Below are 72089 nucleotides of genomic sequence, written 5' to 3'. Positions count from 1 at the left end.
GCTGCCGGCTGCCCTTGTCGCCTCCTCGCCGGTTCCGGTCGTCGTCCTCTCATCGTTCCCGGTCGTCGTGGCGTTCGTCCCTCCGTCAAGCCGTTCTCATCCATCGTCCACGTCCGTCAAGTGTGCCGCGGCAGCCCCGTCGTCGTCTTCGTCCTCGGCTCCGCGTCGTCGAGCGTTGCGCCGGCCGCGTCTCGCCTTCGTCCAAGGATCGCCGCCGAAGTCGTCCCCTCGCCTTTCGTCTCCGTCGTTCCCGGCCGTCTCCGCCACGCCCGTTCGTCGTTGTCGTTCCCCCACCTCGTCGCGTGGTGGTAAGGATCTCTCCTCTCACTGCCCCGTCCTCGTCCTTTCGGTGTCGCCCCGTACCCGTTGTGCGGTTGTAGACCCCGGTACCCGTGTACCGGTGTCGGTAGTCGTTCGCTTGTGCATGTGGTGACCCTGTTAGTGTGCCCGCTCGGTAGCCGCATGGTTTCACGTGTGCAGCCCGCGTGGTGTCTAGTGGAGTCCGTTTGTCGGCCACTCGCCTCGGTTGACACACGGGGTCCGCTTCCGTGACCCGTGGACCGTCTCTGTGTACTCGATCTACCGCGGTCCTTTAGGTTGACATGTGGGGTCCGCATGTCAACGGCGCAGCCTTCCAGTCTTTTCCAGGCTAGCGCTTACACATGTTTTATAGTTGCAAAAACTAATTACAATAATCCGCAAATCTCCATATAACAACATTAAACTTCGGATGACCATGTCTTGGTCATACGAGCTCCGAATCGACCCGTTCAAGTCTCTTAATGTTTGCTATAACCTAAAGAACCCTGTGCTTTCTTTTTATGTATTGTTATTGCTTCTTTATAGGCTTGTAGCTTTGCTTGTGTGCTTCGCGTAGCTTCTGTCGTTCCGGAGGTTCCCGAAGCGTGGTTCGCGATCGTCGCCGAAGGTTCGGAAGGCCGTTGTCTCTGAGCAAGGCAAATCGCATCATCCTTGAACATATTGAATCCCAGTTTATAAAATTATTTTGATTTAAATTAATGCATTATCGCTTTATTTAAATTCCCGCGTTATCACTGTTTTATTTAGCCATGCCTATTTACCTTTGTTATGACCTTATTATTATTGCTATTGTTATTATTACCTTGTTCACCCTAGGAAAATAAAACCCCAACTAGTGGGTACTCTATTCATGGTTCCACTAGTATGAATTTAGGTAGATGCTTCGCTGATTAATTAGGCAACATTAGGTGGTTTTATAACTTTAGACTTTGGGAATTCTCATATCACTTGGATACTATGGAATGGTTGGCTTATGGTCGAATTGGACATACACCCCTCTTCCTCTTTCAAAACCCCTACAACCTGTTTTCCGGTGGGGTTTGGGTGCATGCCAGTTGTGGGAAGTAGCACCCCGGCCACTATAAGGATTAAGCTCGGGCCTCTGTTGCAAAGCACTACCGTACTTTCACATGTCTAGTGGGTAAGGCTTAGTTTGTGGCTCAGTCTGGTTATAAACAAAAGTACACGGATGGAGATGGACGAAGTCGGGGGTCGATGGACATCTCTAGGACAAATGAAGGCTACACGAGCTGCGGCCCGGTAGTCGAGATGTCATGGCACAGGGCTGGTGTCCTGCTGCTAGGGGCTCAATCCTGCCTGCCTGTCCCGGGGGTTTCGGCCGTAGGCGGGGTTGGGTCGGTACTCTTGTCTATGGCTAGGATGGGTTGGAAACTATGTCATGTCTTCCATCCATATGCCGTGGTGGTATGTGGCACGTGGTTACACGTGAGGAAGATGTGTTTTGTGGGTAAAGATGTACACCTCTGATCAGAGTATAATCTATTCGAATAGCCGCGCCCTCGGTTATGGGCAAGCCTAGCAATGTACCCAAGTTAGTGTTTTAATTCTTAAAACCTGCTTAACAACTAAAATGTGGAATGGTTGGCCTGGGTTGGTTTGGGACGAGCTGGGACCCAGGGTCGGGTTGTCAGTTCGGTCTGAATCATCGTAGGCCTTGGGTTAAGGCAGGTTCGTGAGGGTTCACGGCCTTGATTAATAATATTGTGTAGCTCTAGGATCGTCTTTATAAAATGGCTTTGGGCAACTAAGTGACTTTTAAATGCTGTTTGCTGCAAAACTTAACCCCTATATTATTACCCCTTGTACCCCCTTGCATTAATCATGCATCTGCCGGTGTGGCTTGCTGAGTACTGTGGTTGTATTCATTCTTGCTCAATCTTTCCCCCCTTCAGTAAGAGAAGCTTTGGAGAAGAAGTCTTAGGTGGAGTCCTGGCTTATACCCCAGTTGAGCGCCTGTGAAGATAGAGCCGTAGGCCCGCTAGTCCGCTGCTGTTTATTTTTGATTGTCAGGCCTTAAGTGCCTTTGTAATAATGTAAATATTATCGATATAATAAAGATGTGTCTTTTATATCATGTTTGTGTGGTGTACCCCGGCTTTTCCTGGGACGGGGATTAATACACTAGCGTTCGGGAAAATGCAAATTTTCTCGGTCGCGACACTCGGCAGGTGCGCGTGAGCAAGGACAAGATCTGTTGCGCCACGAGGCCCACCTAGTCGGTGACAATGGCCTGCAGCTTGTGGACTCCAAGGGAGGGCTGGACGGTGACAGTGCCGAGGTCGATGGTCTGGTTGCTGTCGACGAAGACAATGGGCAGCACGGCCACCGGCGGCGAGGAAGCTGGCTCCCCCATGGCTCCCCTACCAACAACAAGCAATCAAATTCCAGCGAGTTGGTCGGGGCGTCCTCTAGTGTGGCGAGCAGCCTCCCAAGACGAGCTAGACACCGCCGTGTGTTGGAAATTTGGTCATAATTCGGCATATTTTAATCCAAAATAACAAGATAATAATCATGATATTTATAATGGGATTTGATCCAGTGATAGTGGTGAATGTAATCAACATGAGCATGCTTAATGTAGAATAAGCATCAACAATCACATAATAACACAATGTTGACATTGCGATGAACAATAACAGTAAAACTTCTAATTGAAATAATGTAAGAAGGTTATACCCCAAGAATGGTCCTCCGCTGGAGTTTGAGGCAGTATTGCCTCCGTTGGTGTTGACGCGAGCCTCCTTCTCCTTGTATCCAGTGTTGCCGTTGTCTCCAGTGTTCGACATATTGGTGAAGGTGAAGTAGATGTTGACGAACAGTGAGTAGTCGCGCCTTGCGCTCCCCAAAAACCTGATCGCCCGCCCGTCCGTGCAAACGTCGTAGCAGCGCGTGGTTTTGGAGGCCTACTCTCCCAACGCGTGTGCACACACTCGTCGGGATGGGATTACCGTAGCAGCAACAGCGTTGGAAAATGGATGAAAGTGTGTCTCACTATTCTCGCGGGAGATCAAATCCATTATCATTTTATAAGAGGAATGGAAGATGAAGAGTAAGAGTCATGGAATAGGAAGAGGAATAGAGCAACTAATTGTCATCAACTAGCCATGAACCATCATCCACTACACAACCATCAACCAACAATCAATTAGGAGTAATTGATGTAAGTTACCAATGGAATAGGAAGAGGAATAGAGCAACTAATTGTCATCAACTAGCCATGAACCATCCTCCACTACACAACCATCAACCATCCATCAATTAGTACTAATTGATATAAGTTACCAATTCCCTAATCAAATGGATTAATTCTCAAAACTCTTTATCCCATTGATATCCCATAAAAGAATGAATACACATGAAATCCTAGCATAATGATTCTTGGAATTTATTTGATTTAATTGATTTAAATGGATCAATTACCCAATTAAATCTAACACCATGGTGGTGCAGCAGCAGCAAGCGGGCGGCGGGTGGCCTCCCCACTGCAGGGCGCGGTGGACGGCAGATGGCGATACGTCTCCTCTCCCCCTTCTCCTTCTCCTCCTCTACCTCTTCATCCCCTTTTGGTTTGATTTGGATTTTGTTTTCTAAGATTTTGGTGATTGGTAGGGTGACAGAAGGTGAGGTGGCAGCCGGCAAGGTGGCGCCCGGCGAGGTGGCAGCCAGTGGGGTGGTAGAACGCGAGGCGGCGGCCGACGGCCTATGAGACCTTTGGAACCGGCACCAATGAGTATTTGTGTAGTTGACGATCCCCAATGGAGACGTGCATAATCTTGTTGAGAATTCTTTTGGTAAGATGACAATGATGATCAGAAATTTTACGGTGAAATGGAGTCGCCAACCACTCTGATCTAGCCAAAGCTAAATTAAGATGAGTTTTGTAGAAAAAAGCTAAACAGGCTGCGGAGCTGATTTAAAGATCAAAATCAGCATCTAGGGCATTTTAGGTCGATATAAGGATAACTACCCATCTCATGGACAAACCTACAAAGGGATATCGCACTGGTGCAGCGATGGTGGACGATATATGGCACAACTCGACAAAGATGGACTAAACTAAGTAAAAGAAAACTTGCTGAAAAGTAAAGATAGAAGAGCGATTCGATAAATTATAGGGACTGTGGTCTTTTTTAGAATCAAATTGGCTTTGGCCCTTCTAAAAAGGTTGGTCTTGCCTTCAACAAGTCCTCTACGTCCAACTCGGGGTAGAAACCAATAGAAACTCAAAAATTACCTTCCCAACCAATGAAACCTGATAAAAATCATCTTGGATTCGGACTCTACTAGTCTAACCGGCTACATGCCACCGGTCAGACCGGCCCTCCGGTATGACCGGCCCATAGGCGGCGGTTGGACCCGTGAAGAAAATCCTGCGCCTTCCAAATTTTGGCAATATTTATCTATTTTAACTCTAGGTGTCAAATTTGAGTGTAAATAGTAGACAATGACAAGGTGTAGCATAAATGTTTCCAATGTGATTACAGTATTGTAAAAACCCCCTTGAACTATAAAAGAAGTGGTCACTGGTGGAGAAACCGTTTGTAGTCCCGGTTGGTAACCCCCCTTTAGTCTCGGTTGTCCAACCGGGGCTACAAATCCGGGACTAAAGATATGGTGAAATAACCGGGACTAAAGATCGATCTTTAGTCCGAGTTCGTGTTATCAATCGGGACTAAAGATCGATCAGCCACGTGGCCGGCCAAACCATCTTTAGTCCCGGTTTGTATTACCAACCGGGACTAAAGATCGGTGCACCATTTTTTTTATTTGCATGGCCCTGTTTGCTGCATGGTTGATTATATATATATATATATATATATATATATATATATATATATATATATATATATATATATATATATATATATATATATATATATATATATATATATATATATATATATATATATATATATATATATATATATATATATATATATATATATATATATATATACATACATATGTTACAATACATATATATGCATAATATATAGGCATATATATATGTGTGTGTGTACGTATAAATCATATACTACAGACACATATGTATAATTTAAAGCACTTAACATTTTATGTGCATATATTTATGTTACCAAAATATATATTAACACAAAAGTAAATGTGTACATATATAAATATATATATACATGCATATATAATACAATTCATTTGCTCGGTAGCTATAGCTACGACTTCGACGCCGGTGTTATGTCAGGAGAGGAAGTACCGACGTTATGAATTGTCGATCCGTCGTAGTAGAATTCACCGTCGGGATTAAGGACTTCTTCATTGATGAATCCCATCAGTTGTTTTTGAACAGCCGTGATAAAATCCTTGTGTGGGAGATTATCCCTCATGTGAATACGCTATCATTCGAAAAATAATGACGTATCAATATATGAAATTAATAAACAACTTAACAAATCGATACGCAATGAAATTTTGAATGGTTTATGCATATGTACATCGAGCTCTCGTGTTGTGCATATTTGGTTTGATAGGCAGTGGGCATATTCGCATACGTAGTAGCCGCATAAGTTTGTTCCCTGGTCCTGCTTTGCACACTACATGAGAAACGATGAGAGATTTAATATACTCTTTATATTAACTATAATTAGTGATTCAATTCAATATAATTTTGGATCATGCATGTACTCACTGGAAAATGAAACCTCCGTCCAAGTTTTTCTTTCCAAGTCCCGCGGACCAATTGACGGAACCGATCCCAAGCCCTACATATGCAGTTGCAAGCTATGATTAATTAATTATTACCTGAGATCAACATAATAGCAATAGATTCCCCGCGACTTTGGAATAGATGGCATTATATTACCTGTCTATCAGTTTGAAGACCTTGTCAAAAATCTTCTCCTCTTTATTCATTGAGCCGTACATAGTGACTCTGCATGTGTCCAAGTCGAAGAATAACAGTACCCAGTGGAATCTGGAATATGCATGAGATGAGATATATATGATCGAAAATGTACATGCTATATGTATGGGAACGAAATTTGTTCGAACGACAATAAAAACTCACTCTGTGTTGTACGGCAGTAGTATGTATGTCTTGAAATGCTGCTGCGTTAGGAGATGGACGAGATTGTCCTCTGTGTCTTTCTCGTACTTGTCGATCATTTCGGTGTTGATTTTCCGAGGGTCGATGAACCCAGTATCGTAGACCCTCCGCCGTCGGGCCCTTTGAATCTCCATTCTACAACGATGAAAGGAAAATATTATTGCTTACATATATGCCAGGAGCTAATTATTGAACGAAACAAATCGAACTCAAAGATACTCACAAAATCCATGCGCTCAGAAGAGAGACGTCGAGGGCATCCAACTGGTACAGATCGAAGAGATCCTTGAAATGGATCCAGAGAACATCTTCTCCTTGCAAGAAGTCGGGGTTTCTGATCCTTGCTCCGAACATCTCTCTACCCTTGGTGCTCATTTCCATGTACCGTTCATGGAATTTGTACATCTGTGTCGGTAGGGACTGCAGCTGTTCAGGTTTGACAAGCGGTTTACCGAGTTCAAACTTATATGCCACTTCCGCCTTCGGGATTGGTGCGCCTCCAACCAACTGATCCACAGTTAGACCGGTGTCTGAAATGAATTCCATTATGCCAAAATCTTCACCGGTCACCAACGGCTCGACCTCTTGGTTTGGTTGTTCTCCAAGCTGAGTGACTGGTTTGGACTTCTTGTGATAGGCTCTCTGAAGTGTTCGGTCATAGTCCGATATCTGTAACGCCTCCTTGTTTGTTGTGGACATTCCCTTGAAGAAGTTCTTCACTCTCGGGTCAATAGGTATCTTCTTTTCAGGACTCCGAAGCTTGAGTTGCCTCTTCACCTCTCCTACCACATAAGCATCAAGCTCCTCTTGACTGCAATCGTACGGTGGCTCCTTGTTTTTGGTGGCGCCAACTTTCGCCTTCTTCGTTGCCCTTGTGCGGGCAGGCGGTGCAGCGTGGCGAGACCTTATCTTGGGAGGTGTAGATGGACACGGTGGAGGCGGAGGAGGCGAAGGAGCCGGAGGAGATGGTGCAGCAGGAGGTGGCGGAGGAGCCGGAGGAGATGGTGCAGGAGGACGTGGCGGAGGAACCGGAGGAGATGGTGGAGGAGGAGATGGCGGAGCCGGAGGATATAGTGCACGAGACGCCGCTTGTCGCCCAGGAAGGATGATGTACCGCTTGCGCCATAGTATGATGGCGTGGCTTGTGTCTCGTAGATGCGTCTTACCGTCTCCTCCTGGGTAGTCCAACTCGAGGTCCTCGTACGCGGCTTCCACAAGCTCAACTTCGACCCTCGAGTATGGCCTGCAGTGGTAAGTCCCGGAAGGGTCCGTTGGGATGGCCATTCCCGACGCCACCTTCACGTGATGAGAGGTTATCTATTAGTAATCAACCTAAGCAGCAACTTGCGGAATGTACAAGTCAAAAATCATCAAACTACGAGCATACCTTGATTGATAAGTTCTTGAAGGGAATATGCAGCTCACATGGTGTCCGCTGCATGATCTCATCAATGGGGCAGGTGGTTTCGTCCTGGGTTTGCATGGCGTCCATGCTCTATGATCCGACCAGCCCCGTTGAGGCGCAGCTGCTACGATCGCCTGATGGGCTGACCATTGCAGGATGAATGTACGGCTGGGATTCCTGGGACCGATGTGCGGCCATACGTTCATCCACCTTCCTTGCCACCTCCTCTTGCATGCTGAGCTCGTAGCTCGATACCCTGTACTCAAGATCTGCAATCTTCGCCTCGGTATCTCTCTTGCCCCTCATCTGACTCCTGTATGTGTGGATGTCCTCCTTAAATCCAATCTTCCAGGGAATCACGCCTTTCCCTCGTGTTAGTCCTGGATGCTCGGGAGTCTGTAGGGCGAGTGACAGCTCATCCTTCTCTCTGTCGGGTCGGAATGTGCCCTGAGAAGAGGCTACCACTGCGTCCGTTAGTCGACTGGCAGCCTCGCGTATCTGATCGCTGAAGACAAGGGAGCCGTCAACTGGGTTAAGCGTTCCACCATGAGCATAGTACCAAAACTTCGATCGATCCGGCCATTTAGCGGTGGCCGGTTCGATACCCCTCTCAATCAAACTTGCCTCCATCTCCTCCCACTTCGGCATTGCGACGCTATATCCGCCTGACCCCAAGTGGTGATGGTACTTCTTCTTGGCGGCATTGTCTTTATTTCTGACCATCATCGCTTGCCCTTGTTGCCCTGTCTTGTAAACAACGAACTCGTCCCAATGATCCCTTAGCTTTGGGAATACGTCAAAGTTCGGTGTTAGTCCCTTCAGGATGTATTTCTTGTATAGATCTCCCTTGAAGCTCTGGAACTGTTCTGCCATTTTCTTCAGAGTCCACTGTTTCACTATGTTCTCCGTACTCGCGGGTAGAATGAACGTCTCGAGCATTGTGGTCCACAGCATCTCTTTCTCTGAGTCCGGGACAAAGCTGTCATTATCCCCGCGTGCCCTTGTTCTGCGCCAGTACACCGTGCTGACAGGCACGTTGTCCCTCACAACCCAACTGCTATGGCGTACAAAATTCTTGGCTGCTTCTGCCGGGGCACTAGGTCAGCCGTCTTCGTCCACCTCAGTTCTGATGTGCTGACCCTCTATCTTCTTCGCGGCACCTCGTTGTCCGCGTGCCCTCTTCTGTCCAGCGGAGGGATGACTTCCACTAGCCTCCTCCTCATTGTTCCCCTCCTCGTTCCCCTCCGCATCCCTCTCCACGTTCCCCTCCTCGTTCAAGTACTGGTTTGGATCCTCGTTCCCCTCTTCTTCGTTCCAGTACTGGCTGCTTCCCTCTGCGATTGTATCGTATAGTATCTGTTCCTCTTCACGATCAGCCATCTGTGCATACAAAAAATATTTGTTAGGTATATAGGATGTATTTGCGTACCGTAATATTAAAACTCTACTAATCTTATATTAAATCTCTAATAATCTTATATTAAATGGCTACTAATCTCATATTAAAATTGTAATAATCATATATATATGCTAAGTCTAACAATCTTATATTAAATCTCTAACAATCTTATATTTAATCTCTAATAATCTTATATTAAAATTGTAATAATCATATAAGTCTAACAATCTTATATTAAATCGCTACTAATCTCATATTAAAATTGTAATAATCATATATGTATGCTAAGTACAACAATCTTATATTAAATCGCTACTAATCTTTTATTAAATCTCTACTAATCTCATATTAAATCGCGGCTAATCTTATATTAAAATTGTAATAATCATATATATATATATATGCTAAGTCTAACAATCTTATATTAAATCGCTACTAATATCATATTAAAATTGTAATAATCATATATATATGCTAAGTATAACAATCTTATATTAAATCGCTACTAATCTTATATTAAATCTTTACTAATCTCATATTAAATCGCTACTAATCTTATATTAAAATTGTAATAGTCATATATATATGCTAAGTCTAACAATATTATATTAAATCGATAACAATCTTATATTAAAATTGTAATAATCATATATGCTAAGCCTAACAATCTTATATTAAATATCTAACAATCACTTCTTTACATCACTTGCCTGCGCGAATTCCTTCGATGGCTAGCTACCACTTCGACTTGAGGGACGACGACAACGTCTTCTCTGCAACATTACTAGGAAAATGTATTAGTCTAAACGGGCCAAGTTACATATATAATCATATATGTATTACCAGTAAATCGTATTAGTATAAACGTGTTCGTTCTCACACTTTTAGTACAAGTGCATTCACGTTCGTAAGCGTTTCGTGCACGTTCGTTCCCGTTTCGTAATCGTTTCGTTCACATTCGTTCGCGTTCGTTAACGTTTCGTGCACGTTCATTCGCGTTCATTAACGTTTCGTTACGTTCGTTCGCGTTTCGTTACGCTCGTTCGCGTTCGTTAACGTTTCGTTCACGTTCGTTCGCGTTCGTTAACGTTTCGTGCACGTTCGTTCGCGTTCGTTAACGTTTCGTTACGTTCGTTCGCGTTCGGTCACGTTTCAATCACGTCCGTTCACGTTCGGCAATGTTGGGCGCGCGCGGAAGTGGCGTGGTGGTGCGACGGTGGCGTCGGGGCGCCGTGGGCCGGCCCGGCGGCGTGCGGGCGCGGCAGCGGCGGCGGGGCCCGGCGGCGTGGGGGCGCGGCGGCCGCGGCGTGGCGTCGCGGCGGCGTGGCGAGCTCGAGGCGGTGGCGGCGGAGTGGTAGTGGTGACGGCGTGGCGTCGCAGTGGCGTGGCGTAGCGGCCCGGCGGCGTGGCGCGGCGGCGTGGCGAGCTCGAGGCGGGGGCGGCGGAGTGGCAGTGGCGGCGGTGTCGTCGTCGGCGGCGGCCGCGTCGAAGTCAGTCGTCGGCCGTGGAGAGAGAGAGATATCGAGATCGAGATCGAGAGAGAGGGGCAGCGGCGGCTCTCACCCAAGAGATGCGGCGGCGGCGTCTGCGGCGGAGGCGGCGAGGACAGCCAAGCGACGGCGAGAGATGACGGCGGTGTCGGCGCGGGGTTGCCCTAGGCACGGTGGCGGCGAAGGAGAAGTCAAGATCGAAAAACGTCTAAGTGTTGGTGGAGAAGACGAGGGCGCACCGGGAATATATATACCCCCGGATCTTTAGTCCCGGTTGGTGAGAACAACCGGGAGTAAAAATATCTTTACTCCCGGTTCGTACGAACAACCGGTTCTTTAGTCCCGGTTGTTGTTACGAACCGGGAGTAAAGATATTTTTACTCCCGGTTGTTCTCACCAACCGGGACTAAAGATCTTTTCCCGCTATTTCCAAATTCTTTTTAAACCCGGTTAGGGTTAGGAATCGGGACTAAAGATAATAGCAGCTGTGTCTTGAATTTCATTGCATATGTGTTTCTAAAATAGTAAATAATGCATTACAATTATTTAAAGTCGAACAATTAATGATCATACATAATTAATAAAAAATCTAATAATCATATATAACTAGCATATGGATGATTTCAATTTGATAAAAATTCTAATAATCATACATATTTAACATATGCCATACAACAATTGATTTGTATGGATATTCAGTACATCCAACATAGTTTATATCGTGTACAGAACAATTACGGCAATACATCGGCGGTGACGGTTGACCACACGTACTTTCTCCTCACTATTGTTCCTTCTTTGTGATCGCTACGTGAGTAAGGGGTGTCTTCATTTGATAGGAGGATGCTAGGGTCAATCGTCACCGTGAAAGGGGGTTGCCCATCAAACTGATCGTAATCCTCGTCAGTCTTGTCCTCTACTCCGATGATTTTTCTTTTTCCTGGGAGAACCACGTGGCGCTTCGGCTCGTCAGGCCCTTTGCCCTTTTTTCTTTTGCTAGACATGTCCTTGATGTAAAAAACTTGGGTTACATCATTGGCAAGGACAAAAGGTTCGTCCGAGTATCCAACCTTGTTAAGGTCAACCGTTGTCATCCCACTGTCATCAATCGTTACGCCTCCACCAGTCAACCTAACCCATTAGCACTGGAACAGAGGGACCTTGAGAGGTCCATAGTCAAGTTCCCATATGTCGTCGATGGCACCGTAATACGTGCCAGTTGTACCATCGTGTCCCATGGCATCGATACGAACAACACTGTTATGGTTCGTGCTCTTCATGTCTTGGGCCCTCGTGTAGAATGTGTACCCATTGATTTCATATCCCTGGAATGTCGCGATCGAGCTAGATGGTCCCCTCGCCAGGAAGGCCAGTTGTTGGTTAATCGTCTCATTACCCATGAGATGTTGTCGCAGCCACGTGGAGAAAGTATCAATGTGATGCCTTGTAATCCATGCATCGGACTTACCGATGTTTCTGGCGCGAACTAGAGCCAAGTGCTCCTCGATGTAGGGAGCCACCAATGAAGATTGTTGCAGAACCGTAAAATGGGCTTTACGGAATAAATTGTTGTCTACCGTCATTATTGCTTTCCTTCCGAGAGTCCCCTTTCCCTGTAGTCTCCCTTCATGGCGTGATTCAGGTACCCCGATTGGGCGAAGGTCTTCGATAAATTCTACGCAGAATTCAATGACCACCTCTGTTCCATACCCCTTGGCGATGCTTGCCTCTAGACAAGCACGGTTACGAACATACTTCTTCAAAACGCCCATGTACCTCTCGAAAGGAAACATGTTGTGTAGGTACACAGGACCGAGAATACCGATCTCTTTGACAAGGTGACAAAGCAGATGTGTCATTATATTGAAAAATAAAAGTGGAAATATCAACTCAAAGCTGACAAGACATTGCACCACATCATTCTGCAGGGCTTCTAATCTATCAGGATCGATGACCTTCTGCGAAATTGCGTTCATGAAAGCACATAGCTTTGTTACTTGGGTACAACGACGTTCTGTGGTCCTCTAACATCTTGTCCAATTTATGGGCCCCCTTTTCACATTCGCAATCCTCCTTGGCGTCCTGCAACATCTGACCAAGATCATCCGCAACGTTGTTACCATCAGCATCCCTTTCCTCCTCGCCCGTTTGATTTCCTTCAAATCCAGCGTACTGAGCAATGTCCAGAATATTGTCGTCTTCCACTTCATCTTCTTCCATTTCAACACCTTGCTCTCCGTGGGATGTCCAACAATTATAGCTTGGCATGAACCCCGACTCAAACAAGTGGAAATGAATAGTCCTGGATGCAGAATACTTCTTCTGATTCTTACAATTATTGCATGGACAACAAATAAAACCCTTTTGCCTGTTAGCTTCGGCCACTCTCAAAAAATAATGCACGCCGTCAATAAACTCTTTGGACCGCCGGTCAGCGTACATCTATTGCCGATCCATCTACATGACATGAAAAAAAAACGTACACACATAATTATTCGTACAATAATGACAGTCATACAATAATTATAAAATAATTACAAACTCTTTCAACAGTCACACAATAATGACATATTATTATTCATTCAAAAATTATGAAATATTACACCGAATAATTATATATTTACTATTTATAAAGTTTTAAACTAATATTAATGTGTTGTACTTATTTTAATTTTTCATTTTACTTTGTTTTCTATTATTCAAGATTAACTTTCACTATATTTTCCTTCTCAACTATTTTATAAAACCTTCTTTAGCAAATAAACTAAATTTCTATATATTCTTTCTTCTCCACACAAATTTTCTCTCTCATGAACTAACAACAAAATTTTGGAGACAAAAAAGTGTGCAAAACATAGCTCCAAATGTAATATGAAAAATAAAATTGGAGGATGAAGTTGCTAACCTTTTAGGCACCTCCGATTTGTATATAATCACCAAAATAAATTCACTAGAAATTTTGGCATGACCTCCCCTCTTTTTTGAAGAAATTTTGAAGCTTGCTCGGGCTGGAGGAGGAATAAGACATATATATAGGGGTGGGACTTTAGTCCCGGTTGGTGTTATGAACCGGGGCTAAAGATCGCCGGGATCCGGGACTAAAGTTACGATCTTTAGTCCCGGTTGGTGTCCTGGGGGGGCCTGACAGGCCCTGACAGTATTTGAACCGGAACTAAAGATCAAATATGCCCGTTACCCTTTTTAACCGGATCTTTAGTCCCGGTTTTTGTTGCAACCGGGACTATTGTGGAATTAGCCCGACCGACGAAAGATGGTTTCTCCACCAGTGGGTCATGCCACTTAGTAAAGGATTTGGACTTTGGGATCCCGGGAACAACCAAAGAACTCTAACCGGCATTATAAACCTCTTGCATCCAGATAGTCAAAATCACATCCGAGCAGGCTGAACCTGTATACGTTCTTGTGTTTCTTTTTATTTGTATTTTCACACAATAGGAACTTGATCTCTACTCACCCCCGGCGAATCTTCTGAGGGGAGGTTCTCTCTTTCCCATTGGAGGAGAGTGATCTCCAACACCTAGTACAAAGTAATCAGATATCATCTAATACTATGCGAATAGAGTGGATCAACAACATTTATTTGTCTTACAATTATTAAATCATGGAAATTCTATGATTCAAAATCCAAAATAATTGTAAGTTACATAAATGTTAAGTCAGACGTTTTGAATTGAGACTCAAACGTGACAACAAAATGGTACGAATTATTTCTACCGATGGTGTGGAAACTTCCTACATGAGATTTCACATTAATCAGAAATATTTGACAGTTGATCAGAAGAAGATAATTATTTTCAAGGTAGGTTGTATAATCTAATATCTATGTTTCATGTTGTGGGCCTATTTGAAAGTGCATTCAATCCTTTTTCACCTATCCTACGTATGTCAAAGAAAGTTTATAATAGAAGAGCTCCCTCACCTATATATTGATGTGTTGGTATGAAATAGCCAATATCTTTTTCCCTTCCACTACAAGAGAATCAATTTTGCTGAACAAGAACCCCGCATGCGAAAATCGTTTCCCCGAGGACAGTTCAAAAACTGCATGCGAAAATAAATTTTCACAGACGGACGTGTTAACAGGTCCTCATGCGACATGTGAAAATCCATTTTTTCATCCGGACATTTTCTTCTCCACCACCACTTTCCCTTCCTCCTCATTCATCCACTTCCTAGTGGAGATGGCAGCATTGGGCGCCGGCGCGCAGAGATGGCAGCACCAACGCGCAGTCGATCCTTGCTTGTCATGGTTGATAAAGAATTTAGTTGATTAATTTCGGTCATATAGGTCATAGCCGTAATCTTGGTTTATTTGACATGTGTATTTAACAAAATTCTTCAGCATTCAAGAGATCAGTATAGCCTTGGTGGCCGATCTCCTGTGTACACGTAGCAAAATTTGGAGAATTGATGTTTCACAGTAACAGCCGACAGAATATGAAATCCGATAGCGTGTGTGCAGTACTAGGTTTGATCGATCAAATCCGATTGCGTTTCTTGCTCTGGCCGTACGCAGCAAGACAGGAGAAGAGGAAAGCGTGTGCTGCCTGTCTTTCCAAAATTAATCCAGGCCTGGTTTAGTTACCAACTTTTTCTTTAAACTTATAATTTTTTTATCACATCAAAACTTTTTTACACGTATAAACTTCCAACATTTTCATCACATCGTTTCAATTTAAATTAAACTTTTAATTTTTGCGTGAACTAAACACACCCCAAACCGATCAGCCTCAACACTGATAATACACCCCAAACCGATCAGCCTCAACACTGATAATGGCGGCGCCGACTGTGGTATAGACAAAAATCGAACAACAATAGTGGCCGGCGTAATAAATTAATTTCCTGATGTCTCAGTAATGCCGCCGACAAACCGATTGATTTAGGGTGAAAGCATACCCGGTACCGGCGGTTTGATGATCATAGATCGATTTCGGTCGGAGTAGCTGAAATTTTGACATTCCCCAGTGAAGTCATCAAAAATCATGTTAGCAACTCTTTTAACTTTTCAGTGATATGTAATCACCAACCACCCAGATCTTGCAAAAGCTTAATCAAGATGAATTTTGTAGGACAAAGCTAAACCAGCTATGGAGCCAAATTATAGATCAAAATCAGCATCTAGGCCAATCTAGATCGATACGAGGATAACTACCTGTATCATGGGCAAATAGAAGGTTTACTGGATAAACCTACAAATAGATATCGCATTCTCATAGTGATGGTGAACTATTTACGATGCCAATCGATAAAGATGGACTAAATTAGAGTAAAGTAGAAAACATAGCTTAGAAGTAGAGATAAAAGAACGATTCAATAAATTATAGGGACCGGTGGATTTTAGAATCAAATTGGCCTTGGCCTTATAAAGGGCTTGGTATTGCTTTCTACATATCCTTCTCCACGTTTTACTTGGGTATAAACCAATGGAAACTCGAAAAATACCATCTCAAGCAAGGAAAAGTGAGACCCGATGAAAATCATCTCGGATTCAGACTCTACCAGTCTCATTTGCCACATGCCACTGGTCAGACCGGCCCTACACATCGGTAAGACCGGCCAATAAGCGGCAATTAAATGGCCCGTTCTCTATTTTGACTCTACAAGGGAGACAATGCCAAGACATAGTATAGATGTTTTCGGTGTGATTATGTTATTGTAAAAGCCCCCTTAGACTCTAAAAGGAGGGGTCATGCCACTTAGTAAAGGATTTGGACTTCGGGAACCTGGGAACAACCAAAGAACTCTAACCAGCATTGTAAACCTCTTGCATCCAGATAGTCGAAATCACATTCCGAACGTGCGACCTGAACCTGTAAACGTTCTCGTGTTTCTCTTTATTTGTATTTTCACACAACAGGAACTTGAACTCTACTCCACCCCTAGCCGAATCTTCCAAGGGGAGGTTCGAATTCTTTCTTCCCCGTTGTAGGAGAGTGATCTCCAACACATATTACAATGTAATCAGAGATCATCTGCTAGGCGAATAGAGTGGATCAACAATATTTATTTGTATTAGAATTATTAAATCATGGAAATTCTATGATTGAAAATCCAAAATAATTACAAGTTACGTAAATGTTAAGTCGGACGTTTTGAATTAAGTTAAAATAAATACTAAATTGCACTAGTGGAGAAACCTTCTTTACTCCCGGTTGGTAACCCCCTTTTAAACCCGGGTTTCCAACCGGGAGTAGCAATCCGGGACTAAAGATGGGTATCTTTAGTCCCGGTTGAAATAACCGGGACTAGGAGTAAAAATGAGGGATCTTTAGTCCCGGTTGTTGTTATCCACCGGGACTAAAGAGAGAGTAGCGGGCAGTCCAGATGGTCCCCTTTTCTTTTATTTTCTTTTTTATTTTCTCCCGAATCGAGTGGCATGCACATCCCCAAATCCCTAAATCAAATAACATCTCAACTCCACATCACAAATCTTAAAGTTACTCATACACACAAATCAAATACATCCCAAATCCTAAACAAAACAAAACAAATCAAATACATCACAGATTATACATCTCATATCTATACAAATGTCCAATGAATCACAAAATTATACATCTCAATAATCACAGATTATAAAAAAAAACGGCCGCTCGCTGCCGCCGGGCGCGGCCCCACCGGCCGCCGGCCGCCTGCCCATCGCCGCGGGGCGCGGCCCCGCCGGCTGCCGCCGCCGCGCGCGGCCCCCCGCCAGCGAGGCCGCCCGGGCCGCCGTGCTGCCGCACCGCCTAGCGCCGCGCCGCCCACGAGGCCGCGAAGCCTCCTGGGCCTCCGCGCCGCCGCGCCGGCACGCCGCCGGCCAGCAGGCCCTCCGCCCGCCGGCGCTTGTAGAGGAGAAAGAGGAAAAGGAGGAGAGAAGTTAGAGGAGAGAAGTTAAAAGGAGAGGAGGAGGAAGAGGAAGAGATATGGAGGAGGAAGAGATAAGGCCAGGGAGATAGAATATATTAACTGCTCCTCCTCCTCTTCGATCTGGCCTCGTACTCTCCGCCGCCCATGTTGCGCATGCCGATCTTTTATTCCGGTTGGTGTTATCAACCTGGACTATAAATAGATCTTTAACACCAACCGGGACTAAAGATCCCGGGGAGGCCTAACAAGCCCTGACAACATTTGAACCGGGACTAAAGATGGTTATCAACCGGGACTAAAGATCAAATATGCATGTTACCCTTTTTAACCGGGACTAAAGATCCCGGTTTTTATTGCAACCGGGACTATTGTGGAAATAGCCCGACCGACGAAAGATGGTTTCTCTACCAGTGTTGAGACTCGAAGGTTTCTACAAAATGGTACGAATTATTTCTACATATACTGTGGAAACTTCATATACTAGATTTCACATTAATGAGAAATATTTGACTGTTGATAAGAAGAAGATAATTATTTTCAAGGTAGATTGTATAATCTAATCTATGTTTCATGTTGTGGGCCTATTTGAAAGTGCATTCAATCCTTTTTCACCTATCCTACGTATATTAAAAAAAAGTTTAATAGAAGAGCCAACTCCTACCTATAATCTTTGTTATTTTTTTCCTCATATCTTTTCCCTCACCTATATATTTATAACATGCCTATTTTGTAGTATGATAACAGCCAATACCTTTTTTCCTTTCCACTATGACATAATCTATTTTTCGGTAAAAAGAAACCCTTTAGATTGCAGACGGACACTGCTCCTGAATGAAAAAATCGTTTCCCCGAGAACGGTTCAAGAACCGTATGCGAAAATGAATTTTTGCTCATGAGCCTGTTAACAGGTCCGCATGCGACAAGCGAAAACAGGTCCGCATGCGACAAGCGAAAATCAATTTTTCCATGTAGACATTTTCTTCACCACCTCCCCTTTCCCTTCCTCCTCATTCCTCCACTCCCAGTGGAGATGGCAGCCTTGGGCACTGGTGCACGGAGATGGTGGCTTGGCAGCGGGCGGCCCCGGCACGTGCCCTTCACTAATCCCTCCTCCTCCTTCCTCTACTACACAGCAGATTCGGCAGCCCCACCGTCAAGAGCGACGCCGACGTGTGGATCTGGCACCCCCACCCTCAGGAGGATCGCCGGTGTCCCATCTTCGGGAATGACATCGGCGAGCGGATCCGGCAGGCTTGGGGTGGATCAACTACCCCCCCCCCCCAGCGCCACCCCCCACCATTGGGAATTGCGGCAGTGGGAGCGAGCGGCCATGGCCGTTGGGTTAGCCGACGGGTGCGAGTGGCCATGGTGGTGGTGGTGGCTAGTACAACAACGATGATGAGCTAGGGTTTCGGGACAATCAGGTTTCGGCGAAACATGTTGTTTGTATTTTTATTTTCTTTTGCCAAATTTTTTTCGCGTGCAGTTAGCTTAGGTGATTGCATGTAAAAATCCTTTCTTCACATACTGTTGTGCTGCTCGCATGAAAAAATGTTGATTTTCGCGGAGGATGCATGCGGGCCGCCAAGCCGCATGCGAAATCCATTATTGTTGAGGTGAAATTTCATCGTTACACACGAATGCCTGATTGATTTTCTTAGCTGTAGTACATGTCATGATATTTTGGGTGTAACAGTTAGTTTGATCCTGCAACTGACAAGATAAATAAATTGATGATCAAGGAGACAATCGCCCAAGAAGCCGATGTATACTATATATCCGATATAGATACTGACACTTAGATAAAGACAATAGAAGAATTTGAACAAACAATCCAATTAGCTGATGACAATATGCTGAATTAGAAGTCCAATGAACCAATCAGCCAATATTGATACATAATATTAAATATACATTGATGGTTAAAGCATACATCGGCTAAAAGTCCGATGTAAAGATAACTTATTGGCTAGCATTATGATAAAATGCTGCACAAATCTGTAAAGTTTGCAAGACTTAGATTATTAGCAGTAATATTAAAGATCGGACCCAACCGAGACAGTTCTAGATTACATATGAGCAAATAGGCTAGATATAACAAATATATTTAAAACAACACTGTGATTGTAAAGATATATCGATTAAGACAAGCGGTCGGACCTAACCGAGACAGTCCCAACTAAACCGATGCATCTCTAAAAACAATGCAATTAACGATAGAATTGAAATATCAGGTAAAAAAACCAAAACAAAGCAATCCAAGAGATCAAAACGATGCAGCTTTGAACAACACTAATATAGCCGATACAATTAACAGGACCAGCGAAACTTTGGACTTACACCTTCACCAGAGATCAAAGCGAGGCAGCCCCGTATCAGGTGGCAAGTTCCGCCAGTGTTAAAACCTCGGAAAAGAGGGTATCGATGTACCGAGAGATGTATTAATCGACAGATAGCATACAACGATCTTGGGCGTATATATTTATACCTATGGATAGATACTAATCCTAATTAGACACAACACATACTTTTCTAAAGGATACAAGTCCTGATCAGACTCAATCAAATTTTGGGTGCATATATGAGTCTTATTTGTGCTTTCAGTTTTTTATTTCCTACTCGTCCATGTATTTCCTATCTTTGGACTTAGTACGTACGTAATTCCTGGGCTATATATGTTATTCCTTATGTTTGTATCCTACTTTACTTATTTTTTGGGCTTGATTCACTTGATGGCATTATGTATTCCTGGAGCATCTAATTCGGACTGTAATTCCTGGGGCATCTATTTCCTGATGTTTGGCCAGGCTTGATTGATGTGATGTGGCGCAATCTTTGCACTATATGTAATTTCTGAGGCATATGTAATTGTATCTGACTCTGTTTGCACTTGAAACCTTCCGCATGTGAAAAAAAGGGTCCCTTCTGGGTGAGAAAAAAACGAGCAAAAGAAAACCAGCACGCAAAAGAAAAAACGGAACGAAAAAAAAAAGGGAAAATACAAAAAAAAAAAGAGCGGAAACCTTATGTGTGTTTGGACTGTTATATAATATCCATTATATTATCATACGATTAAAATTTAATAATTTCCATATCAATTGCAATAGCTCATACAACGTACAGGTTGACTATGGTGCCTAGTAAACAGTAATCATGTCAGGCTGATACATGAAACTGTAGTATAATAGGAAGCCAGGAACCGTGCGAGATAAGAAAATTCGGTCGATTGGTTATGGCCGCTCTGGCGGCAAGGCTATCTTTGCAGTGTTGACCTTTAAAGCCATTCTTGTTGCGGCCTACGTACGGCAAAGCTATTGATATATTGGCATTGTTAGATTTACTATGCTTAAAATTTTATTTTGTTATATTAGCATAGTTAGATTTACTGTGCTTAAAAAAATTAGATTTGATCCCTTTATTTTAAATCCTAAATCCGTTATTGGCTCTCCACGAAGGATTACACCGGTACAAAACAGACCATCTCTGTAGGTTCATGACTGGCCATCCTTCTGTGGAACGATCAGACACCTTGTGAACAGTCCGGGAGTGTACGACAGACATCCTCCACTTTGTGAGGGACCGGAGGGTTCTTACACGGCCGACTGGACGATCTCTTCTGCCCAAACGGCTACATAAGTTGTCAATAAAAAAAAATCAAAATATCTCACCTTTTTCAACAGAACCTACATATGTTTATAATACAGATTTACGATAGAATACTGGCTAGTTTTGGATGCCACTACTACAAAAACCCTCATACAGACCGGCTCATAGGTGCCGGTTCATTTAAAACCAATACCTATAGAGTTTTTTCCACCTCCCTACGGTGGAAAAATATGAAACCGGCACCTTTAAGGACATTAGAACCGGCACCTATAATATATGTGCCAATTTTTTAAAAGAACCGGCACCTATAATAAATTAAGGTACCAGTTAATTTAAAAATCGGCACCTATAATTTTTTATAGGTGCCGGTTGTTTTTAAAAACCAGCACCTATCCAAATCGAGCCGAGCAGCCGGCGCATCGGCCTTATCCGATCCCCTCCATCTCTCTCGTCTCTCTCTCTCTCTCGGCTCTCTCACTTTCTCAGCGCGTGCGGCGGTTGCTTGAGGGGAGGCGGCGGGCAATGGGAGGGGAGGCGGCGAGCTCCCGCGGCCAGCGGCTGCCTGAGGCAGTGGCGCCGGCGGCGGCTGCGCCCTCCCCTCCGCCAGATCCAGCGGGAGGGGAGGCGGCGAGCTCCCGCGGCGGGCGGCTGCCTGAGGCAGCTGCGGCGGCGGTTGCGCCATCCCCTCCGCCAAATCCGGCGGGAGGGGAGGCGGCGAGCTCCCGCGGCTGGCGGCTCCCTGAGGCAGCGGCGGCGGCTGCTGCGCCCTCCCCTCCGCCAGATCTTGCGGAAGGGGAGGCGGCGAGCTCCCGCGGGCGGCGGAGGCAGCTGCAGCGCACCACAGCGGCGACAGCGGCCGTGCCACAGCGGCGGATCTCAAGGGGAAGGAGGCCGGAGGCAACCCAAGGGAGAAGGACGAAGGTTCTTGAGTGTTCTTGAGTTCCCGCATGAGTTCATTAATCTTTGTAGTATTTGCTAGTTCTTGATGAATATAGTAGTTTGCTGTTGGAGTTGATCTCTGATCCGCGAGGCGGTGATGAAGGGGATCGAGTAGGGCGGTGATGAACATGGAGTATGGTTGTATGGTTGTGGATGATTTTTTGTGAATTTGTGGATGAATTTGTCAGGAGCAATCGATGTGGGGCAGGGCGTGAGGACGCAGTTGGTGAGCTCGGCTCGATTCGAGCCGGCTCTTTCCTTTTTTTTTTGGCTCGTGTGAACTTATAGGTGCCGGTTCTATTGTTGCATAGGTGCCGGGTTTTGCTATTGGTGCCAACTAATTGGTAAATCCGGCACCTATAGACACTTGCAAACCGGCACCTATGGCATATTCTGTATTAGTGTGCAGTGGTAGGTTCGTAAGTAAAGGAACACTAATGTTATGTTTTTGTGATTTCATAGGATGAACTGCGATATTGGAAAGGTTGGAAGGGGGCAAAGAGGTTTTGTGAGTGGTGGTGCCACAAGTAGGGGACATATCAGAACAGAAGTGGATACAGAAATCCATATGGTCGGTCAAAATTGAGGGATCACATGTAAGATCGATCTGAGGCGTGTACTTTCGGTGACGAGAAAATGAGGTTGTGTTTGGAGGAGGCTACAATATCCAAGCTCAATAGTAGAGCACCATGTGGCCACGTTGTGGTATTAGTTGGATTGGTCTTGTACAGATGCGGACTCAGCATACACACGGTTACACGTACGCGTTCAATTAGTAATTAGACCATTCCCATCCCAAAACAACATAGTTTTTATAAACTCCACATCATCAAAAACTAGCACTAGACAATACTCTTTTAATACAAACACCACTATTCTAAACTTAAATTTAATGCTACCTATCTCACATGATGTCTTGGATATTGTGTAGAAACCATATCTCATGCAAGATATGGTTTCCTTCTCTTTCCTCATTTATTCACTTGTCACGTCATTTTTTATCTTAGGTGGTAACTTATTTAATTCTATGGACATCATCCTGCTAGTCATTAACTTGGGAATCGCCTTATGGTTTAATTCTTTCGCACAAAGTGAAACCATGAATTTAAATGGGCTACTGTGCATTGGCTGGCCACGAATAGGAAAGCTGAGCTAAACTAATGTGTATTTTAGAAAATAAGGAGTTACAGAGGCAAAGCAATAGGAAATAAAAAATATATATATTGGGACGCCCGATAGAATTGGAATCCAGCAACCACGTAAAATTTTGGGTAGTAAAAAAACTAAAATTAGAATAATTTTTTTTAATAAAAAAGACTAGCCAAAACATAAGCTTGCCGGTGGAAAACATGAAGGAGCATCTTGGCCTTATGACAACGCTTGGCGAACTGACACAAATGCACGACTCCTGCAGTGTTCGTTGCCAAAGCGACGTCATACCTATACGTACAGTGATCCAGTTAGATAGAATGATATTCTCCTTAATTTGGCCCGATATTTGTAATGAGAATGACACACTCCTAGGTTTTAGTTGAAAGCGAATTGAATTTGCTTCCCAAGGGATAGATAATTAATTAGGATTTGAAGACACAGTTGGTGGTTTGATCATCCGCCATGCATAATTCTGACAGCATTCTGTTTAAAGATATTTAGGCCGTGTTTAGTTCGTTGGCCAAATTTTATTTACGTATACGGACACATATTTGAAGTATTAAATGTAGATTAATAATAAAATAAATTACAGATTCCGCCTGTAAACTGCGAGACGAATTTATTTAGCCTAACTAGTCCATCATTAGAAAATATTTACTGTAGCACTACATTGTGAAATCATGGCACAATTAGGATTAAAAGATTCATCTCGCAATTTACATACAAACTGTGCAATTATTTTTTTCCTCCACATTTAATGCTTTATGCATGTGTCCAAACATTTGGTATGACATTTTTGGCCAATTTTTTTTGGAATCTAAACACAGCCTTATGCATGAATTTTTTACATATAAGTGTGTTGATAGATACTCCGTCCATTCCATACCGATCATCTTTTTGTATTTCCCTAAGACTAAAAAAAAGGCTTTACTTTTTTTATTTTATTTAATGTGAGTATGTGATAGGAAAAACTGAAGAAATTAAACAAGCAGACTTTTAACTCCCCTGCATGCACAAGAAATTAATGACCTCTTAACATACCAACTCAATTTGCATGTATAGATGCAATAATACTGCACGTCAAAAACTCAAAATAAGGGGCTACGATTATATGAAATCAATTTAAATATTTTTATTTTTGGTTATGTGATGATCAGGAACGAAGGGAGTAATTAATTAGCAATTATCGACCATTGGTGGTTTCATTGGCCATGCATAATGGGTTATGGATGATATTTTACATATAAATATCTTGCTGCCTTCAATATAGATATATATTCTCTCTTTTGTTCTTTTCTTTCTTATGTTAATTTAACGTGCGCTATTGATGTTTAGACATAACCTTGATTGTTCGTTTTATTTAAAACATTTACCAAATTATCATTTATTTTGTTGTGATTTATTTTATCAGTATAAGTACACTAAGTATGCATATTTATAGGCCGCTAACTAACACGTTATATTTGTAGTAGCCAATTAAACAAATTAAGGAGTACATAAACACAGGCCAGCATGCACGTACGGGCGTGACTTATACCGTGACGTGCTGCCAACCATATCGACCTTATTTTATTTGCGTTTGGTATATCGACCTATTCGGCAATAGATGCATATTCGATTATTACTACTATTTATTTATATATAAGTACATCCTTATATGTTTGTTGATGATGTTAAACATACCTGGTTTGTAACCCTCTGTAGTCCCGTAGTCCCGGTTTTTTCAACCGGAGCTATGAATCTGGGACTAAAGATCAAGATAGCGATCTTTAGTCCCGAATGAAATAACCGGGAGTAAAGTTGGATCTTTAGTCCCGAGAGATCTTTAGTCGCGGTTGGTAACACCAACCGTGAGACTAAAGAGAGGGTAGGGGCAGTCCCGGTTGGTTCATTTTCTTTTTCTTTTGTCCTAAATCGAGTGCCATGTATATACCCAAATCAAACACAAAATCCCCAAATCGAGTGCCATGCATATATCCAAATCAAACCCCAAATCCACAAATCAAAATAACATCCCAAATCATTCACATCACAAATCCTAAGTTACTTACACACAAATTAAATACATCACAAATCTTCAAAAAATTACACACATATCAAATACATCACAGATTGATTATACATCTCAGATCCATGCAATGAATCACAAATTTAAAAAAAGAAATTATACATCTCTCAATCAGAAATTATCAAAAAAAAAAAGTCAGAGAGAATCGGTGCGCTGCCGCCCGACATGGCCGCCGCTCGCCAGGCGTGGCCCCGCCGGCCGCTGCCGCATGCTGCCCCACCGCCGCCGGCCACCGGATGTGAGGAGGAGGAAGGGGAGGGGGGAAGGAGGAGAGGGGAGGGTGATGTGACCATCAAGTATATGCATATATCCAAGCATAAAAAATATAAAACATGGCCAAAGAATACATCGAGTGAACGGAGGATCTACAAGATATTAAAGTCCAATAAGTTTTGGAATCTAGATCGGCCTCCGGAGACAGCACTGACTTCAAACGGAGCTAGCGCCTTCATACCAACTCCGATTTGGGTGATCTTGGACTTGATGGAAAGCTTATGTTGCTACCTTTCAAACTCATCTGGTCTCATATCCAAATTCATTCCGAGCGGAATAGTCAAAACAAGGCAGTGTTGTTGCTAAAACCGAACTTGGGCCTTGGGCCTTGTAATAGACTAGGCCTATTTCGGAAGTGTCTCCCTCCACCTCCACGAATTAGCACTTAACCCTAGCTTTATTTTCCTCTATAAATAGCTTCGTACATCCTCAAAAACATTTGGGTTTTGTTTAGTTGAATTTTGCCAAGTGCCATTCACCTTGTCTCTAGTCCTCGTTCGATTAGTCGGCGACTTTAGATTCAGAGCCCAAATAGTTGGTGTGTTGATTTGCCGGGTCGATTAGATCTACCACTTCAATCGTAACTATTCCTTTGTGCTTAATTACCTATTTGCAATATTTAGATTGCATTTTATCTTGTTCTTGCAGTGTTCTCTCGTGGCCCAATCTTCTGGTGAGGGGGATAACTCTCGCTTTGATCGAGTGCGACATTTGCGACGTGGCTACCAACCAGAACAAGTCCAGGACGCCGTGCAATCGCTACACCACAAACGATGTTATACGAACCATGACGCGTGGTTGATGATAGCTTGTAAACAAACAACATCAGTTCAATAATACTTTCGACGCATCGCCACCCCTTTTCTACTTTCATTGTTTTCGACGAGTTCTAGCTTTTGAGTTGGGCTGCATTGGCTTCGATCTCCGACAAAGAGGTAAGGCTTGTTATGGCGGTTTGCGTTCTCGGGATTAGTGCTTACATCTTCATGACACTCTAATCCTGTTTACATGAATCACCGAGTTATCATATATGCTGTATAATCTAGATCGGTCCCATTGTTTAACCTTATCGGCTAGCCTCTGTCATTGAAAACAACTAAGGTTAACCATTGGCGACCGAATCAAACTGCACAGCATATCTACCATCTCGATAAGGCTATCGTCGGCTTGTTTAGATCTTCCGTTTCTCTTCATGCTTAATGTTACATCAGTTAGATTCGATCTGTTAAGTAATGCCTTGAACTACAATATCTAGCCAGTTTTACGGTTGCTAGTAGAGATAGCATCGGAGTTTCAGCCGATCTTACCTGGTTTAGTTATCTTGTCACATTGTGTTTACTTGATACGCTAAATCTGTCCTTTATATTAATTTCTCGACTGTTTGAAATATATTAATCTTGTTGTCGGTCTGATAGTTTATCCTGTTATATTGGTTCTTGTCCAGTATATTTCATCTATATCAATATCTCAGTATAAAGTAGTATTGGAGTAGTAGCCGATACATGTTAGATTTGCTCTATCGGCTATGTCGTGAATATATATAATCTATGCTTCGAAGTACTTTTAAACATAAGTGGTTCATACTGTCTCAGCATGCTACCCGATCTATCACAATCACTTGGTTGTAAATGTACCTTGAAGAATAGATTGTATACCATTCATACCAACAGCCGATCGAGTAGGTCTAAATGTTTCTATAGTTTATCTCATACTGCCGATCTGACGTATGTTACATGGGCTCAATGTTGAACTATATGTCATCAGCAATTGTAATAGCCCTAAAATTTGGCAACTTTTTAAAACCGATTTAGTTTGCTTTGATTCTCTAAAAATATAACCGTCGAGGTAGACATTTATTTAAAATATTATTTTCCATTTTTGTTTTCGATGTTTCTTTTCTCGTTTAATTTTGTCACAAAGTGCATATCATCCCTCAAATAATTCCTTTGAATCGATTTAATTCTATCATGAATGTCGGACTATCTAAATTCCACATCAATTCAAATTCTATCTATTTTAATCTTCCCCATATTATCCTTTCTCTGTTTTCTCTCTCCTTCCCTTTCTCTATTTTTCTTTTCTTTCTTCTTCTCTACTCTGCTAGGCCAAGCCAGGCCGAGCCAGCTCGTGCTGCCTTGCGCCAATCCTGTGCCGCCACACGCCCGCACGCGCACAGGCGGATCGACGGACAACACCTCCAGCTTCCCGCCTCCATAATTCCTTCGTCCCTCAACTACAAGGCTCAAGACCGGAGGCAAAAGAATCGCAATTTTGACCTCTTTCACCTTATCGAATCCGCTGGATTTTTCACATTTTGGTCCTTTTAGAAAACTTATTTCGCAAATAGACCCCTGGAAAAACTTATCCCAGAAATGGTCCTTTTTGGGGCGCTAGAGTGGCTGGTGCCATCGTCCAACTGGATGGCGCCAGCCTCTCTGGCGCCGTCCCCCTGCCGACGTGGCAGGGCGATGCAGAGGTGGCTAGGGGGAGTGCGCCAGAGTGGCGGGCGCCCCCCCCCCCCCCCCGAAATTTTTTATTTTTCTTTTATTTTTTTGATATTTTTTGCACGCTTAGGGACACACAAGAAATAACTATAGAAAAAATAAACTCAAATAGACGTAATATGTAACCAGTAGAATTTTTCCTCTCCTCTCCTCTTTCTCTGAACTAGTGCCGAGGAGAGAGATGTGCAACTTTTTTATTTTTATTTTATTTTTTTGATATTTTTTTTACACTTAGGAACTCACAAGAACCAACCATATAAAAAATAAACTCAAACGGACGAAATATGTGGCCAGTTAAATTTTCCAAAGCTTTACCGAAAAACTTCTCTCCTCGAAAACACAATCTTGCAAGCGAAATTTGGAGGTTTTAATATCGCCGGGAAGAATCGGATGTAACATTTTCTATAAATGTCTGTGGATATATTATTTGCCTGATTTCGAGTCTGTATGAGAAAGTTACGCCTTTTTTAATAAATGACACCCGAATGACTTTTCGGTAGAGCTTTGGAAAATTCTACAAGTCACATATTTTGTCCGTTTGAGTTTATTTTTTCTATGGTTGGTTCTTGTATTCTCCGAAGTGTGAAAAAAATATCAAAAAAATAAAATAAAAATAAAAAATGGCATCTCTCTGTATTATTTAACTTATGGCTATCATTTCATGTTGTTATATTTTGAATTAGAGATTAAGTAATTTCATATAGTGGTAGAGTGCATTATGTTTAACGTGCTGATCAAAGGGTTTTACTAATTTTGATGAAGGTGTAAAATAGGCTAAGTGGTATAGTATATATTTTCAGACCTGTAGCTAAGTGGTATAGTCCGTTGGAGTTTAATTTTTTCTGTGGTAACATCTGAAAAAATAAAACAAAAATAAAAAGGTCGCAACTCTGTATAGAGAAACAGGAACGGAGGCGAGGGGGGGGGGCGGCGCCAGCATGGCTAGTGCCCTCCTCCCTAGGGCGGCGCCAGCCATATTGGCGCCCTCCTCCTGCCACGTCGGTTCGCATGTGCCACGGTGACAGGAGGACGGCGCCAGAGAGACGGGCGCCGTCCCGTTGGACGACGGTTCCAGCCACTCTGGCGCTCCAAAAAGGACCATTTCTGGGATAAGTTTTTCTAGGGATCTATTTACGAAATAAGTTATTCAAAAGGACCAAAATATGAAAAATCCAGATCGAATCCGCCCCAACTCCCGCTGACTCAATCCTCATCACCGGAGGAAAAATCCACGAAACCCTAATACCGGCGCCATTAATTGAGCTCCAAAATTCGTCGCATACATGGCAAATCCTCTGAAATTGAAGGTTAAACGGATTCTCCATGCCGATTACTCCCTTTCCCCTCTCTTACCCCATCCAATCCGTCACCGGAACGTCGCCGGCGCCGCCTCCCGCCACCGGTTGCACGGTGCCCCGCCACTCCAGGCCGCCCTAGCTTCGGCCGTCGCCACCGTTGGAGTCCTCTCGGTTCAGTGAACCTCACCAGGCCGCCACCCCTTCCCGGAATTCACCAGAGATGCCGCCGCCATGGCCGCCTCCGCCTCCCGTTTCTGCCCGCCGCCGCCAGCCTCACCACCGGCGCTTCTCTCGCCACCGACCACAAAAACGGAATTGCCTTGACCCATAGATCGCAAAACCGGCACCTCCCCACCCAAAACCGGCCTCCTCTGCCACCGGCGTCGTGGGATTCCGGTCAGTTCCTGTGCACAGAACGAGAAGAACAGGAAATCCGATTTTCCTATTGACAGATAAATCAGAAAAATTCTTTTTCTTATTCTATCAAGTTGACCATCCGTTTGACCATAAAATCGAAGTCGGAGACCTATTCCAAACTCCTAGAATTATTCCGAATCCATCCGTGTGAGTTTTGTTGCAATCTGAGCGATCGTTGACGCAACCCTAATTGTATTGATCGTAGCGATAGATTGTATAGACCCCGGGTGTACGTATTTATACCCATGGGTTGATATAAGTCCTTGTTAGACAAGAAAGAAACTTTCCTAAAGATAAAAGGAAAAGATAAAGTCCTTATAGGACACTAAACACACTTTCCTATAGATAAAAGGAAACTAACAAACTATCCTTAATTAATAGATAACTTGCCATGCCGCATTCTCTTTGAACTCGGTCTCTTCTGGATAAGCTTCCTTTAGTAAATCAATTTCCTTAACAGAATATAGCAAGAATCTGACAACTGACGACTTGACAACTCTCATCGGCTAATCTCAAGACTTCGAAGCCGATGCTGATTCTAAGCTGATGACTACTCTGGGCTTACCAAATTTCACCGTTAACACATGCGGAGGTAGGTTGATACACACCTCAGACCAGATCACTACGAGCAACGACCCAAGCATCCTTTAACTTACTAGGCAGAAGGGAGAGATATATGGAGCAATATTACACCTTGTTACTTTTCAGCCCGGCCAGCTATGGGTATCGAGTGGGTAAAGCTGGGCAGACGCTGCAGAGTCGTAGAGTATTCGAATACGCCGTACTCCCGGTTAATGGAGATGTGTCTATGGGTGATTCCAGATTATGGGCACAAGTTAAACTAAATGGCTATTAATTAATATGGTTAACTTATTTATTACTTGATGTTCTATTCAAGTTATTTATAAGTAACATTTATATATTTATTGCTCATTAATGTTGTTTAAATTAAATGTTCAATAGTGTTGTTTATATCAAATGTTTATTAAGATAGGCCCTATGAAATAACTGTTAAGGTTAGGGTTTAAACCTTCCAATTCTTAATATTGCATGTTTTATACTGCAATTATTGTATTTTGCTATCATAAGCATGTCTTGCAGAGTACCATTTGTACTCATAAATGGGTTCACATCATGAGGAGGAAGAAGCTTGTGGAGATCCTGTTGACGCATTAGAGTGGGACGATTATGGTTTCTAGGTCATCCTACGCTCAGGCAGTTCCTGTGGTAGAGTCTAGAAGTTTATCTGTTTGTAGAAATAAGGCTTTATAGGCCATATATGTAATAGTTTGTATTTATGTTGTGTTGTGAACTAAATGACTTAAGTAATGTATAATCAAAGTTTATGCTTTTATATCATTTTATGCGTAACTGAACATCCTGGGCAGTTACGTATTCGTGGGGGCACCATGACTTTATCGGGTGTCCCCACAGCAATCTAGCCGATCAGCTGTCGTTTATGGATTTAACTTTGCTTCTTTTCTTGGTTTCTTGTTGGTTGCAGGATCATACCAACTGGCATGCTCAGAACCCGAAAGCAACTCTTTAGACCTACACTAGAGCTAAGCAGATCTACTAGGCCAGTGTGTGTTTTTAGCATCAATATTTTTTCTCTTAAATACATGTGCACTTTATATTCACCAACTGTTATGAATGACTGTACGAAGAACACTGTAGCGCATGAAACAGTGCTTAATTTAGAGTAAATGTTGGCAACTGTGCAATACATTCTAGGATGAATACAAATGGCAACTCTAGGGGAGCAACAATATTTATAATATGAATATTTAATAATAGCAATGGCAACAGTGCATAGTAAGCGGTCTCACTGCCATTGATGAGGGTTCCCGCCCGACACAGATGACTTTTATTTTCTCGAAAAATACAGGAGAACTGCGCCTCATTATATTAAGAAGAGAGAGAAGGGGCTAGAGCCCTACAACACACACCACTCCACACAACTCTGACACGGATGACTTATTCCGCATAATTGAGCTATCACAATCTTAGCATTATAATATTTTTCATATAATAATAGCAATATATTCACCATGCAAACTAACACCTTGCATGTACACCATCATCTAAATGTATTTTTATGCACTACGTGCTTTCGCCTTCTGGTCATTGGCATACTTTATAGCAGCTGGAATGTGGGTGTTCACGAGGTATGAGCTCCAGTTAATGCACTTAGGATCAAAATTAAATATGGATGCATCATCATTTTGGTCCATAGCCGTCGCCTTCCACAGTTTCCTCAGGTTGGTGTCATCAAACCTTCATCAAAATGTATATATGCATGCAGAAGGAAAATCAGCGTGTAGGTAAATCAAGAAAGAATGCAGTTATAGATTTATTACCTACTTCAATGAATGATAGATTTTTTTTCTATTTACAGTATGTAGTTTAGTAAAAAAAATCTTAGAAAGCATATGTGTACTTTATTTTAATTCAGAAAGGGAAATTGTCAATTATAGGAAGATCATTAGTTCTAGAAAAGTATAAGATTGTCTTGCTAAGAAGAATGTGCTATTTTCTTCTGAACAATGAGAGTGGCAGGGGAAGCTCAAATTAAAACGTACCAGAAATTAATACACAGTTTCCATTTTTCAGTCTACTAAAGGGACATCAGAAGTAAGCTCACCATCCTTTGAAGAAGACATACGGGGCAAACAGCTTTGCCACAGTCATTAAAATGTTGTAGTCTCGGTTAAACTCATAGTAGTTCTTGGTGTATATCCCTCCCAACAGTACATTTGCTGCACGCATCATCTGGTTATTATCAGAAGATCAACATGCCAAAGTCAGCAAATCAAATCAATTTGTACCTAAACTGGGCCGGGAGGGGGGGGGGGGGATTTCTGGAACTAATCAAGAAATGTAATGTCTGTACCTCCAATGGCAGCTTGTACCGTAGAATCATGTATGCCTGGAAGTATGCTAATCTCTTGAATGCTAGTGGTCTTTTATTTTTTATTGCCTTCCCATCTTTACTTGTACGTGGATTTATGTCAAAGTATCTGAACATTGATTCTTCAATAAGAGATACTGGTAGGGGATTTTGGTGAGCCGAAGTCACATGGTATATCACTTGAGCTCGTTTATTCCATTGACTATTTATGGCAGCCATCATTGCGTTGATCACCATATCCCCAGGTATCTGTGTAATTTACAAACTTCCATAAATAACCAGATATGAATTTATATATATATGTATATTGGTTGGGAAATACTCACCAAGTCAAATATAACGCTACCATCAAATATAAAACATGGAAGGGTTTGGTCATTGTAGGCAACAAATATGACATCAATTGTCCTGCAATAAAAGTTTGTAGCATCTAAATATTCCACTAATTGGACTAGTAATACAAAAGACAAATAATTGGCACTCAGCACATATATGTTTTCTTTTACAAAATACAAATAATTCAGCAAATAAAATTGCAAAAGTGATTTTAAAAAATATTGCCTAGTACCTAGGGCACCAAAAAATATTACATTTAAAAATAGAAAATATTGTACCACCAAGTACCTCCTTAAGGACTCTAAATTTCTCAAAAGGTAATTATTTCTCAAATAGCATCTAATTATACTGCAGACAAGTAAGGTCAAAGGGTTGGAGTTAATAAATTAGACAATTATTTTTTATAACCAAGTGTAGCAACTAACAACAATATGTATAATACACTAGAATATATCCACCTAGTTTCTTCTATCCATCCAGGCATTGGTTCTTGAAAAGTGCTTGTTATCATGCTTGGCCGGACGATGACAACCGGAAGGTCTTGTCCCAATTGTTGAAGTAACATCTCCCCCATAGCTTTCGTCAGCACATATGTATTTGGCCAACCAAAGTGCGTGGCCCTTCATAAAAATCCATCATTATATCATATTATTCATACCCATGGAATTATTGCAAAGCTACAAGATATAAAAAAGATTCTTTCTTTAAAACCTTTTAAGCCCAAGTTTCCTCATGGTTGTTTTCTCTAACTTGTCATCACTGGAACATTTTATTCTGAGTTCTGACTTGATACTGTCCACTAATTGCAGCTCAGCTTCAATGTCCAATTGGTAATCCAGTCGTAGTGCTCTACCGATCTGGAATGGTTTCTCGAGTAACTGGCCTGCTTGCTCACCAGCTACATAAGCTGTTCGTAGCAAATTTAGGACATCACCTCTTTGACAATATATATGTTTACGATACAATTTACTATAAAAGTGTTGCACATAGAAACCTTCGTTTTATGTTGGCTAATTTGTGGTGCAGTGGTGGATTTGCAAGCAAATCACTAATATTAGGATTTTGAGTTTGCTTAGGATAAACTGTGATACTCGAAATGTTGGAAAAGCCAAAGAAGCTGTATAAGTGGGGGCATATTAAAACATAAGTGGGTCAATTAGATTTGAGGGATCACATGGTGGGTCAATCAGAGGTGTGTACTTTCGGTGGCGAGGAAGTGAGTTGTGGTTGTATGGAGGAGATGGGTCGTACTGTGAGATTGGCTGGAGTCGTACGCATGCATGGATAGGTGAAGTCAGCACATTTTGTCTGAAGTGAGCCATAAATTTAAATGTGATATTGTGCATCAGCTGGCCACTAAAATGAAGAGCTGAGCTATGCTATTGTGGATTTTCAAAAATAAGGTCTTACAGAGGCAAGGGGGGAAGGACGAGGGTTTTATATTGAGGAAATAAAACATTATGATGCCCGATAGAATCAAAATTTAGAAAGTTACTTAAAATTTTGGGCCGTAAAACTGAAATTAGAATAAATGTCACATGGCCAAAAAATAAATCCTAGGACACGATGAGATAGGTCCTATTCTGATTTGTGCTGCTATTAGGTGATATGCTATTATTTGAATTATTTTGGGGTAGATGAAGCATTCATATAAGCTTACCAGTGGAAACATGAAGCACCATCTTGAGATTATCACACTGCTTTGCAAACTGACATAAATGCATGACTCCTGCAGCGTTTGTTGCCAAAGCTACGTCATACCTGCACACAGCGACCCAATGAGATTATGACATATATTCTTAATGCCATGCATGTCATTGGTGGTTGAAAGCGAACAGTTGAAACTGAAGCTTGCTCACAATTGTGTGTGTCATTCTCTTTAGGGTCGTCAGTGTGTCTAGGTATTCCATGTTATATATGTGTTTCATTGGACATGCATAACGGCGGCGGCTTTGAGTTTTAATGATGTTTTAGGATGATTTTTCACATATATATATATGCTATGCCATCAATATATATATAGTATATACATAGTTTTGTTCGATGGGGTGAAATATTATCAGCATTCTTCAGTATAAAGATTTTTACAGATTATTTTTTTATATATAAATTTTCTGGCACCTCGCCTTCAAGAGTACAATTAATTATTCTTCTTGAGATTTCATCTTCTGCAAAGTGAGACATACGGTCCTTCTCTAAAATATACAAAGTAAAACTTGGTTCTTATACCATTCCCAGTGCAAGTTTCGTAAGGATTTCATTCTCACTAAATGATGAAACGTCATACAAGGAAAACTTATGGCGTGTCATAAAAATTATTAAGAGAGAGAAGAAGTGAGTTTCATCTGGATGAAACTTGGTTTACACATTTAACTATGCCTTATAAACATAATTAATGAAACCTCATTGGGACTAAATAATTTCATCCGATGCATTGGAAACGGAAATGAATTAAACCTCGTTGTAATTAAATAGTTTCATAACTTCATTCAATAATTAAATGCTGTGATATAGCATATGAAATCATGAAATGAGATTATGCGCATTGGAGACATTTGTTTCATTCAGCAACCCAAACATCTTTCAATCATAAGGCACTCTTGGAAATAACAAATTGAAATCCCCCGAGAGTGACGTTATATGATATGTATATATATACCTCTCCATAAAGTTTGTCGTTGCAGCTCCATTGACGATGATATCTACCTTCTGGGATAACTGCAGGACCTCATAACTCTCAAGCCCAAAGTTTTCATGCATCACATCTCCAGGTAGAGCATATATCTTTTCCTTGATGAAGGAGTTGAATCCAGCACCGTATTGTTCTCGTAGAACATCAAATAGACCTTTTCCTACAACCTATACAGCAACAAGTAAACCAGGTTGATTAATCCTCTTATTCATTTAACCGAAGCTCTAGCAATATTATACATAAGGTGTAATTTTTGGCTATTGCCTATTGGATTATCGTCGGCATGCTTTTCAACCAATAAAAGGTGCCACTTCTGGAAAACATTATATATAGAAGTTTCCAAAATTCAGTTTTCAAAGATTGTAATATATAGTTAATACTTAATTAATCTTGCAATACTATATTGGATGCCTTTTGCTGGTAGCTACAGTAGAGATTTCATTAAGGAAATGAAATTAATAGCCTCATTTTTTTTTGCATCTGCTTACGCTTATGAGCCAAAATTTAAATTTTCAACCATAAATTTAGAGTTGATTTTAAGATTTTTTTTTCATGTAAGTTTATTTTTCAGCCTTTGTTTTTAGATCGTAAAGAATATGCATATATAGTTTTATTCACAAATTATTTTTCGTTTACTAATATGTTGTTTGGCTTATTTCCTAAATGAGCCAAACATTGCAAATATACCGTTTGGCTTATTTCCTGAATGAGCCAAACATTGCATCCTGAATAAGCCAAACGATGGGGCCGTAAGCATCCATCTTCTGTCACTGCGAATTAATTAATTAATTAAGATTTGCCAAGCTGTATATATGTTAGAATAGTAGTAATGCATTTCAGCGTGCAGAACGAGTTGAAAACCGTAGCAAAATCTGTGGGCTCGTTTGTACTTGTACCTCAGTGAGAACACGCTCCTCGGCGGCTATGGCGTCCGGAGCACGAACTAGCAGGTATAGCTTCCTCACCTCCGGCTGAACTCGCAGTATCTTCTCCACCAGCACTGCGTACGTCGTAGACAGTAATAAGCATGTGTAGCATTCACATATGTACAAACGGACATACAAGTTCTTTTGAAAATAAGAAAAACCCACATCATTAATTATTTTCTACCAATAAAATTAAAGCTTTTTTATAGCAGGCTAAAAGGGAATTTACATTATGTGCTTTTAGATCAACAGGCTTTGACCGACCGTCTATGAAAATATTATACTTTTATAGAGAGTATGTTAAAACAATCATCTCAAAAAATTAAATAGCCTGACCCATCCACATGTAGAATTGTGGCCTAGAAAACCCTCTATGCAGCAAAATGGAGGGCATCTACGAAAACATTTTTTTATAGTAGTCTACAAGTCATTTTTTTCTCACTATACATATTAACATCAAGGTAGCTCGTCTTTACTTTTTCCTCAAAGCAGAATGTTTCTAGCTAATTTGTAATGTAAAACACTTTACAAACATGTCGTCAAGCACTACTGCAGAATCCCTCTTATGGGATGGCCCATTGGTGCCAGTTCAACCGAAACCGACATCTTTTCTAACGTATAGTATAGGTACAGATTAGAAAAAAAAAACCAACATATATAATATAGGTGTCGGTTGTTAACCTAAAACTGAACTGTCACCTATATTTCAGTGACCACACACCTTTACATTGATACCAGCTATGAAACTGACACCTATGATAAATTTCCAATGGTGTCAATTAATAGAGGATAACCAACATCTATGGTGGGCTTCTAATCGGTACCAATTAATATGGGGTCGAGTGTATTCATCCTTATCCAATAACTGCAAAGTATAAACAGCTTCATCTTTTTTTACACTAAGGCCCAATAACATTTTATTTACACTATTGAGTGGATTATTTTTTACAACTCCAACTCCACGCCAGAACGTGCAATCGAGTTTGCAGAAAATGATAGCTTTCTATATACTCTGGATCGATGATGATCAGTCGAAAAGTTTATATACTGCCCACGGTGAGATAATGTATAAATACCAATCAATGAAGCCATATGACATTATATATGCGAAATGAAAATCACCAAAACTAGAGATGAACACACATAATATGAAGACATATTTTAGCTAGAGAGAGTACATTTTCCCAGGAAGCCAGTAGCGCCGGTGATGAGTATAGTCTTGTCTCTGAAACGCTCCGCTATGCCTCCTGTCTCCATGGCGTATCGATATATCTTCCTAGAGCTCGCAACCTCTCTGTGTCGTCAGGTTGTTTGTCCACTGTAGAGGCGATGTAGTAGCGTCCATATTTATAGGCCGCTAACTAACTCTGCTCACACACACACGTCTAGTCGACTATACTCATTTTAGGGTGGCCAAGCAAACTATTTTAGGCCCCGTTTGGATTCCAACTTTATTCTTCAAACTTTTAACTTTTCCAACTTTATTCTTCAAACTTTTAACTTTTCCGTGACATCGAACTTTCCTACACATACACAAACTTCTAACTTTTCCGTCGTATCGTTCCAATTTCTTCAAGCTTCCAATTTTAGCATGGAACTAAACACAACCTTAGAATGAGTTCGACAGGAAGGTCCCACACATACAAAATGCAGCGACTTATTAACGCATGATTAATCATGTACTCCCTCCATTCCATAATATAAGGCACAGCCACTTTTTTCAGATGTTTCATAATACAAGGCATGCATGCATGTAGGCAATTAACTATGACCCCTTCTCCATTAAATTATTACTTATTTAAATTCTCCACCCTCACGTTCTCTAATTTTATTGGATGCATGCATTTTATTTATTAGGATGATCTAAACTATAAGATGATAATAATTATTTTCTTGGTCTTTGGGTTAGGGGTGGTTATGCCTTATATTTTAGAAAAGAAGGAGTATTACTTTAAAAATTCAGAAAATAAACTAATATATTTTTTAAAGTAACTTTCCTATTGTATTAGTTTTTGAAAAGAAAATGTAGCGATTAATAATTCGAAACGCCTGAAAAATGAGGAGAGAGCACAAGTTGGCAATTAACCGACAGTACAAAAGTAGTACTACCAAACATACACAGACATAAATGGATCTGAACGGCTAACGCACTCAAAGTTGCACGGGGGGTGACGCGCGGCCAACCATGCATATGCTACTCGATCACTCCATTCATTTCTGCTTTTGACGTTTTGTATTACTGTATTGACGTGCTCCTTCCGTCCATAATACAAGGATTTTGAGTTTTTACTTACACTATTAATCACTTGTTTTATTAAAAAAAAATTATGCAAATATAAAAAACGAAAAGTTGTGCTTAAAGTACTTTGGATAATAAAGTAAGTTAAAAAAATAAATAATAATTCAAAATTTTTTTAAATAAGACGAATGGTCAAACAGCGCAAACAAACACTCGAAACCCCTTATATTATAGGACGGAGGGATTATAGTATTCCGTTATTACTAGCATTTATATGCACTTATACGTTTATGAATTCGAATGACGTTAAATATAACTACACGAAAACACATATTTCATCATCATCCTTTTAATATCGCTTTCACATATTAAATCACGAGAATGCAACGTTTAATGCACGTAAGTACGTGCATTACAGTTTGATATTAATTCTCTACATAGCTGGTTGCTTGTACTGGAAGCGATGTTGTGGGGCGCCATCAGTTGAGAACTCGAACTCAACGGCCACTGGTGGGCAAGGGAGCATTATTCCCAGTTGGTAACCTTTACACAGTGATTCAGTTATGTAACAGGAATGTTCAATCTGAGACTATTTGATGTCTATCTTTAATCCCAATTAAAATAACAGAACAGAACTAAAGATAAGCATACCAAATAAAAAAAAAGTGTGGGTTGTGCGATTCGAACTTGATCTCTCACCTCATCCCTTATGCGCGTTACCTCCCATACAAATATTTGACTTGGATAAAGATGCTTTCTTTTTAAACTAACGCTAGAGACATCTTCTTTAGTCTAGATTAGCAACACCAACTGAGACTAAAAATATATTTAGTCCTGGTTAGTGTTATCAACCCGAACTAAAGATGGTCCATCTTTAGTCTGGGTTCGTAACATCAACCGAGACTAAATATCATTGGGAGCTTGATACGCCTGACAGCTATTGAACCATAGTAAAAATGAGTGTCGTTTGGCTTTTTACTGGGGCTAAAGATATTCTTCAGTCTACGATCCTATTTAACCGGGACAAACATGATTTTTGCTATTCGAGTAAATATCAGTTCTCTAGTAGTGGGCAAATCTTATCTAGATTTGTAAGATTTAACTAATTTTGAAAACTAGACAGCCCGCCAAAAAATTATTATGCCTTTTCGTATCGTACTGCCGTTCTTCTCAAAAAAGAAAGATAAAGTTAATCTGCGGTTTCCCTTCCCTTTCCTGTGCACGAGTAAAAAAAAAACTACTCTCCCTTCCCGTTCTCCACGTCTCATTCAGAATTTTAGAGTAGAAAAGTTAATTACCGCGAGTTAAAAGTAAAAGCTTTATCTCAGTTCAGATTATCTGTAGGAGTGATTTACATTTGCTCCACTCCAGCGGTCAAAAAACCAAGTACTAAAAATTTGATTTTTTTTGTCAGGGAAGTGCAGTAACTTTTTTTAACGCAGAATGGTAGTTTGCACCAACACACATGTCTAAGAAAAGCAAATTACAGATTAGGAAAACTTGCCCAGATAAATTGCTAAGAAAAATTGAGAACAACTCGCTCCGATTCATATTATAAGTTATTCTGACTTTTCTTCTAATCATTTATAGAAAAATATAATAACTTTTTCAACGTGAAACAAACATATATAAAAAATATTGAATGCTATATATTTAATGAAACTAATTTTGTGGGATAGATGTTTCTTATTTTTTCTATAAACTTACTTAAACCAAAAATAGTAAAAAAAAAGTATAATTAGGAAAAGAGGTATGGTTTCTTATTATAATATGAAATGGATGGAGTAGCGGCCAAGACTGGCGAATTTGCTTGAATACACCAGTGTTGAAGTGAAGACGCAGGTTTTGGCGAGGGTAGGCAGCACTCGCGCGGGACGCTTGGCACCCACCGCTAAGTTGGAAGTTTGGCACTTGGCACTTTGGCAGTCTTGCACACCATGCAACACAAACAGTATGCATCATCAAGCGTCAGTAAATTTTACTCTCTCCGTTCAAAGATATACTTTGGCAACAGAATCTAAAGAATTTAAAATTTATATTTTGATCACTGGAGTGACTAAAAATAATTCCCCCTGCCATTCTATGGAATATAGCTAAGGCCCGGTTTAAATACAGGGGTGAAAAGTTTTGACGTGTCACATCGGATATACGGACACAGATTTAAGGTATTAAACGTAGTCTAATAACAAAACAAATTACAGATTCCGCTAAACTGCGAGACCAATTTATTAAGCCTAATTAATCCATCATTAGTAAATATTTACTGTAGCACCACATTGTTAAATCATGGCACAATTAAACTTAAAAGATTCGTCTCGTAATTTACACGCAATCTGTGTAATTAGTTTTTTTATATTAAATACTTCATGCATATGTCCAAACATTCGATGTGACAGGGTGAAAAGTTTTTTGCGTAGAAACAAAATAGGGCCTAATTAAACACAAACTGGAATCATGCATTCCATAAGTAGTTGGTTCTTGATAACTACTTTCGAATTGAAGCAAATTAAGGCCATGTTAATGCAGGGAAAAGCTTTGGAGTCAATGCTAAAGGACTCACGTGGTGGCTGGCAGGGTGGGTACTGGGTAGTTAGGACACAAGTAGCTGGGACACAGGCAGCTCGGACACAAGTAGGTGGGACACTGGCAGCACTCGCGTGTGATGCGTTATGGTGATAGGCGACATATTGTGAGGTCTCCTTGGGAACAAAGTATTTTCGTAGAAAATTTGTAAAATTTAAATCCAATACAGATCTTTTCTACGGAGCCTTTGGTTCGAAGGATTTGGCTAGAAAATTTTCACAGGAATCCTTTACTTTCCTTAGGATTTCAAACAGGAGCTCTCATTGTTTTGATGTTGTGGAGATTATGGGTACCCATACCCACACGGCATGTTTATCCGACTGGTTATAGGGGATAACTTATATCTATAAAATATGTAACGGATCATGACTTGGTTATTACATTTCCTTGTATATAATGGAACGGCAAAGTCTTGGTTTGATAATATTGTAAAATAGATTTATGAAACCGATACCGGATTGGTTAAGGTTTCTATCTTGGAATCCTGCCCCCATCCTATATAAGGTGGGCAGGAGCGAAAATGCTAAGGGGCGATCGATTGCCCCTAGCGATCGCCCCTAAGCGTCCCCCTCTCCTCCACCTGGTTTCCTTTTTTTGCACCGCATTACTTTACTATTTTAGTAAATTTATACACCTAAAATTTGTATATCTTAAGTTTACACATCTAAAGTTTAGAGATCTAAAGTTTATAAATCAAAAGTTTATATATCCGATTCAAATTTGAATTTAAATTCAAATATTTTTTATATATAGTATTTCTATACATCTAAAGTTTATACACCTAAAGTTTATAGACCCAAAGTTTATAAGTCAAAAGTTTATATACCCGAATCAAATTTGAATTTGAATTATATTTGATTCAAATTTGAATTTGAATTCAAATATTTTTATATATAGTATTTCTATACATCTAAAATTTATACACCTAAAGTTTATAAGTTAAAAGTTTACATACCCGATTCAAATTTGAATTCGAATTCAAATATTAGCTTATAGACCCAAACTTTATAAGTCAAAAGTTTACATACCCATTTTAAATTTTAATTTGAATTCAAATTTTTTATATATATTATTTCTATACATAATTTTTTTCAGCCTTGTGTTTTTTATTTTTTAAAAATTTATGGTGTAGTAGGAAGAGAAGAAGGGGAGGTGGAAGGAAGAATAGTTTAAGGGGGGATGGGAGGTGATCGCCTGGGGCGATCACCCGCCCATTAGCTGCCCCCGGGCAGGAGGCCCTCTAGGGGATATGATATTCACAACCAGATCATCAGATCAATACACACCCGGTGAATTCAAATCCCCAAACAGGAGTAGAGTATTACCTCTCATTGAGAGGGCCTGAACCTGTGTAAATCCTTTATCTCCGCATCCATCCACTTTTAGGTTTCGTGGCTACCCTCTTTATATTGCTGAAATATTGTTTCGACAGATGTCCTTCGATAAGTCCAATGCTCCATGTCTCTTCATATTTCCTCTTAACTCTATCATAATGATATTTTCCCTCTAAATTTCAATGAATTTCCGATGAAGTATCCAAACAACAAATTTGTGTGTTTTTAGTTCATGTGAATTGTATATGTCATGACCTCCGATTCCTATGTTTTCTCTATTTCTCTCTATTCTTGTGACTCAATTTCTGCGTTCCAAAGGAAGTTGTTGAGAGGCATGCACCAGGCAACACAATAGTGCATCAAGCATCAACAAAGATTACTTGCTCTGTTCAAAAATATGACCATTTCACTGGTACAGAAATAATTTTTCTATACAAGTCCCACTTTAAATTGCAGACGGATTGTGAGTGGTTGCATCTGCAAAAATCATGCTCCATTTTCACGTGCGGCTCTTTAAAATGATCGTTGGTATTTCTTAACAATATTACTAGAAATATTCATTCCCAGTAATGGCGTAGAAATAGTCCTGGTATATTTATGGTTACAGAAGTAATCTCAAGCGCACGGATATACCATTGTAGCATTTCACCCGAGAGTATTCCAAGTGTATCGTATTTGTTTAATCACGTGGAAAGATTATAGTAGAGAGAACCATACTAATAATTTATATATTATTTGTAATAATCATAGTCTAAGCAGGGGTTCATGTAACTCATAGGGTAGAATGACACACAAGCATAAGACTACTTATTCTCATATTAAAATATCTCAGCTAAGTGGAAAAAAAATAGAAAAGAATCTATTCCTATACTTCTAGTATACATATTATACATACATCCTAGAGATATCTTTGCTCCTAGTTGGAGCCACGAACCGGGACTAAAGATACACTACAATAAATACCTAGTGCATCGGCTTCTCCGAACCACACTTAGCGAGATCGATCTCCTTCTTCTTGCGCACGCCATCTCGCCCGGGACGCCGCCACCACCACCACCGTCCTCGTCGTCGTGCTCGCCGCGCTCAGCCGTCGCCACTGACGCCTCCGCCATCGTCGCGTCCCTCAAGGTGATTGGCACAAATCTTGCGCCTCTGATCTCTCTCTCTCTCACGATCTCTTTCTTGTCCGACTCTGGCACTGGCGCCGCTGCTCCACCATCGCCCCCATGCATTGTCGCCGCCACTGATGCTGCCGCTGCACGTGTGTCACACGGCCGCCGCCACCGCCACCACCATATCGCCCCCATCGCCATCGCCGCCACCAAGACAGGCCACCACTACAGCTGCCGCCGCTGCCGTTCCACCATCGCCACCACCGGGCCGACATCGCAGCCACCGACGCCGCCTTGACTCCGCGTGCCTGAGCCACAGCCGCCGCCACCGACGCTGCCCACACACGCCGGCACCGCTGCCGCCACCGCCGCCGCTGCGTGCACTGTCACCGCCACAAGCACTTGGGAGCGACTTAGCAGACTAAACCCTAAATGGTCGAACGAATGAACAAACGTTTTAACGACTTAGCGGCGACTTGCACGAACGAACGAACGTGTCCCCACAGCTAGCGATTTTCACGACCGAACGAACGACGACTTAGCGAGTTTCACAAATGAACGAATGAACGATTTAGCGACTTTCCCAAACGAACGACGAATGGACGACTTAGCGACTTTCCTGAACTAACGAACGACTTAGCGACTTTCATGACCAAACGAACGACGACTTAGCGAGTTTCCCGAACAAATGAATGAACGACTTAGCGACTTAGCGAGTTTCATGACTTAGCGACTTAGCGAGTTTCATGACTTAGCGACTCAGCGATTTTCACTAGTTTAACGACTTAGCGACTTTCACGAGTTTAATAACTTAGCGACTTTCCCGAACGAACTTAGCGACTTCGTGACTTTCCCGAACGAACGACTTAGCGACTTAGCGAGTTTCACTAGTTTAACGACTTAAGTGACTTTCCCGAGTTTAATGACTTGGCGACTTTCCCGAACGAACATAGCGACTTAGCAACTTTCCCAAACGAACGACTTAGCGACTTAGCGAATTTTAGGTCTTAGCGGGTTGATCCACTTAGTACATATATCTATATTTGTCGAATTTAGACATAGCACCATTATTACAATTGTATTAGACTTTCTATGTACATGACTTGGCTGTCTTTTTTTGTCATTCTCAGAATTATTTGTTCCATCTACTGTCCGCCACCTTCACTAAAACATAAGTTGTTCCAAGACCTCCACGCAAAAGAAGAGGCAAGATTTTACATTATTTAATTCCTTTGAGTATATTTGTTTTGTGGTATCCTTTGCTTACATTTTTCTTCTTTGCACGAACAGATGGCAAATCACGATGACGAACAAATCCATACTAAAGATATTTTTGGGATTGGTTGGTTTTACCAAACGGTACTAAAGATGCATTCATGGTTAGTTAAAAAAAATCTCTATTCAAGATAGATGTGTAGAGTAGGTGCGATGATAACACGCGTGAGAGCTGAGGCGGGAGATTTTGAGTTCTACATTTTTTTTACTTGGTATGCATCTTTAATTCTTTCAACCGGTAATAAAAATTGAGATCTTTATTCTCGATTTGCTGATCACGGTTGCTATAACCAGTATTAATGTGGATTTTCAATCGGTACTAAAGATGATTTCTCTACTGGTAGGGATAGAGAGTGCCATAAGCACGTGTGGAGAAGAAATGGGGAGGAGGTAGTGTTGAACCTAGCGCATCTTGTCGGGGCAAGCACCCTCCTCGGCGGATGAAACCTCCTCCAGCTCGCCAACGGGGAGCAGCTATGAGGCTCAGAGGATTCAACGGGTCTCAGCATTGTGGAATCATCCACGAATGCATAATGGGTTTAGGGTATGGTCGGACGGAGAGGTGTGAGGGAGACGTAAGGATACACACTAGAGAGCGAATGTCCCCTCATCCTAGCATCCACAAAGGCCATGAAACTTAGGTTCTGTCCATCCACCGATGCAACTCCACCATCCCAACGCCAGCCCACTCAGGATATATCTCTCTCTAAACGGAGTGGATGACCCCTCTCGCTCGCTTTAAATGTGGGAGGATACTCGCGACCAAGCCTAATTCGGTAGGTGGCGGTAGAAGGGCGAGCATGGATGTGGTGGATTGGATTCAGTGTTGGGGCGCGGAGGAGGTGCCAAAGGCAGCAATGCAAGAACCAGCGGCGGTGGCTGGGAAGAGCGAGTGGTACAGTGGGGCATGGATGATGGCTTGGGAGTTCACAGGACGCAGCTGCAGCCTGCAATAGTGTGTGATTTTGGGGAATTTCGACGGATTGGGGCAGTCTGGGAGACGATTGCGATGTGATTGGTGGAGACTTGGCTGACCTACATGATGTGAGAGCGGATGGATCGTGCATTATTTCACATTAATATTATAGGACAGAACACTGTAGTTCCATCGGGAGCCATTGGATTTGATGGTCGGACGGCAGAAAAACGACTAGAGTGTTATGTGTACTTTTTATTTTGTGGATATTACATTACAACTGCGGCTTTACCTTCCTCTTCTATATTACCTTTTGGTCTATACTTTCCGATTCTCTTGGCTTTGTTCCGTAGCTTCCAACACTGAGAGATATCATGTCCATCTCTCTTGCATTATTTGCATGAGTTATACCTGCCTCTGGACTTTGATCTCCCACAGTAGCTTCTTGAACTTTTTGTCTCTTGATTTGTTTTTTGTTTTCTCCTGTTGCTTGCCCTGAACATTCAAGCCTTCTACTTATGAATTTGAACCTTCACAAGGTACCATCTTCTTCATCTATTCTTTGACATGCAACGCGTCATAAACTTCTTTCAAAGTTAGATTATCACGACTATAAAGAATAGTATCTCTGAAATTTGTATATGAGCTAGGCAATAAACACAATAGAATAAGGCCTAAATCCTCTTCATCATACTTTACCTCTGTAGGCTCAAAGTCAGCAACAATTTTCTTGAAAGTGGAGAGATGGTCCTTCACAGACTCATCATATTACTGGTCATGCATATATGTTCCAGCTTCAAGCACAAACCAGCGGTTGTCTTCTCCATATAGATAAAGATAATATATGGCATAGCCTTATGATCCCTATCCCTTTTCTTCTCATCGTCGGACCAATCCTGTGTCATCTTATCAAATCTACATAGCGTATCATCAAGGTCTTGCTGTGTAAGAACGGCTTGCATCTTCACTTGCAAAAGTGAGAATCTTGTGTCTCGGTCCAAGAGCGGTAGATCATACTTCAAACTCGTCATGAGAATTAATCATGAATTTGCTAGTAAGAAATTAGGGTACACCTAGCAAAAACGTGAAACCCGGTACAATTCTCATGTTCACTAAGCGTAGATCTGTAATCTTCCTGGCACACAATCTTGGGTGGAGAAAAGTAGCAATTTCTTCCGGAAAAAAAATCAGCCTAGGCAAGCACGGTTGATTTTTTTTCCACATCGGGAACTGTACGCGATTAGATGATTTCTGTGCTACTGCTCCGCGCGGCACTGCTGCTTGCTTTTCCTGCCGAGGCGTGCGCTTGTGATGGCTTGCTGCTGCCCGCGCGGGCGGCAGGGAGGACGCCGATACTGTGCCGAACAGATCGATGACGACGATGAAGTATGAACAGGAAACCGGCGACGACAGCAGCGTGGTAATAGATCAGATCTCCAATATTCTGCTACCACTAGTTAGGAAATAGATGCACAATGGAGACACGAATTTTATGTGAAAAACCCTTATGGGATAAAACCACAGGCGTCGACCGGCAATGATCAGTATAGAGGAGTTGATTACAAACGTAGGGGAATAACAATAGGAACGCCAACCCTTCACGTACGACTTACAAGAGAATATATATAAGAGAAAATAGGAAGACACACCTAATAGAAAAAGACGTAGAGTCCTACTAAAAAACTAATCCGAATATATTGTGGGCCTAAAATTCGGATTATATATTTAACACCAACGGGGATCACATATTCAACGGGTCTCAGCATTGTGGAATTATCCACGAATGCATACTCGGTTTAGGATATGATCAAATGGAGAGGTGTGAGAGGGGAGACGTAAGGATACACACCAAACAACGAATGCCCCCGTCCATCATAGCATCCATAAAGGCCATCAAACTTAGGTTCTGTCCTAGCACCGATGCAACTGCAGCATCCCAACATCAGCCCACTCTAAGTATATCTCTCCAAACAGAGTGGATGACCCTTCTCGCTCGCTTTAAACGTGGGAGGACACTCGCGACCTCACTTTTGGTAGGTTGTGCCGGAAGGGCGAGCATGGATGTGGTGGATTGGATTTAGCGTTGGAGTGCCAAAGGTAGCAATGCAAGAATCAACGGCGGTGGCTGGGAAGAGTGAGTGGTACATTGGGGCAGGGATGATGGCCTTGGAGTTCACAGGACGCGGCCGCAGCCTGCAGCAGTGTGTGATTTCGGGGAATTTCAACGGATTGGGGTAGTCTGGGAGAAGATTAATTGCGACGTGATTGGAGGAGACTTGGCTAATCTACATGATGTGAGAGCGGATAGATCGTGCATTATTTCACATTAAGATTACATGACAGAACACTGCAGTTCCATTGGGAGCCATTGGATTTGATGGTCAGATGGCAGAAAAACGAATAGAGTATTCTGTGTACGTTTTAGTATGTGGATATAACATCTTTTTATATTAGTGTAGATCAAATGAAAATGGTCGGATGTAGTTAAAGATTGAATTCTTTTGTTGTATTTGGTTTTGTAACGTTCCCTTTATAATAAAATTCATTTGATAGCGTGGCCTCCCCTGGCTAATTCCGCTCACACACGTACGCATGTAGCCAAACAAAGACTTGCAACATAGAATTTCTAGCTAGCATGCGAACACCACTACTGTGGGCGTGATGCGACCAATCCTATACATGTACACTACCGAAAATTAACAATCCTGGCCTCATGGTCTCGTGGATTCAAAATTAATAGACATGTTCAATTTGCTATATGCTACACAATAAACAATAATTGCATAGTACATCTACTGCATCAACCACAAATAACTGTACCATTAATTATGTACACTATCCCTCGCAAAAAAAAAAAATTATGTACACTATCTCCTGCATAGTAGCATTATATCATTGCTGAAGGAATAGCAATGGAAAAGTTATGGAGCACTAATATCTATATAAATTTATAAATAGCAAAGCTGTATATATATATATATATATATATATATATATATATATATATATATGCTCTGGAATTGTCTCGAATGACACAGTAGCACCAATATATTTATTTATTGTAAAGTCCTCGATTGGAATATAATTGCGATACTATATATCACAATCTTAACGTTACATTATTTTCATATTCACGGCATTTTATTCAACATGCAAAATAACAACTTTCACACGATTATCTATATCCATATTATGCATGGCCTGTTTTCATCTTGCTGTTGTTGGCGTACATTATAGCAGCCGGAATATGTGTTTTCACCAGGTATGAGCTCCAGTTGATGCAGTTAGGATCAAAATTAATTTGGATGCATCATTTTGGTCCATAGCCGTTGCCTTCCACAGCTTCCTCAAGTTGGTGTCATCAAAGCTTCGTTGAAATGAATATGCAAAGGGAAAAATCAGCTTATAGCGTAAACGAAAAGAACAGAGCATGCAGTTCTAATGCATGCATGTATGTTTATTTTTATGTTTATGAATTTTACATGGCATTGATTTAGTTTGCCTGTGCAAAAATTATTGGTAGTTGATCTGGAAAATATATCTACTGAATGAATGGTAGTTTTTTCCCCTTCTATTTAGTACACGTAGTTTAGTAAAAAAATGCAGTCTAGAAAAGTATACGAGTGATTTCTTTCAACTCTAAAAGGGATATTGTCTAGCATATGAAGATTATTAATTAGTTCTAAACAAAGCATAGCAAGATTCTCTTGATTAGAATGTGCTATTTTCTCTGGTAAATAAGAGCGTCACGGGAGCCTCAAATTAAAATCGCAATATAAATTAAATGGTAGTATTAGCTTGACCAAATGCACATCAGAAAGAAGCTCACCATCCTTTGAAAAAGTCATATGGAGCATACAGCTTTGCAACAGTCATTAAAATGTTATAGCCTCGGTTAAGCTTATTGTAGTTCTTGGTGTATATCCCTCCGAACAGTGCATTTGCTGCACGCATTATCTGCTTATTATCACAAGATCAACATGCCGAAGTCAGAAAATTTTATAAATTTGTAAGAAAATACGGGAAAAAATTGACATGTGTAGATACATATAGTACAGACTTGTGGAACTAATTAATCAAGAGAAGTATGAAGTGCTCGTACCTCTAATGGCAACTTATACCGTAGAGCCATGTATGCCTGGAAGTATGCGAATCTCTTGAACATTAAAACTCTTTTGTTTTTTATGCTCTCCCCATCTTTATTTGTACGTGGATTTGTGTGGAAGTATTTGTACATCGATTCTTCAATAAGAGATAATTGTATGGGATTTTGGTGAGCCGAAGTCACATGGTATATCACTTGAGCTTGTTTATTCCAGTGACTATTTATGGCTGCCATCATTGCACTAATCACCATATCTCCTGGTATCTGTGAAATTTAAAATTTTTCATAAATAAAAATATATGAATTTGCTATAATTTGGTTGGGAAATACTCACCAGGTCAAATATAACACTACCATCAAATATAAAACAAGGAAGGGTTTGGTCATTGTAGGCAACAAATATGGCATCAATTGTCCTGCAATAAAAGATTGTAGCATCTAAATATTTCATTAATTGGACTAGTAAGACAACACACTCCTAGTGCAAATATTAACACTTACCACAACATATGCTTCTTTTTTACAAAACACAAATAGTTAAGGCAATGAACTGACAAGAAAGATTTTTCGGTCCAATGAAAGGTACAACCTATTACCTAAAAAGAAGATACCTCCTAGTACCCAAGGCAAAAAAAATAAACTGGAAAATATGGTACAGCTAAACACCTCCATAAGATTCTTAAATTTCTCAAATACTACTTATTTCTCAATTAATAATTAATTTAGTGTAGCAACAAGGCTGTGGTGTATAATACACTGGAATATATCCACCTAGTTTCTTCTATCCATCCAGGCATTGGATCCTGAAAAGTGCTTGTTATTATGCTTGGCCGGACGATGACAACTGGAAGGTCTCCTCCCAATTGTCGAAGTAACATCTCCCCCATAGCTTTTGTCAGCACATATGTATTTGGCCAACCAAAGTGCATAGCCCTTCAAAAAATTCATCACAAGTAGATCATGTTATAATATTCATGCACATGACATTATTTCAAGGCGTCAAGATATATAAAAAATATGATTCTTCTATAAAACCTTTTAAGCCCAAGTTTCTTCATGGTTGTTTTTTCTAACTTGTTGTGAATGGAAGATTTTATTCTGAGTTTTGACTTGATCCTGTCTACTAATTGCACCTCAGCTTCAACATCTAGGGTGTAACCTTGTCGTAGTGCTTCACCAATTTGGAATGGTTTCTCAAGTAACAAGCCTGCTTGCTCACCAGCAACATAAGCTGTTCATAACAAATTGATAATATCACCTCTTTCATTAGAACCTCCATAATATGGTACTCCCTCTATTTATTTTTGATAGTCATATTTCATTTTGGCATATAGACCAAGGATAAGTAATTCTACTTATCATCCATTTAAACATGCTACTAGTCATTCTTCGTAAACAAGCGATTCATTAGTATTTACATTTCTCGATGCCCATGTAGCCAATCTTGTGTGGAAGAATGAAGAGTCATGCATAAAATCCGAGGAAGTTATTAAGATGATAAGTTGTTGAATTGAAATATGCCTATCAAAAATAAATTTTTTAGATTTGGAAATATGACTATCAAAAATAGATGGAGGGAATATGATTTATGGTATAAGCACCTCTCATGTTTAGAAATCTTAATTTTAAATTCTCTAGTTTGCTGCGCAGTGGTGGGTGAAGCCGATAACTACTGTTAGGATTTTATGTTTGCTTAAGAGATAAACTATGAAACTGGACGAAGGTTGGAAGAACCAAAGAGGTCACTTGTATGGCAGGATCAAATTTGAAGAATCACACGAGAATGGTCGATCGAGGGGTGTACTTTTGGTGATGAGGACCGGAGACCAAATGGTACCTATGTAATAATACTTTTGCACAAAGTGAAACATGAATTTAAAGGCTGCTATATGCATCTGTGCGCAACTACTAGGAAGAGCTGAGGTATCTAATGCGGATTTTCCAAAATAAGGGTTACAGAGGTGAGTGATAGGGGAACGGATTGTATAGTGGTGGGACGAGGATTTTATACTCCATAAATCGTTTAAATATTTCAACATAAAAATTGCAGATTTAAATATTTTTTTTCTGAAGAAATGAGCCGAAAGAGTACCCTATGGAGGGGAACTGAAGTTTTCTTCCGAACTACTCCCTCCGTCCCTAAATATTTAACGACGTTGATTTTTTTAAATATGTTTGACCGTTCGTCTTATTCAAAAACTTTTGTGAAATATGTAAAACTATATGTATACATAAAAGTATATTTAACAATGAATTAAATGATAGGAAAAGAATTAATAATTACTTAAATTTTTTTTAAAAAGATGAGCGGTCCATCATATTTAAAAAAGTCAATGGCGTCAAATATTTAGGGACGGAGGGAGTATATGGAACTTTATTTGGTGGGATCGATGTGATGTGTTTGGCATGTTTGTGCAACTTTATGCTTACGATGTACTTCACCGGATTTGAAGAATCAACTGAAGATTGAACATTAACTTAAGGTGGAACTTAACTGACTTCTATCTGTAGAAGTTGACAAGGAATATCTTGGCTATACTCCCATTTACAGGACTAGATGTTTTACATATATTGTCCTAGCTAGTGTTGAATATATTAGGTAACCTTACCGGTGGAAACATGAAGGAGCATCTTGAGGTTATCGCACTGCTTGGCAGAGTGACACAAATGCATGACTCCTTCAGTGTTGGTTGCCAAAGCAACATCATACCTGCACACAGGTGACCCAATGAGAATGACATACTTAATTTGCCCCAATATATAATAGTGTTGTTATTTTCCACTTCTCGTAATAGTTGAAACCGAAGTTGCTTCACTAGCGAGAGATAATTATAATTAGCATTATCAACAGTTTGTGGTTTCGTTAGCCACTTATAAAGATAGAGATATACATAATGTTATAGATGGCAATTTAACGTATAAATTTGTTGGTGCCTTCAACTGGTTTCTTCTGCGGAGCGAAACATTATCACTAAGTATCAGTTTAATACTGCAGAATTTTTTTATAATACAAAATCGGTTGACGCCTATTATTATATTCTTCTCAGAGTTCCCATCTTGCCAAGCGAAACATATCATATATATAAACTTTTTTAAAAAGATTTTATCATCATATACATACTAAAATCTACTACATCCGTCCCAAAAAAATTACATTTCTAGCTCTAAGGCTTTGTCCCACAAAAATTATATTTCTAGCCATGTGGTGCCCAGCAAATTGATTCATCTAGATAAGTCTCCTTAAATTCTCTCAGCTTATAATTTAAGTATGCTAATTATATGGGTTAATTCTCTCAAACTTCTTTTTAATCATTTGTATAAATGGAATGTGTGCATGCAATGGGTTTATTAAATAAGGTCATTGTGGTCATTTTTCAATCCTACTGTTCTGTCCTAAATTAGCTATAAATGTAATTTTTATAGGACGGATGGAGTAAATTAATACCCTCTTATACCACAGTTATGGCTGATCCTTTAAAACATATGATTGAAAAACGGTGGAAAAGAAAACAATTTTGACAGGAATACAAACGCAACTTAGGATTACAAACCAAATATAGGAATGATGGTTTGAATTAACCGTAGAAAAAAAAAACATGCATCAATCGGATAAGATAAAGAGAGATAGTCTCAAGGAATTTTTTCTCACTACCAAATCTACATGTGCCCTAGGCCATCCGTTAGAAACTTTATAGCTCCAATCTTTTTTAAATCAAAGAACCAAATATAAAATAACTACATGTGATTTAAATCCTACAAATTCCTCCATTTAAAGGGGGGGCAAACAACTCTCATGGCTAACATATATATATATATATATATATATAGGAAAATGGTTCTATACTCCTAGGGAGTACGTACTCCCTCTCCCATCCACCGTTCATCTGATCGATCAGATATGTACTCCCTCCCTCATCATAACGGGTTTGGCTCAGTGGATCCGATTAGTTTTTCTAATTAAAAGACCGGACTGCTTATCCCGTAATTTGGGGTTTGCTCCCAACAGGCCAAACAGATTATCCCGAAAATTGGGGTTTTGGGGGGCGGCGCGGCGACGGACCTGCGCGACGACGGACCAGCGATTCAGCTTTCGGGGTTTTGGGGGGCGGCGCGGCGACGGACCAGCGATTCAGCGGCGACTGTGTGGCTGGCGGCGGTACAGAGATAGCAGTTCGTTCCTTCCTCCAGTGATGATTCCTCCCCTTCCTCCAGCGATGGATCCTCTCTCAACAGCATGTGTTCCTGAAGCAGAAGTAATCGATCTAGAGTCGGCTGAATGCAGGAGCGGGGCAACAATGGCAAAATCGATGGGCCATAGCAGTGGATTTCATCCAAAGCAGCAGGTTAGTATTCGTTTATTTTTGTACGGCAAGATCAAGACACGTTGCCTAAAATTTTCTTCTTTGCCGCAGGGTCACAGGAAAATTAGTTTGTCACCACAGTCCAAGGTATGCCACCTGAAATTGAATACATGTATGCCTGTAGAGAGGGATTAGGTGTAGTTCGGTTCATGTACTCTCTCAGTTTCAGATGCTAATTTTTCCCCTTTTAGTGCATATGATGGTTTTTTGGGTGGATGAAGTTAATGCTGTTTTAGCCCCCACCCCCATAAAGAAAAATGTAGATGGTAGTACGTACTGAATTTTCAACGGTATATACTCATTTTTTCTTTGGAGGGAAACTTTTTGGAATCTGCTAGACGGTATTAAGTATTGATTTTTGGTGTGGCAGGGTTCTTACTGAACTCTCTGTTAGGCAATAGTATATACTGAATTTTTATGTGGGGAGCTTTATTCTCTACTTTGTTGGACGATAGCATATACTGCATTTTCCACATCTATACTGAATCTTTCCACTGTGATTCATAGACTGAACTTTGATACGCACCAGTATTTACTGAATTTTTCACAGATATACTGAATTTTTCTAGACGATAGCATATACTGCATTTTTCCACATATATACAGAGGCTTTTCCATAGTGGTTTACATACTGGACCTTGTTACGAAGAAGTATATACTGCACTTTTACATAGAGAGGTATATGCTGATTTTTTACATACAGTAATATTCTCTAAACTTTGCATATACTGACTTTTCTTTCAGTGCACATGATTTTTTTTAATTAAGAGGGTACACATAGGTAGAATTTGCTACGCAGTATTTTGTACTTCATCTTTCCATACATATATGAGTGTATGCTGTTTTTTTTTAAAAAACAGAAGTATATGTTGAATTTTTAAATACACTGGTCCATGTAGTATTGTCTATTTATGAAATGAAAAACTAATTATCTGCAGGCTTTGAAGGTTTCTGGCACAAGGGGCAGCCTAAATAAGACTGCTGCACGGGTGGTATCCAGGTATCGGCAAAGCAGAGTTTTAAATAGACAGAAGAAAGACAACACTACCTTTGGTATCAACTGCAGGTGTCAGCCCAAATGCGTAGTGAATATCATTAAAGAATTCGATGATAGGAAGAAGGAGTTGATTGGTGAAGTTGGGTTTGATGGACTTTTGGATATCAAGCTTACTAAGGTAAACAGGCAGTTTGGTGCATGGCTACTGAGGAAAGTTGATCCGAAATCATGCGCTATTGTTAAAGATGTCAACCAGGAGTTGCCATTCGGTCCTAATGATGTGAATGCAGTTTTTGGCTTGCCATGCTCAGGTCAACCTATTATCCCTTGCTCTCAAGATGAATTGGATGGGAAGAAACAAATATTGTGCGAAATATTTGAGATACCAAACTTTTCACACCTGAAAATATCACTCTTAGAGAGAATCCTAAAGAAGCAGTATGGTTATCCCATGACAATAGATGAAAAGAGGGTTTTCATGGCGGCTTTTGTGCTTTATGTCACAACGAAGCTTTTGGCACCGCAATCCTGCGCAAACTTCATATCTCCTAGGTATATTATGGCTGTTTCTGATGTTGACAATATAAAACAGTACAACTGGTCCCAATTCGTTGTAGATGAGGTGAAGAAAGCAGCAGAATCAATGCCCACCTGCTTTCCGAATAAGGCTCAACTATCCATTAACGGGTATATCATCTTTCTAATGGTTAGCATTTAAAACTGACTTGTTAATGCAGCATACAATCAACACACATATTGTCATTGTGAATCATTTTTGCAGGTAAAATATTTGAGAAATCTCCAGTTCCGGATGGTTGGGATCACATGTGTTAAAACATGTCACATTTCTCAGTTTGAGGATGATCAAATTGCTAGGATGATTCAACAAGATGTAGTTAGTAAACATAACCCAGGATTCCCCTTCCCTCGTTATGGGAAACTCCAGGTATGTACGATACCCTGGCTGTAATATGCCTATTTCTGGCTGCAAAATTTAGCTAATTTCCGATATACATGCTGTTCAGTTGATGAAGGAACCAAGAGAAAACAACCCCCATGTGCCAGAGCTATCTCCCCTAAACTTATGCTCCGGTTCGAAGATCCCATCTAGAGCCATTGATGGCGGTAAAAATTTAATAAAATTCCTGGAATCACACTTCTCTTCGTTAGACGTACGTGGAACTGTCGGGTCACAGGTATGTCAACCATCCGTATGCTATGTTACTTGATTGTTTCTTCATTAAGTTGTAATTTTCACATGATCAAGGGATTTTAAACTAACATGTGGTATATATGATAACATAAAACAGGCATACGAGGAGTTGAAATCTTACGTTCAGGATGGATTCGACCGCATCGATGAGATTTTGCCTACCATATCAGATTTCGTCGACATAAGCACCATGCAAACTGCTATTCACGCATCTAACCTATTCAAGAGAGCTTTCAAGACTAATATTACAGCGGCAGTTAAGATAGCGATAAGGGCAGCAGTAACGAAAGTTATTGATACCATTGAGGATATACAAGGGCCTCTCCATCCATGGGGAGACACAACTGCCATGGGATACCACACACCCACAAACTACTCCACACATGCTACAAAAGATGCTAGTCAATTGGATCAACCAACAGGTAACGTTGAGTACATACACCATTTTAAAAATAAAACTCGTACTACTTGACACTCTAACAAATTTTCTTACGCTCTTCATGTATCAGATACCCAACAATATGATCACAAAATTGGAGGCTTGCAGTGTACTCCTCCAAAATCTAATGGAGCTCCAGGTTGGTGTACCAAAAGATTAAAAATTCCAACCAACAATGTGTTTACTCCTGATCATGCGAATGTTTTCAGATTCGAAAAAAAGGCCAAATTCTTCAGTATCGCCTACGTCGGGAACTCGCATGACTAACCAATGTTCCATTATGCTAATTGAAGAATTCGGTAGCGACGGGCAGAAGAAGCGCAAATACACTGTTGAAAACCCGCCATCTCACTTGCTGAAGCACAAGTCAAAGCGTGTAGTCAAACCAAACAGGAAGCTCATGTCACCTTTCATGTCAAAGCAATGCTCAACGGAGAGGCTGGAATCTAGGATTGCTGACGACCTGTATTCCTATATAATGTCTATTTCTGACGATGCATCATTAGAGTAAGTATCATTCTTCTTCCAGAATAATTAAGTATCTCACCCCACCAAATCTGACATTCATTTTTATCCATGGTTTATTTCAGAAAAACATGGCTGCAGAGCTCCCATCCTTTCAGAATATCATTGACGCTACGAAACATCCAAGAAACTATAAAGATTGGGAGCCAAATGGATTCAGATTCTCTCAACCTTGCAATTCGAATAATGTTCCAACAAGAAGTTGAGAGATTTCACAACACAAACTACCTTGGTTGGAGGCATTTTATTAACCAAGATTTTGGGGTAACATTGCATGCAATAAACAATATATTTCTTTCATTAATAAAAATATAAATTCAATGATTCTTTCTGTATTGTCAGATGTACGCGCTAGCTGGTGAGGAATTTTGGGAAGCTAGCCATCAACTTGCACACTTCTCGGGCCCAGAGGTAGTATATGATGTTTCAGAAAGCCACCTGGTGAGTACAAATTTGCAGTTCGTAGATTGTAGAAACTCTTGTAAACAATAGTACAGAAGTAGTCCCACTGAAAAACCTAAACTTTGCAGATACTGATTCCTGTTCACCTATTCAATCATTATGTGCTGTACGTATTTAACATGGAGAGCAAGAAGTTATCGGTGCTTGATTCACTAAACACAGAAGATCCACTCGGGGAATCACGTTTCACCAGGCATGACAAGATAAAGATCATGGTGTCACAGTGTGTAATGGAATGCATGCGTCTTGCATCTCCAGGGTGGAACATGGACATACTTAATTGGGACTTTGAGACAGTTGAAAATATACCAGAGCAGCAGAACGGGTGAGTGACTCCTAAAACAAACGAAATACAACCAACCCAAAGCTTGTACTGACACTACTTTCTCAAAAACATACAGGGATGACTGTGGCTTTTACGTATTCAACTTTATGGTGAACTACGATGGTCGTCGTCTTCTGAACCCTATTACAGAGGTACATAATGCTTTCATATCCGCACACACCGCACTCCACCATAAATATGTCCTCATAAAGCTATAAAGAAAATACTCTAACTTTCGCAGGACCCGTACTACCTCCGGAGGCAATTTTTGATCCACCTTTTGACTCTGCGTGATAACGAGGCAATACTACCAGAATATGTGGTGGACCGTCTTCGACAAATTAAAGACAATTAGTTTAGCGATTTTCTACTTCTAGCTTTACCAGAACATTTTCATGTAATTTTCGAAATACACTTCTGTCCTATCTTGACAGAATCATGAAAACATTGCTATGCATGGACAAAGTATCGTCTGGGTTGCAATGACAGTTGCACGAACTGTGCTATGGAAATTATTCACTATGCCAAACAATAACAGTATGTCATTTACTTCCATTTATCATTTTCAACGGGAGGATTCAATATATGCGGTGACTCTGCGTAAATTATGTCATTGACTCTGCGTGATAACGAGTCAATTGCTATCGATCATTATGTCCATTTCAGTGAACGGGAGGATTCAATACATTGCACAGCTAATTTCTATCTCCATACCTAAAAAAAACAACTCATATCCACACCAAATCACACTCCTTTTGCAAACAATGATCGTCATAAATACCAGTATACTATATCTCTTTCTCTCTTTATAGAGAAAGCACCATCATCCAAATGAAACTAATTACAGCAGACATCCATTTTTAACCGGTGCAAATACACTACCCAAAAAAGACACAATTTACTACTAGAAGCATACTTTACTTAAGGTCGAATATACTGACCAATCCACAAGTTACATAATCTTAATAAATTGCTCATAGGATGAAAAAACACACGCCTCTCAAAAATTTGTTCACGTACTTAAAACAAAACAACTTCTAACAATCAGAGGAGTCCCAACTAAACTACAGGGAACCATATTCTAAAGTTTTCTCTTGTACGTAGATGTCCGGCCGCAAGTCCGCGAATTATGACCAGCTTCGTGGCATGTGTGGCAAAACCTACGAGGAAAGGGCACTTCATCCTCATGATCAATGACTTGGTTTTCTTCTTCAACGGACTCACACTCATTGGTTGTGTTCTTCTTCTCAATCCCTACTTCTTTTCTTCTTTTCAGGCTGGCAACCTCACCACCCGATTTATACCTATTCACCTTAGGTCTTCCTCTGCTTTTCTTTTTCAACGGTGGAAGTATATCAGCAGTCAAATTTCCACCCTCGTCCTCACTTGGCACGTCATACTCACTGTCCTCATCACCTCCACCAACTTCTTCGTTTCCATCTTCAGTCAATACAGTAGACCTTGATTTATGCCTAGCTGCTCGCTTCGGAGCTTCTCTACTATTGTCACCATCATCCAAAGATAACTGATTTTTCATGTCCTCCAAAAGCTTATTCATGACTGTCATTGCCATCTTAAATGTCTGCACATCTTTGTTAGCAATCTTAGCCACCTCCACAGTCTTCCTATTCAGCATTACATGTCTGTAACTCCTCGATTGTGAAGCATCGACATCATCTTTGTACCCATGTAGATGAGGTGGTATAGTATCCCGAGCATCCTTCGTCCATCTTTTCAATATATACCTCTCTGGAATTCTTGACAAACCATACTGAACAAGTACCTAAAGGGACAAACCAATGCATTACTTCAAAAAGCCAAACACTACCGAACATATAGTACGACCCAATGAAAATAAATGTTTAGACAGTAGAAGAAACAAATACCCTTAAGATGTGGCTGCACAGAATCCCCTTATGCTCAAACATCTTGCAAACGCATGAAAATTCCTCTCTTTCCAAATCACAAGACACCTGATATTCCTTCCTAAGGAATGATTCTTGCGAGTTCATCCGTACAACTTGCACGGTGCTTTCGTCCTCCCCAGGTTTCACCATGTAAGATAGACTATCGGTTAACTCCTCAGAGAACAATTGGAAAACAGCCCTAGTATATACTTGGGATGCGTGAATCTCTATCGGTGACCTTGTTTTAATTTCAACCTTGTCCTGCACCAAGCGACACCAAATGTTGATTACACATATCCATAAAAAGAGGTCAACAAACCTATCACAGTGGATACTTACATTACTGGTTTGGAATTCCTCCGAGTCCTCTTTTTGCAGCTTCTCATTGAAAAACCGGTCGTACCTCTTAACAAAGCCATTCATAGAGCTAGAGGGTGACACAAACATCTTAAACACATGGTTTGCAGACTCACTTCTCTGTGTAGTAGTCATCCCAGCAAAGAACCTATGGGAAAAATATACAAATGCCCATTTACGCCTTATGTCCCATATGTGACGCAAGTAAACACTTTTTTCCAGATTATAATCTCTAATCAGTTTGTGCCAAGCCGCAACAAACTCCTCCTCTGTTAGTGTCTGCGTAAGAACCTTATGAAATGCTTTCTTGAATGTATGACGCTTGGAGTATATGTTCCCCATAAATTCCTTTGCTTTCTTCAGTACATGCCACTTGCACACACGATGGATTGTATTGGGAAATACTGTTCTAATGGCAGCTGCCATGGAAGGACAATTGTCTGCAAAATTAAGGACAACAATAAGCATCCAATGAATAACCCATCATATACTTAAAATAAGTAAAGTATAACGAATTCATTCCAAATTATAAATTCGGCCAAATACTCACATACCTGTTAATATTCCAATAGGAACCTTCCCATTCATGCACTCTTTGAATGTATTGAATAACCATGTAAATGATTCTTCAGTCTCTTCTCTAAGCAGGGCACAACCAAAGAAGGTGCTCTGAAAGTGATTGTTTACACCAACAAATGGTGCAAAGGGCATATTATACTTGTTTGTTTTGTAGGTAGTATCAAATGTGATGACATCACCAAAATGCTCAAAGTTCAATCTGGACACAGCATGAGACCAAAATATGTTCTTCACACGGCAAGCCTCGTCAACTTGTATACTATAAAAGAAATTCTTGCTCCTTTTTTGCAAATCCTTCAAGACATCAAGTGTTTTTTGCATGTCATCGCTGCTCTCATCCCGCCTAATTGCATAAGCAAGCCTATCCATAGCTTTTCTCGTGAATGGAACCATGGAAGGTCCGCCATGCATCCCAGACAACATACCATACATATTTGTAAGACTCATACTACTGTCTACCATCTCTTCAATAATACCACGAGTCCCCTCATCTATTTGATTGTGCGACTGATAATTCTTAGTAACTCCTACACTTTTTTTCATAGGATGGTTGTGCGTAGAAACAACCTTTGTTACTGACCAGCCACTACCAGCTCCAGACCTATTTATCTTCATCATTGCTGGGCACCCAATTCGAACGGAAGGCTTCTTGGTTTTTGGGTTCCTCCCCTGCATAAAAGATTTCGAAATTAACACATAGTACGTCAAGTCTTTATTTAGGTAAATTTCTGCTACTAAGATATTGTTACATAATGTATGTACCTGGTGAGAACAACATATTTGCCGCATTGTTCTCTGCTTTTCAGTATTCATGCGATCTTTGTCCAGTCGTATCCCAAATCCTTTACTAACAGCATAAACATTATAAAAATTATAGGCATCCCTCTCAGTCTTAAATCTTTGTCCCAGCATCGGAGTAAGAATTTGAGGATCAGCATACTCAGGAGGTATGACAGCACTGCTATCAACATTATCTACCACCATTCTGAAAAGAAAATGTACAATCAGTTTTCAGAAAATACCACCAATATCCTGGCTCAAAAAAAATCGTAAAAATCCGTAACATGCTGATACAAACCTTTCCATCGGTATCCCAGCTCCTTCTTTTTCATATGGGTTTCCTTCTGTCCAATCCAGTGAAGGGACCAAATTTCTGTATTGGAGACACTATATTTAAAAATAGCATATACTACTACTAACTGAAAATGTAGTTTAAAAAAACAACCTAATTTATAATCAGTACTTACTGCAAATTTAAAAAAAATATATGTTGTACTACTAACAAAAAAATATGGGGAGCTTTGTTCTGAACTTTGTTAGATGATTGTATATACTCATTTTTTAAAATGGAGGGGTTCTTTCTGATTTATGTTGAATGATAGTATGTACTGAATTTTTCTATGGGTTACGTACTGAATTTCTCTAGACGATAGCATATACTGCATTTTCCACATGTATACTAAATCTTTCCATAGTGATTCGTAGTCTGAACTTTGATACGCACCAGTATTTACTGAATTTTTCACATATATACTGAATTTTTCTATGGGAGGCTATGTACTGAACTTTGTTATACGACAGCATATAGTATGTTCTGAATTTTCTGTGCAACATACTGAACTCCTCTGCAATATAGCACATACTGAACTTTTCTATGTGATACATACTGAACTTTCCTAGAAGATAGCATATACTGAACTTTCTCATGTGACACATACTGAACATTTCTATGTAGTATATACTGCTTTAAAGTGAATGCTCAGCTGACACCTAGCCATGCACATACCTTGTCTCTGGAATTCCATGCCCTGAATCATGTGAGCCAACCCGCGACGGCACGTCCTCCTCCATTGCTACACGGCTTCATAACACAATCAAGATGTGTCAGTATCTGGCTACCATTTACAGAGTTTTAAATTCACGGAAGCTACGATCCAACCTTGACTGACCACCATCCGGTTGTGAATCATGGACAGATTGACTAATACCATCTACTATGTCCATGGTAGGGTTGCGCTCGTCCATAAGAATTTCCCTGAATTGATGATTTAGAATTGCTCAAGTTCACACGGTGAAATTCAGAGAAAAAAAACCAGCGGCACATACTGAAATAAATCACTGAAACAGAACAACATACCTTGATCCATCCGTACCAACAGAAGGTCTGTGGTTCTTCACTTGTTTATCCATCCTAAATCAGCACCGCCGCGCGGCGGCGTATCCTCGAGCTGGACTACGGAGGTCCAAACCAAGTTCCTGCAGCCCTGAACAAATGAAGCAGTATGTGGTTTGATGATTTAAATACCATTCCTCACCGCCCACTACCTGCGTACAGACCGATTCTTCAGGGATTAGTTATACACGAGCAGTCAATTAATTCAATTTTTAAAACAAAATGCCATCCACGATCCACTAATGGGTAGATACCGCACGTCCCCTTCACTGCTAACCCGTTATCAGGTACAAATCTCAAAGGTAATCAACGGTATGAGGGTAGGGAGTATGTACTCCCGGGAGTACATAATAGCCTTCCTATATATATATATATATATATATATATATATATCCATAAAGTTGGTCGTTGCAGCTCCATTGACGATGATGTCGACCTCGTGTGATAACCGCAGGATCTCAGAGCTCCCAAGTCCAAAGTTTTCATGCATGACATCTCCAGCTAGAGGGCATATTTTTTTCTTGATGAAGGAGTAGAAAGCAGCACCGTGTTGTTTTCGCAGAACATCAAATAGACCTTTTCCAACAACCTATAGCAACAAATAAACTCATTTTGATTAATTCCTCTTAATTATTTCACCGAAGTTGAATCTCCCTGATAGGCTGATACATGTGTTAAACCTGTTCAAATTGTTTTAGGTTGGGAATGCGAAGTAAACCGACAATCCTAGATAACACTGTTTGTTTATAATAGACCGGTAACTAGCATCTTTCCTGCGATGATGAAATGAAACTCTTAAGATTCATAACCTTTTCAATAATGGGGATTTCATTAAGCAATCGAAAGCATACCCAGCTTTTTGCACTAAGAATTAGTATTCATATGCTATATATTCTACTCCCACATTCCGCATTATACATAATTTGGAGTTCGTGCTAAGTCAAACTACTTCAAAACTTAAATTTGACCTAGTATATAGAAAAATATAGAAGTATTTACATCATCAAATTAGTTTCATTAAGCCCACCAGTAAATATTTTTTATGGTATATATGTTTCATATTAGAAAGATGCATGGATGAAATAATTTGTGCAGAATGGTACCCAGGCCTCAATATTCAAATTGAGTACATCCCCAAATAAAATGAGTATAAATATTAACTTGTTTACTAGCTACTTCAAACAAGTTTATACTAAATTTGAACATATAAGGTATGTGATAATGTGATAGCTAGTGAGTCACTTTATTGCTTGGTATGGGTATGACTCATGCATATACATTCTTACGCTGATGTATATATCTACGTGTTAAAGATTATATAAAATTTTGGCCAATTCGTGTATTTCTAACCTTTGAAACCAGAGCACACTGGTGGAGAAACCATCTTTGGTCGGTCCGGCAAAATCCACAATAGTCCCTGATCCAAAAAGAACCGAGACTACATATTGTTTTTAGTCCCGGTTATAAAAAAGATGATCTTTAATCCCGGTTCATCCCTTGTCAGATTTATGTCAGGGGGCCGAGGATCTTTAGTCCCGGTTGGTGTTAATAATCGGGACTAAAGATCACCACTTAAGTCCCGGTTGGTAATACCAACTGGTAATACGAACCGGGACTAAAATTAAACACGTAGTATATAATCCCTATCACTTATCCTCTCATCCACAGTTACAGATCAAATCTCATCCCCTCTCCTCAGATCTATCCTCTCTAATTATCTTCCTCATCCCCTCTTCTCCAACTCCTCCCCTTCCTCCTCTCCTCCCCCTTCTCCCCTTCCTCCTCCCCTTCCCATCCGGCGGGCCGGCCGGCGGCAGGCGGCGGCGGCCGTGGCGGGTGGCGGTGCGGCGCCCGGCGGGGCCGCGCCCGGCGGAGGGCGGCGGGCGGCGGCGGCCGTGGTGGGCGGCGGGGCCGCACCCGGCGGTCGTGGTGACCTGCGGCGGCATTTTTTTTTAATTCGTGATGATTCACTGAGATGTATTTGACTGAGAAGTTACAAATTTGTGATTCATTGTTTGGATCTGTGATGTATTTGAGTAATTTCTTAGGATATTGTGATGTATTTGATTTGTGTGTATAAGTAACTTTATCATTTGTGATGTGGATTTGGTGATGTGAATTTGGGATGTTAGTTTGATTTGGGGATTTATTTGGGGATTTCCCTACTTGATTCGGGAGAAAATAAAAAGGAAAAAAGAAAAAGAAAAAGGGACCAGCTGTACTGCCTGCAATTGTCTCTTTAGTCCCGGTTGGTAACACCAACCGAGACTAAGATCCCCTCTCTTTATTTCAACCGGGACTAAAGATGTTCATCTTTAGTCCCGGATCCTTACTTCCGGTTGGAAAACCGGGATTAAAGCGGTTCCCAACCAGGGAGTAAAGATGGTTTCTCCACCAGTGGCACCAAAGCCCCGTCGTATGGCTGTCGAAATGGTTCACTACATTTTTCTATGAACTTAACACACCCAAAATGATTTGTAATATAATTAAAACACAGGGAATCGAATAGAGATGCACATTCTTGCTTGCAAAATCATTTCAAAAAAAATAGTGAGATCCGTGTGTGTGTGTGTGTTTTACCTCTGTGAGAACACGCTCCTCGGCAGCTGCGGCGTCTGGAGCACGCACCAGCTGGTAGAGCTTCCTCACCTCCGGCTGAACTCGCAGTATCTTCTCCACCAACACATAAATATATAAACATGCATGGTAGATACAATTTCTTATGATAAAAAGAAAAACCCACGACAAATAATATCGATATAGGATCTTGAAGTATGTCCACAGATATTCCCTCCGTTCCAAAATATAAGGCACAACCACCCTTAACCCAAAGACCAAGAAATAACTATTATCATCTTGTAGTTTGGATCATCCTAATAAATATAATGCATGCATCCAATAGGATTAGATAACATGAGAGTGGAGGATTTTAAAAAATAGTAATTTAATGAAGAAGATGTTATGGTTAATTGCATGCTTGTATACATGTCTTATATTATGGAACATCTAAGAAAAGTGGCTGTGCCTTATATTATGGAATGGAGGGAGTACCTACTTAGTAACTAATTTTAATTACTACCTGCCACCATAAACATTTTTACTGGTGACTAAAATAACTTTTAATGCATTTAGTCAAAGCACTCATATGTGTGCATAATATTTACAAATAAAATTTAAACCTTAGATAGTGAAGTCATGCACATAATTTGTATGACTCCATCGCGATACGAATGGGGCTTTCCCAAGATATGAGTTTGTGGAAGGGATGGCTTGCTATAGGATGACGATCAGCGTAAAAAAATATATAGGGTTATTTTGTATTGATACCAAATTATACCAATAACGTACATAAATTGTCAAAAAATTGGTGCTACCAAATATTGCCTAGATTTTGGTATAAATTACCAATATTTTGGTATTGTAGCAAACCAAACAAACCCTCATTTAAGCGGTTAAAGTTGACATGATGCAAAAGTAAAATCAATCAAAACTAGAGATTAGCATTTAAGAATTGGAGTATATATAAATATGCAGTCTATAACTAGAGTTAGTTTAACTTTAGGTCATCTTGTATTACCGTAGTTTCACTTTGGACCACTCTAGTTTAATATTTCCACTTTGGACTAGCCAAATTTACGTTTGTTTCATATTAACCATAGAAAACCAACCATATGAACGACATTGAGGATATCAGCTCTGGCACGCCGATGAAATCCTTCACATCTGAAAAAGTCATACCTTCACGAGAGAGTATAGAATGGACAAGGCTAAAGAAGAGAGTCGGAGTGATCTAAAGTATAACAAACGTAAAACATAACATTAGCTAATTAATCTAAAATAAAAAGATTGGATTAGGGTGATCCAAAGTAAAACTACGATAATAAAAAGGTGACCCGAAATACAATTTACTCATGTAACTATGATTAGATACAATCTAGAGTACTTTTTGCCAGAAAGCCAGTAGAGCCGGTGATGAGTATGCTCCTATCTCTGAAACGCTCGGCTATGCTTCCCGGCTCCATGGCGTCTCTTCCCAAATGAGTTCAAGCGCTAGAGCTTGTAATATCCTCTCAGGTTATTTTTGTATAGGGGAGGGCGAACTAGCTGCATATTTATAGCCGCACATAGCTAACTCTGCTCACACACACACGGCTAATATTTAATTAACTCCGCTCGCACACGTAACCAAGCAAAGACGTAATAGACGCGAACTAATTAATCGGACATGTAAGCAAAGACGTAACTCGTCATGGGCGCACGTGACGCTGACAACCAGAGATATAAGTGGTCAATCTCTCTTCAGCATATATAAAATGCGATAGAATTTAAAATTTCAAAGAAAATATATATACGTTTACTAACTATTGACATGATAGTGTAAAATTTAAAAGAAAAGAATAACTAGAATTGCCATGAGCTGGCAAAAAAAAAAAGGAACCCCACTACTACATAATAACACATCAATATTAGCGTCATCGGTATCGATTTGACAAAATGATGGTTTCCGCTCCACAAAATACTCCCGTGCTAAAAAAAACTTGAGAATATATCTTTTATTTTAATAACTATGAAGGTAGCCCACGCGATGCGTGGACATGTATTAGAGATTATGTTTGAAAAAAAACTTAAAATGACAAAATATTTGTCAGGGTTATGGATACCACATACCTAATGGCAGTTGATTAAATCTCGGCAGGACCCACCATATACCATGTCTTATACGGAAACTGACCTTGGATATGGAGGGAGTTCCAGATAAGGAAAGAAAACAAGAGTTCTACATGGAAACGACAAGGACTGCTCGGATTGTATCCATATTGGTTTCTCTAGTTATACTTGGACAAGGGGACACATATGGGTATAAATACAAGGCCCCCTAGGAGAATAGGGGACACGGACAATCAACACCCACCACAATCTACGGAACAATAGAAGCCAATATACGCCAAGACAAGACGCCGGATATCGACTTCAGGGATAAGTACGGCTAGTCCCCTACGGTGTCTCCGGATACTGTCAGGAAAGACGAAAGCGCTATCTCTGATCTCGTCGGGCACGGATTCGAGGAGGAAGACTACCCTGTTGTCGACTACGAGTCAGACCTTTAGACCGCCATGTTGACAACAGCTAGATAGACTACCTCAAATATTGTACTGGCGTGATTATGGTGAATAAAGAGCAACACCGGCTTTGGCTAACGGGATATAGAGTTATTACCTGACAATTCAGGTGCCCGAACCTGTATAAAAATCCTCGTCTCTGTCTCTTTTACCTCAGTCTCGCATATATCCTAGTACCAACGATCCCCATACTATGCAAATACCGGAATCGCGACATCAAACGTCGACAATATCAACCAGACGACACTTGCCATTTCAAAAGTACTGTTTATCCATAATTTATCCTCATCAGTGTCGCTTTGATAATTTTTCAAATCTATTTATTAGACAATATTTATAGAAATATGTTGGCGGATGGCATGAGGCCCCTCGACCAAATCTGCCGAAACCCGTGGCGAAGGCTATGAAGCAAGAACGGCGTGAGGCGAAGAGTCGTACGAGTGCCTTGCCAGGCCAGAGGCGTCTCAGGCGAAGGGTGCAAGGCGAAGACTATCTACCGAAGGAAGACGACTTCGCCATAGCAAGTTCGCCCCCGCGAGGGCCGAAGAAGCCTTTCCAGCCCATCAAGTCTAGGGTCTATAGGGCCGGCGATCGCTAGACGGCCCATCAGGGGCCCATGAGCCCCTATAACATTATGTACCCCTGTAAATGTCCCTTTTCGTAAGGGTAATCATGTAAATTCCCCTGTATAACCTAAACCCTAGTAGCAAGAACCTATAATGGGGCTATAAATAGTCCCCTAGGGCCATGTAATGGGGGGATAAAAAAGAGAGGAAGAAATTTAAGATTCAATACACCTCGTTTCCTTCCAACCACTATTGAGTAACCACGTCTTTCGACGTATGCAGTTGTCATTTCGACAACAGCTGGCGCCGACCGTGGGGACCTCCGAGCGAAACCACTGAGAACGAATGCCACCGAAGAGGGTCATGAAGGAGAAGGTTGCCAGGCGGAAGGAAAGCGACTCCGGACCGGACATGGCCGCCGAGGAAGGAGCAGAGCCTTCGGCGCCCGTGGCCGAAGATGGAGGAGGACAAGCGCCATCACAACCGTCTTCGGCCCCTGCAACCTCTGTGCAAGAGCCGAACGCGGCCGACGTGGCGAAGGCGGCTGCGGCGGCAAGGGCGCTCCAGACCAAGGCGGAGATCCTTTCGACAAGCCAACTGGTGGTGCCCCAAGCCGCTCCATCGCAGCCAGCAGCGGCCCCAACTGCGCTCGGTGTTGAGCAGGCCCAGGTCAGCCCTGACCCCGAAACACAAGCCGAAGCCGACATGGAAGCCACACGACAGAACATGACACGGCTCCAAGACATGCTTCGCCAAATGCAAGAACAACAACAAGCATACGAGGCGGCAAGGCGGGTCAAGGCCACGTCGGCTCCAATCCTTCAGTATTCGGCAGGTTATGTCCCACCTCAAGTCCATCCACAAATGACGACACAGCCCTTTCCGCCACAAGCCGCACATGCGCCAGTGTACTTCGCCGGGCAGCAACCGGCCGCAGCAGTGCAACTGCAAGCTCAACCAGTCGCTGCCCAAGTACACCATCAACCACCTGGCCAAGTGCCACAAACAGTGGCGGAAGGGGCTTCGTCTCTGCAGGCGCAACTTCAAGCTTTCCTTCAGCAACTCAACCAACCCCACTGCATTTCAAGTACAACCCCATTGGCCCACCCGAAGGGGAATACAAGTCAAGGTGCACCTAATTGGTTACCACCGATTCAGCCGGGCCTGGGAGTTTCGCCATGGAATCAAGGACCGCAGTTCGACTTCGTCAACGCTGCTCAGGCACCAACTGTTCGGCAGCAAGCTCCAATTCCAGGCTTCGAAACAAACCAAGCACCAATCCAAGCTGCCACAACGTGGTCGCAGCCAATTTTTGACCCATCCATGGCGGCTCAGCAAGTACCTCCAGTTGGAGCCGGGCAGTCGAATACCATGGCCCAACCTCACGCACAAGCTGCGATTTTGCCCTTGGCCACACCGTACCCGCATCAAAGTGCGGTAAACAGGGCGGGAGGCGAAAAGGGGCTACCGCTGAGTGGGGGAATCAAGACTCGTCTAATCCCACCCCAATTCAAGTTCCCACCCGTCCCGCGCTATTCAGGCGAAACTGACCCGAAGGAGTTCCTCTCCATCTACGAGTCAGCGATCGAAGCGGCTCATGGTGACAAAATTACCAAGGCAAAGGTAATACATCTCGCTCTAGACGGCATCGCCCGTTCTTGTTATTTCAATTTACCAGCCAATAGCATTTACTCATGGGAGCAATTGCGCGATGTTTTTGTCCTTAACTTTCGAGGCACCTATGAGGAGCCGAAGACGCAGCAACATCTTCTCGGCATTCGCCAAAGGCAGGGGAGTCGATAAGGAAGTACATGCATCGCTTCTCGCAAGCCCGGTGCCAAGTTCAAGACATAACCGAGGTGTCGGTTATAAACGCCGCTTCGGCCGGTCTGCTCGAGGGCGAACTCACAAGAAAAATCGCCAACAAGGAGCCACAGATGCTCGAGCACCTACTTCGCATCATTGACGGGTTCGTAAGAGGCGAGGAGGATTCCAAGCGACGACAAGCTATACAAGTTCAGTACGACAAAGCCTCTGTCGCCGCTGCTCAAGCTCAAGCACAAGTTCAAGTTGTCGAACCACCTCCCCTCTCAGTTCGCCAGTCTCAGCCAGCGATCCAAGGACAGCCGCCAAGGCAAGGCCAAGCCCCCATGACTTGGAGAAAGTTCAGAACAGACCGTGCGGGCAAGACTGTGATGGCTGTCGAAGAAGTGCAAGCCCTCCGCAAGGAGTTCGACGCCCAGCAAGCAAGCAATCATCAGCAGCCAGCCCGCAAGAAGGTCCGAAAAGATCTCTACTACGCCTATCACGGACGCTCTTCGCACACCACGGAGCAATGCCGAAACATTAGGCAACGTGGCAACGCGCAAGACCCAAGGCCGCAGCAGGAAACAACTGTCGAAGCACCCCGCGAAGTAGTTCAAGAGCAAACACCCCCAGCCGAACAACGCCAAGATGCACAGCGAAGGATAATCCAAGTGATTACAAGGGCCGACCCGCCAAGCCAGTTGTCCAAACGGCAGAAGAAGATGCAGATCCGTATGGTCCACAACATCACTTTGGTGGGCGAAGGGGCGCCGCAATATCTGAACCAGCTAATTTCTTTTGGGCCGGAAGACGCAGAAGGAGTTATGTTCCTGCATCAAGATCCCCTGGTAATCTCAGCTGAGATAGCTGGTTTCGAAGTTCGACGAATCCTGGTCGACGGAGGGAGTTCGGCCGATGTTATCTTCGCCGAAGCATATGCCAAGATGGGGTTGCCTACCCAAGCCTTTACCCTAGCACCAGCATC

The 72089-nt window shown here is 41.3% G+C and overlaps 5 protein-coding genes across 5 annotated transcripts; 2 read left to right on the top strand and 3 right to left on the bottom strand.

Annotated features, from left to right (window-relative positions):
- Positions 1-31728: 31728 nt before the first annotated feature.
- LOC4335562 (fatty acyl-CoA reductase 1) lies at positions 31729-38029 on the bottom strand. Its single transcript, XM_015779646.3, has 10 exons — positions 37889-38029; positions 36681-36784; positions 35752-35951; positions 34753-34853; positions 33804-33999; positions 33551-33712; positions 33083-33164; positions 32739-33005; positions 32490-32617; positions 31729-32122 (listed from the first exon to the last, which is right to left on the bottom strand). Exons 1-10 carry the CDS (start codon positions 37965-37967, stop codon positions 31942-31944), a joined length of 1500 nt encoding a protein of 499 aa, XP_015635132.1. The 5' UTR covers positions 37968-38029; the 3' UTR covers positions 31729-31941.
- Positions 38030-49994: 11965 nt separating this feature from the next.
- On the bottom strand, positions 49995-51708 carry LOC136356202 (alcohol-forming fatty acyl-CoA reductase-like). The gene is made up of 5 exons (XM_066309794.1): positions 51693-51708; positions 51310-51505; positions 51046-51207; positions 50609-50690; positions 49995-50126 (listed from the first exon to the last, which is right to left on the bottom strand). The coding sequence occupies exons 1-5, from the start codon at positions 51706-51708 to the stop codon at positions 49995-49997; spliced, it is 588 nt and encodes a 195-aa protein (XP_066165891.1).
- A 2577-nt stretch (positions 51709-54285) lies between these two features.
- Positions 54286-56483, top strand: LOC136356405 (uncharacterized). Its single transcript, XM_066310196.1, has 3 exons — positions 54286-54617; positions 54687-54722; positions 55574-56483. Exons 1-3 carry the CDS (start codon positions 54465-54467, stop codon positions 56348-56350), a joined length of 966 nt encoding a protein of 321 aa, XP_066166293.1. The 5' UTR covers positions 54286-54464; the 3' UTR covers positions 56351-56483.
- Positions 56444-58951, top strand: LOC136356201 (uncharacterized). The gene is made up of 10 exons (XM_066309793.1): positions 56444-56578; positions 56658-56828; positions 56943-57267; positions 57355-57423; positions 57578-57791; positions 57875-58073; positions 58152-58250; positions 58340-58596; positions 58673-58748; positions 58838-58951. The coding sequence occupies exons 1-10, from the start codon at positions 56444-56446 to the stop codon at positions 58949-58951; spliced, it is 1659 nt and encodes a 552-aa protein (XP_066165890.1).
- A 542-nt stretch (positions 58952-59493) lies between these two features.
- LOC4335561 (protein FAR1-RELATED SEQUENCE 5) lies at positions 59494-67689 on the bottom strand. Its single transcript, XM_026024646.2, has 10 exons — positions 66193-67689; positions 63577-64201; positions 63379-63474; positions 63226-63300; positions 62518-62592; positions 62202-62424; positions 61415-62108; positions 60843-61300; positions 60483-60764; positions 59494-60379 (listed from the first exon to the last, which is right to left on the bottom strand). Exons 2-10 carry the CDS (start codon positions 63627-63629, stop codon positions 59678-59680), a joined length of 2658 nt encoding a protein of 885 aa, XP_025880431.1. The 5' UTR covers positions 63630-64201; positions 66193-67689; the 3' UTR covers positions 59494-59677.
- Positions 67690-72089: the final 4400 nt, after the last annotated feature.

The sequence above is a fragment of the Oryza sativa genome, chromosome 4 (genome assembly GCF_034140825.1).
Source record: "Oryza sativa Japonica Group chromosome 4, ASM3414082v1".
Classification (NCBI taxonomy): Eukaryota; Viridiplantae; Streptophyta; class Magnoliopsida; order Poales; family Poaceae; genus Oryza; species Oryza sativa.
This window is presented reverse-complemented; position numbering and strand designations above follow the sequence as displayed.

What these genes read in the sequence shown, in the direction of transcription:
- LOC4335562 (XM_015779646.3), bottom strand. Translation starts at nt 37,967, where the DNA reads ATGGAGACAGGAGGCATAGCGGAGCGTTTCAGAGACAAGACTATACTC. An exon ending in ACGACAAACTTTATGGAGAG is followed by an intron (nt 34,854 to 35,751) that starts GTATATATATAC and finishes CGCTGTGTGCAG; the next exon opens with GTATGACGTAGCTTTGGCAA. An exon ending in GGTGCTTCATGTTTCCACTG is followed by an intron (nt 34,000 to 34,752) that starts GTAAGCTTATAT and finishes TGCTACGAACAG; the next exon opens with CTTATGTAGCTGGTGAGCAA.
- LOC136356202 (XM_066309794.1), bottom strand. An exon ending in GGATGGATAGAAGAAACTAG is followed by an intron (nt 50,691 to 51,045) that starts GTGGATATATTC and finishes CTTTTATTGCAG; the next exon opens with GACAATTGATGCCATATTTG. An exon ending in GTAGTGTTATATTTGACCTG is followed by an intron (nt 50,127 to 50,608) that starts GTGAGTATTTCC and finishes GATAATAAGCAG; the next exon opens with ATAATGCGTGCAGCAAATGC.
- LOC136356405 (XM_066310196.1), top strand. Translation starts at nt 54,465, where the DNA reads ATGATTCCTCCCCTTCCTCCAGCGATGGATCCTCTCTCAACAGCATGT. An exon ending in GATTTCATCCAAAGCAGCAG is followed by an intron (nt 54,618 to 54,686) that starts GTTAGTATTCGT and finishes TCTTTGCCGCAG; the next exon opens with GGTCACAGGAAAATTAGTTT. An exon ending in GTTTGTCACCACAGTCCAAG is followed by an intron (nt 54,723 to 55,573) that starts GTATGCCACCTG and finishes AATTATCTGCAG; the next exon opens with GCTTTGAAGGTTTCTGGCAC.
- LOC136356201 (XM_066309793.1), top strand. Translation starts at nt 56,444, where the DNA reads ATGGTTGGGATCACATGTGTTAAAACATGTCACATTTCTCAGTTTGAG. An exon ending in TCTGACGATGCATCATTAGA is followed by an intron (nt 57,792 to 57,874) that starts GTAAGTATCATT and finishes GGTTTATTTCAG; the next exon opens with AAAAACATGGCTGCAGAGCT. An exon ending in ATGTTTCAGAAAGCCACCTG is followed by an intron (nt 58,251 to 58,339) that starts GTGAGTACAAAT and finishes TAAACTTTGCAG; the next exon opens with ATACTGATTCCTGTTCACCT.
- LOC4335561 (XM_026024646.2), bottom strand. Translation starts at nt 63,629, where the DNA reads ATGGATAAACAAGTGAAGAACCACAGACCTTCTGTTGGTACGGATGGA. An exon ending in CATGGAATTCCAGAGACAAG is followed by an intron (nt 62,593 to 63,225) that starts GTATGTGCATGG and finishes TCTCCAATACAG; the next exon opens with AAATTTGGTCCCTTCACTGG. An exon ending in GCTGGGATACCGATGGAAAG is followed by an intron (nt 62,425 to 62,517) that starts GTTTGTATCAGC and finishes TTTTCTTTTCAG; the next exon opens with AATGGTGGTAGATAATGTTG.